The sequence below is a fragment of the Equus caballus genome, chromosome 6 (assembly GCF_041296265.1).
Source record: "Equus caballus isolate H_3958 breed thoroughbred chromosome 6, TB-T2T, whole genome shotgun sequence".
Taxonomy (NCBI): domain Eukaryota; kingdom Metazoa; phylum Chordata; class Mammalia; order Perissodactyla; family Equidae; genus Equus; species Equus caballus.
Window position 1 is genome coordinate 52,929,043 of NC_091689.1, and position 63,547 is coordinate 52,992,589.

Consider the following 63,547-nt stretch of genomic DNA (forward strand, 5'->3'; position numbering starts at 1 on the left):
TCCCAAGTAAAAGCAATACACAGAGAGACCGGGCTGAAGAAACTGGAATAGAAATGGTGAAATTTAAAGTATCACAGAAAGGTTTCTAGAGGAGTTTGTACAGAGAAGGAAATGAGGAAAAGAGAAAGATAGAGCCTACAAAATTCTAGAACGTGCTACAAATGTAAGGAAAAAAGAGTAACGGTAAAATGAAGTCTATAGATTTTAGTGGCATGATTGAAATGGATAATAAAAGGATCTTCATGAAATCGTTTCTAGGAGAAGAAAGGAATGAAAAGAAGAGAAAAGACAGTGGGCTAATTCCAGTATGCCAAGGATAATAAAGAAATGCATGAATCACCAGCCAACAGCCCCGATCCAAAGAGAAGCCCGTTCAAGCTGCGCGTAGAGCTGCAGCCAGGCTCCCTCTGATGCCCGTGGACTTCGGCTCCACACCTGGGCCTCCTTGTGCACCTGTTTTCAGTGGCACATGAGGAAACGGGTGGTGAGATGAATGAAATGTAACTCATTTCTTCTTTGGTTCCGTCAACATTTACACACAAAAGAAGTCTATGTGCCAAACACAGGGCTTGATACTGAGAAAATATGAGAATAAATAAGAAACATGGTTAGATATTCTGACATAAATAGAAGCAGAAAGGGGAGGGTGAATATTCAGAATACGGAAATTGCCAGATAAAGGGGAGCAAAGTTCAAGGCCATCAAAATGAGAGACCATGTGAAATATGACAGAACTGAACATACGAAGGTAGATGGGAGATTACTGTACAGTCTCTTTGAAGAGGAACAAGATGGAAAAGGAAAGTGGGAAGCAAAAAGAAGAAGTAATGTCAAGGGCCCTGCTCTAGACCCAGATGAAGATGGGCTCTAATCTGAGTCCCACCCCTCACCCCGCTGGTCCTGATGTGATCTTGAGCACATGGACTCTGAGCCTCAGGTCCCTCAACTGTAAAACAGACTGACAACATCTTTCTAACTACAGAGTAACTTCTGGTTGTAGCCATGCCAGATTAAGGGATATCAGGCTTACCCTCCCACCACAAACAATAATAAAAGGGGACAACATGTATGAAACAATGGTGTTCAGGTCTAGAAACAGATGGTGCACGGATGGGAACCTTGAGAGAAGAAAAACAGAAGAGGTGAAATCCACATTTACTCTGGCCTTCTGCCAGGGTGCTTTCCAAACCACAGCACAGGGAAGTAGAACCCAAACCAAGGCGGAAGGAATAGGAGACCAAAGGTCAGGGCCGTTGAAGGGGTGGAAGTTAGTGGGGTGGGGTGCTGGAGAGGAAGGAGCTGCACAGAGAAGAAATCCAGAAATCCACATGGGGACAACCTGAGCCTGTGGCTGCAGACAAAGCTGGACCTGTGCAGGGTGAAATGCCAAGGCCTAGGAGAGAACAGGTGCCAGGGAGCTGTGTCCTCAACAGAGATTCCAAAGGTTACACAGCGGGGAGACACGGATATTCCCAGTGGCTATAGTGGACAGAGCTTGATGAACACTCTGGAAATTCAGCTGAGACCCAGGAAAGGCCACACCTTAGGAGCTGGACCAGCTGGCCCTAGACAAGAACTGCATGGGACGCGCCATAACAAAGCCAATGTCTGACACTCAGCAGGATTAAGCTCACCTACCAATAAACCAACTACCTGCCAAAACAAAGTCAACACTCCTGAAAGAAAGACAATAAAATCCAATCAAACATGATGACCTGTAACAAAGACAAAACAAATCAGTTAAAAGTAAGAGTCCCAGAGGTGACACAGATGGAAGTAGCGGACAAGGACTTTAAAATGACTAAGATAAATATTTTCAAAACATGGACATAAGGAATGAGTAGATGGGTAGTCTTATCAGAGAACAGAAGCTATGAAAAAGTACCAAATGAGAGTTACAGAACTCAAAAAAATATAATAACTGAAATAATTAACAGGATGGGCTTAACAGCAGATTGGACACTACAAAAGAAAAGATCAGTAAACTTGAAGACAGGATAATAGAAAATGTTCAAATGGAAGCACTTAGAGAAAAAAGGAGGAAAAAAAGAACAGAGCTTCAGGTACATGTGGGAGAATATTAACCAGTCCAGCATACATATACCTGAAGTCTCAGAAGGAAAGCAAAGAGGAATTGGGGCAGAAGAAATATTTCAAAAAAACAAATACTTCCAAATGTAATGAAAAATACCAATCCACAGATCTAAGAATCTCAATGTATCTTAAGCAAAATAAACACAAAGAAAACCACATCAAGTATAAAGTCAAAACGGTGAAAAACAAAGACAGAGAGAAAAGCATCCTGGGCACAAAAAAAAAAAAATCCACTTTCCTGCAGGAGAACAATGATAAAAATTGTCACTGACTTCTCATCAGAATCGGTGCAATCCAGAATGTGGTGGAAGAACATCTTTGAAGTTCCAGGAGAGAAAAAACTCTTAACCTAGAATTTTATATCCTGTGGAAATATCCTCTAAAAATGAAGGCAAAATAAAGACATGTTTAGATAAACAAAAGCTGAAAGTATTGATCCCCAGCAGAACTGCACAATAAGAAACGTTAAAGGAAGTTTTTCAGGTCAAAGGGAAATGATGCCAGATAAAAACATAGATTGACAATACACAGAGAAATGTGCCCAAAATGGTAAATATATGAAGTAGATAGAAAACACTTTTTTTATTTTTTTAAAATACATTTACTATTTAAGGCAAAAATAATGACAATGTGTTTCTGGGTTTATAATATATGTGGGAGTAAAGCATCTGATAACATCACAGAAGACAGGAGAGGGACAAATGGAAGCATATTGTTGCATGATTCTTATATTTCACAGGAAGTCTTATCAGACTTCAATTCAGACTGTGATAAGCTAAAGGTGCATATTTTCAGCAACCACTTCAATAAACAAAACAAATAGTTGTAACTGAAAAGTCAGCAGAGGAGATAAAATGGGATACTAACAAATACTCCATTAATCCAGAAGGAGACAGGGGGGAGGAGAAAGGGAACGAAGAATAGATAGATTAAATCAAGAACAAATGGCAAGATGGCAGAATTAGACTCAACCTAACTTACAAATCTGTTGCGGAAATAAAATGAAATAATGAAAGTTGAACTCTGTTATAAAGCTGTCCTCATACTAGATACAAAGTTTCGGCTGTGGGTTTCAGGATGGAGGGGAGAAGGCGGGTGCTAAAGGAATGGAAAAGGAACCAGGGGGATATGAAAACTCTCACAGAATAGCTCCTAAGTGGCCCTGCTACTCCCCGCTGATTTTTCTGGGCACAGACAGCTGCGCACCACTCTCACCGATGGGGCATGGAGCCGGCTAATGGGTGCCATTTTCATGGCTTTATGGAACAACCTCACGCACTTGGCTTGGGCTCAACGCCCCCAGGAGTGGAAGCTGAGCTGGTCTGCAGTGCTGTTGTTCGAGATATATGGAAGGCAGGAGACAAGCTTCCAAATCTATCTGCTGAATGTGAACTCTTGGTGGGAACAGCATGCCCTCCTGAACTGAAAAAGGAGAGGGCTCTGTCCACCAAAAGGACAGCATAAAAAGATGGCAGAAGAGAACTAAGACAACAGGTCCGGAAGGAAAATCACAATCAAACACAGGACACAGGGAGCAGATAACTGTAAAATCAGCATTTGACAAGGTTTTTAATGGGCAAAAGGATCAACTAAAACAGGGCTCTCAAGTGTGGTGTGTAGACAAACTGTTGGTTATTTAACTCAGCGAAGGCTCTGGGACTGGAGACACAGCAACGTCTTGTCTGAATGTGTCATCTAAACACTATTTGTAGCTCATGGCAGAGACATAATTCCGTTCAGTTTAGCATTCATTTACTGAGCACCTTCTGACACCAGGCTCTATGTCAGGTGCTGGGGGTACAAAAATTACTGAGACCAGGTCCCTGCCTTCAAGAAATACCCAGTTCTAGGGGGAGAAAGAAGTGAAGAAACAAACCAAAAGTAGTGTGGCTTTGGTCCTTGTATCACTCTGCCATTTACCAGCTCTGTGGCTGTGGGCAAATCACTTAACCTGGTTTTCTCATCCACAAAATAGGATAATAACAACTGCCAGGCGAGATTGTAGTGTCTGTGATTTTAAAAGCACCTAGCACGCTGCCTGGAATATAGTAATTCAGCGACTCTCAACCTGACGGCAGGACACGTATTAGAATCTGGGTGGCAAGTGAAGGGTATTTCTGACCATGCCCTGCCTCCCTCCCCTGCAGAATCCTGATCCCCCAGGAGAATGTGTCCACCTATTCCAAACCCACACGAATGGTGCATATGCAGAATAAAGTTTGAGAGTCACAGATTCAATTCAACACGTAGGGAGAACCTACCATGTGGCAGGTTCATAAACAACTAGTTAGTATTATTTCAACGTAGTGACAGAGGTATGTATAAAATGCTAAGAGAGCGCAAAGAGGAGTCACTCAACCTGGAGGTCAGGGAAGCCCCACAGGCCGTGGCTGGCAGCCAGGCAAACACTGTGAGAAGGGCATCTCGGGGGAATAGAGAGGTCCCAGCTGGCAACAGCATGAGGTATGCAGGGAGCTACAGTCCAAGCATGAAACTGTCAGGGAACTGTATGTCTGGAGAGGGAGGCAAGTGCATGAAGGACAGGTCCAGAAACTCACTTAATCCCATGGGAGGTGAGAGGCACCAGGGTGTGGAAGGGAGGCCTGGGGTTCACTCCTTGCTCCAGGTGGCGTCTCTGAAAGTGGTCCTCAAGCTAAATTTAATGAGAGCACCACCAGCCTGAGACAGCCCAACTTCAAGAGGAATTCCTCCAGGGCAGGGTCCACGGCTCACTCGGCTTTGCTTCCCAAGCATCACCGCCACCCCCACCCCAGAGTATGACCCACAAAAGACACCCAGTTTGCTGAACAGAATTGAAACTTAAAAACTTCCTTACCCAGAATGTTTTGCGTTTTAAACCTTTTCTCCAACAATGGGATTGACTCCATCACAGTTTCATTAAGTCCCCTGATGGGCACACCACCAAGTGTGGAGAGAAGATATGAATGCAAATATTCTCAATACAGTGAAATAAAGGTTATAATTCAAGCATGTGCAAAGTGCTTTAGGAGATAGAGAAAGAAGAAATTAACTGTCAAGGGAAGCCAGGAAATTCTCCACCATGGAAGAAATATTTGAAATGGGTTTTTAAGGATACATAGGAGTTCGGTAGTCAGAGAAAGATGCAAGAGTGTTCCAGCCTGAGGAGAGGCAGAGGTAGGAAGCGTGAGAGGGCTGGAGGTATCCCCAGGATGGACGATTAGCACTTCCAGTCACTGGGGGTTGATATAAGAATGCAAGGAGAGGAGAGCCTAGAACAGTGGTTTTTCAACCTGAGCTGCACATCAGAAACATCTGGGGAGATTTTAAACCATCCAATACCCAAACCCCCTTCCAAACCAATTAAATCAAGATCTCTGGGGCTGGAAGCCAGTCACCAGAATTTTTCTTAAAGCTCTCAAAGTGATTTCAATGTACTGCCAAGTTTCAGAATCACTAGTCCCGAAAGAGGAGATAAGGATTTGCTGCATCCCCAGAGGCCAGGCCCTCTTGGTGGCCTGCAGTCCTGGCACTCACCCCCCACCCCGGGAAAAGACCAGCCACACCACAGCCATGGGTATCTTCCTGCTGCTCATTTTCCCCCATCAGCTTTTTCCTGTGAAACAGCGATTCTCAAAGTGTGGTCCCCAGACCCATAGCATCAGCCTCCTGGGGTACTTGGGAAAAATGCAAATTTTCCAACTGCCCACCAGACCTACTAAACCAGAAATTGGGACCCAACAGTCTGTCTGAACAAGCCCCCCAGGCGATTCTGCTGCATGCTAAGGTGTGGGAACCACTTTCCGGAACATTGATTTCTCCCAAGCTGCAGCCAAGCAGCGTCTAGGTGTGGTTCTGCCTCTGTGGAGGCTGCACGCAGAGCCCTGTGGAGTCACTGCTCAATCAGCAGACACACGTGAGCTGGCCTGGGCGCCATCACATTGGCAGGGAATCAGAGATGCCGGAGGGTGGACAGCCCGGCTGTTTTTGTGGTACCAGGAAAAGGCTTAGGGTAGGGAGGAATGGAGTTTTGTTTATCTTCTCCCTTTTAATACAAAGTGGCCCCTTGAAAGCAAATTCTCAACATATTTTACATCACAATTGGCAGGAAAATCCATGATGTCGATGGGCGTGGATGTACCATCTGCATTTTTCTTTGGAGGAAAGAGGTAGGTTAAGGTGCTGGGGGGTCTTTGGGGCGCTTCATCCATCTCCTCCTCGCAGGCCCCAACCCGGTTGGGAATTCACAATTCCTGGGAGGAAAATAAAATAAAGGAAGCAGCAAAGGAAATGAGTTCCCGGTATAGAAATGGAAATTGCGTTTCCCCTCAAGGTCAGGCGGTCAGACAGAAAGGAGGAGTTCACCCAGTGACAGCCACTGCTGGAGCCCTAACCCGGAGTTCATTTGCCCTCGAAGAAGAACTCCCAGCTTTCTTGCTGCTGGAGCCGGTCGCTTCCTGAGTCCCCACTCACCTGAGGGGTCAGCCAGCTCCTCAATTACTCAATGAATCGGAAGAACACTAGTGGATTCCCCGCCACACAATTAAAGAGGACAAGTTCCTTGGGATTTTTACCACTTCCTTTCAGCTCCACTGTTCTAAGATAAGTACTGGGCCTACTTGGGTTTTTTGGTTTGGTTTTTTTTTTTGGTCCCGCTTCCGTAAACCCGGGAAAATTCCCCAGGTTTGGAAAAACTGCTGGATTTGACAGCGTGTGTGTAGCGCCACCTGGTGACCACAGCTCATCAAAACAGCTCTCTTCCTGCTTCTCTCGTTTCTCAGACTTCAGCTCCCAGACAGGTACGCATTCAGTTCTCACGCCTCGTCGACTTTCTCGTAGGAATTTCCGCCGTGGCTGAAAATCTCCTGTCTTTTCACAGGCACAAAACACAGTACAAACAAGCAACAGAGTTTTCTCTTTCTCTTAAGTAACCAAGCATTTAAAATCTTCTCAGGGACAAATTTCTCTAATTGGCAAAAGGAAGCAAGAGAGAAATTTCTGGCTGCACCCATAAATCAGGGACACTTTCTCCCTTACCGTGACTCCTGGGGTCCTAAGAATACAGGAGAGTTGAGGCACCCTTGACACTATAGTATGCTGGGCTCCAAGTTTCTGAAGCAATATTTGATAGACGTGAAGGACACAGGTGGTGGGAAGAAAAGACGGTCTGGAGAGGTATTGAGGGTAGTGGAATATATGGACAACTAGGTATCAGGAGAAACCAGTTCCAGTCTTGGCACTGCTGCTAACCCACTGTGTGACCTTGGGCAAGTTACTTAATCTCTGTGGACCCTAGTCCCCCAGGCCTATTACCCTCTTCACTATTTTCCCCATAGATTCCATAGTTTTAAAAGATGTTGCCTTCCAAAATGCATCTCTGAAAAAGTAACAAAGGACTTCTCTCTCTCTCTCTTTTTTTTTTTTCTGGTGAGGAAGATTGACCCTGAGCTAACATCTGTGCCAATCTTCCACTATTTTGTATGCAGGACGCTGCCACGGCATGGCTTGATGAGCCGTGTGTAGGTCCACACCTGGGATCCAAACCCCCAAACCCTGGGCTGCTGAAGCGAAGCACGTGAACTTAACCACTATGCCACTGGGCTGGCGACTTTCCTATCTTTAGCAATCAGATTATAAATGTCAACCAGGGCTTCTGATCACCATGAAGCAATCAGAGTTACCACAATGGGTTTACCTCCCAGGCGAAAGCAAAGACACTGATCCGTCTTTATCCTGATTCCCAGTAAATGGATGATTTCTGTTTGGCTTTTAGAAGATTGACCCTAACTCACAGACCCTAGGTACAACTTTCCCAGGACTCAAGGGCTGGGGAGTCCCAGCTTGGGAACCAACAGACTGGATCATCTTGAGAGTAACTCAAGCTGCTATGAACTAAACCAAGGGAAGAATGGAAGGCTGTGATGTGTATGTGGAGGTAGAATCCCAATTTTAGAAACATCATTACAGGAAATTAACATTTAACAATGCCAGCTCTGTGCCGGGAGCTCTAGATACAGATCCCCATTAATCCCCACGCTGGCCTCTGAAGTAGCCAGACGGATGAGGAACTGGGCACAGAGAAGTTAAGGAAATTGCCTGCACTGTACAACGGGGATCAGAACTAGGGCTGTATGATTTCAGAGTGCACAATCTTTCAAAATCACCAACTTTTAAAATAAAGCATGGCAATTTCCAGGTATGAACCAACAGCCCAAATTTAAACCACTTTGTTGAATGGATACCTAGGTGCTACTATGTTTCCACAAGTTCCCATCTTCTTAAAATGTAACACTTTTGGTTCCAGTGTTTATAGACAAACTGTCTGACAATCTGTGCAATGTTTGTTCTTTTTGCTATATGTTCGTTTATTGTTGTAAAGCCAATTTCCTGAACTTCTGGCCCATTTATCTGAAAGTAGACTGTGAAGTACTTCCACTCTACAGCCTGATAATTTTTAGTGACTTGGGCTAATGTGTTGTTTCAAGATATGCAAGCTCAGTTCTGGGATATTTTCTTCTATTGTTCCTTTGATAATTTTCTTCCACCCATTATCTGTGTTTCCTCTTCCTGAAATTCCTAATAGTTGAGTATTTGACCACTTGAATAGATATTCAAGTTTTTTAACTTTTCTGTCTGTATTAGGGAATATGATTCAGCTAGGAGTAAAAGAATATCCAGGTAAACAGTAACCTAAACAAATTAAAGGTTTATGTTTTTCCTCACACAAGAAGTCAAGAGGTAGTTGCACTGGTATTATTTTAGGCTCAAGAGTATCAGGGCAAAGATCTCTGGGACTCTCTTGGCCTCTAACCCATGGTCACAAGATAACTGCTGCAGCTCCTGCCATCTCATCCACATTCAAGGAAGGAATAAGGAGGAAGGGGAAGGAAACAGACCGGGTTACATCTGTATCGGGAAAGTAAAGCCTTTCCAGAAATTCCCTGCAAACTTCAATTTATGACTTATTGACCAGAAATGTGTTGAAAAGCAATTCTAATAACAGGACAGTCTAGGAAAGGAAGTTTAGATATTCCACCCCCATGGGGGAGGGAGGCAAGAGAAAAGGGGGTTGTAAAGGAGGAATGAACCAACCCAGTGTCCTAGTTTCCATTCTTTTTCTGCTTTGTTTTGTTTTACTATTTTATGCAAGAATTCCTCAATTTCATCTTCCCAATTTTCTATTGAATTTTTTGTTTCTGCTCTAATCATTTTAATCTCTGAGTTCTTTCTTGTTTTCTGATCTTTTTTTTTTTGTTTTAATGGCATCCCCGATTCTTATTTCACAGCTACAATATTTTCTCATCTCCTTAAGATACTTAGAATTTTTCTTTAAGTTTTTTGCCTCTTCTCTACAATATTTTCTTTGTCATCAATTGATAGCTTCCACACCCACACACTTTGATCTCTGCTTTTTATTTTTATTTTATTTATTTATTAGGAAGATTAGCCCTGACCTAATATCCGCCACCAATCCTCCTCTTTTTGCTGAGGAAGGCTGGCCCTGAGCTAACATCCATGCCCATCTTCCTCTACTTTATATGTGCGACGCCTGCCACAGCATGGCTTGACAAGCAGCACCATGTCCGCACCCAGGATCCCAACTGGCAAACCCCAGGCGGCCAAAGCGGAATGTGCACACTTAACCACTGCTCTGGCCCCTCTGCTTTTTATTTTGATGGTGTCTCTCAAAAGTCTGGTGATCTTTGGTTGTTGATTTATGCTTAAAAATGACACCAAGAAGTAGTTTGGAAAGATTGTGTGATTAGACCAGAAGTGCCACCTGGTGGCCTGAAAAGCAATCAGGTGTCAAGCCACTCTGTCACTGGGAGACACCCTACCCCAGCCCCAGGGGTTATTATGTGTCAGTGTTTCCTCTGGGGTCACTGAGTTTTTCCATTGACCTTTCACTGTGGTCTTCTCCAACATCATGGAGTTGGAGAACTGGGTCTGAGCAATAAGCCTGGTGCCATAGTGGGAGCAGGGAAGATGATGGGGACCCCCCAGCTAGCATGCCCCAGAGCCAAAGACTGGTCAGTTTCTCCAGAGAAAGAACACCATGTTCTATAGGAATTAGGGAGAGGTTGTCCCTTAATGGTGTGACTCAGAGGCATAACAGATCCTTAGAGAAGCTTTCAAACCATCTCCCTATCCTCAGCCCCGGGACTCACCCTTGCCCCTTCCACTGCCCTAGTGTCCCCAACTCCAGAAGCCTTCAAGGAGCTCAGTGAAAAAATCTCTTGCTGCTCATCAGTCTTCCTCGCTACAGGCGCTTGAGTTGCAGCCACCTCTGCTCTGCTAAATCAGTTACCACCTTTCAAATCACCCTTCATCTCCCACATGTGACCACATCTCTTCTCCACTCTTGTCTTCCCTCCAATCTCTTTGTACGTATGGCTTTATGCCTTTTATTCTTCCACTGTAATTTTGGATAAAGAGGGGAAGGTGAGGATGGAGCTCGGATTTATGCATGTGTTTAATCTGCCATGCTTAACTGGAAGTCTAAATATGTATTTTTTAATTTCTCCAATTTCATAACTATTTCCAAAAAAACCTTATAACCGTTTTATTATGAATGTGGCACCTGCCTCCAGTCATAATATGTCTTAGGAAGTCTATAGGCATATACCAGATTGAACAAGTTTGACAAATATTATTCTGGAAACCCACATTTGGTCAGTAATCTCCAAAGTAAATAACTGGTTAAAGAGGAAGAAGATGAAGCAAATCCAAATTGTGTTTGTGTTCTGTAAGTCAAAGATAGAGCATATTTTGAGAATAAATTCAGATCTTCCAATATTAAAAAATCTGGAGAGTCAGGATAAAAGCGAGCTAGGCTTGTACATTAAAGAAGTAGCTGAACACCTACAGAAAGTGCGAATCCTGGGGGAATCAAGCTGTGAAACTGTACAAATGACTTCAAGAGAATTATACAAAATAAAGTACATTTTCAGAAGGTAAGAGTCACCGGGAAAAAAGAGCTAGCCTAACCATATGGAGAAAATCGATGAACTAGGGCTTACCTCATAAGAATGGCTTGTAAATATACCTCTTGTTTAACAAATCTAATTCTACAGATTTGTTTTACAGATACAGTTGCCCAAGTGTTCAATTATATATGTTCAAAGATGTTTATTTTGGAGCATGTTTAATAATAACACAAAATGGAAACATCCTATAGATCCTTCAATAAGGCCCACCAGATCCAGGGATCTAGTGGCCACAGGAATGATAGCTGAGCTGTGAGTGCAAGCTAAAAACTGTAATATAACCCTGGACATCCAAGAGAAAACCAGAGTTCAGCACCAGAAGGGTCTTTGGTGCAGAAGTGAGTGAGGGGTCTTTGGACTGTGAAGGACCCATTAAACAGTGAGGGTTTGGGGCTGCTGGTGCTCTCAGTCCCTCCAGTTCTGTGCCTGACATCTGGAAACCAGACTGACCTCTTTAGACTGAATAAATCCTTGGTGCATTCCACACGAGGAGCCTGGACTTCCTCTTCCACCCGGCAGTTAAGAGGAGCCTCTCCCTTCCCTTTTGGGGTGGTATCAAAGGAGGCCTAGTGGAGAGTCAAAATTTTCACCATCATCCGAAAGTTACAAGGCCACTCCCACTGTGGTGTCAGTGCAGACTACATAGGACCTCAAAGACCCACAGATGAAAACAAAGGATCTTATATTCATGTCATCAGAGCCCCAGGAGAGAAGAAAGAAGGCAGATCTAAAAAAAAAAAAAAGTATTATCACAGAAATAATGGTTGAAAACTACCCAAATTTGCCAAGAGACCTAAACCTACAGTTGCAAAGAGTTGAGTGAATCTCAAATAGGATAAATCCAAAGAAATCCATACCAACACATATCATAGTCAAATTTCCAAATATATAGGAAATTTCCAAATTTCCAAAACTGAAGACAAAGAAAAAGTCTTGAAATCAGCCAGAGAAAAACAGGGACAAAACAATTAGAACGGCAGTAGATTTCTCATCAGAAACCATGGATGCCTAAAGGAAGTGGCAAAATATTTTTCAAATGCTAAAAGAAAAGACCTGTCAACCCAGAACCTTATACCCAGAAAAAATATCCTTCCATAATGAAGGGGAAATAAGATATTTTCAGATGAAGGAAAACTAAGAGAATTGTTACCAGTAGAACTACCCTAAAAGAATGGCTAAAGCAAGTTTTCTAAACAGAAAGGAAATGAAAAGAGAAGGAAACTTAGAACATCATGAAGCAAGGAAGAAAATACACAGTAACCAAAAATATGTGTAAATCTAATAGGCTTTCTTCTCTTTTTGAGTTTTCAAAATTATGTTTTATGGTTGAAGCAAAATTTATAACATTGTCTGATGTAGTTCTCAACGTGCATAGAGAAAATATTTAAGATGGTTGTACTGTAAACAGGGATGGTAAAGGTGTATAAAGGGAACAATGATTTCTATACTTCACTCAAACTGGTAAAATAACGGCACCAGTTGACTCAATAAGTTATGTATATATAACGTAATATCTAGAGCAACCACTAAAAAAGCTACACAAAGAGGTATATTTAAAAACACTGTAGATAAATCAAAATGGAAAAACGTTCAACTAACCCAAAGGAAGAAAGGAAGAAGTAAACAGAAAAACAAAAAAAAAACCAGAACAAACAGAAAATGAAAAAACAAAATGTCAGACTTAAGCTGTAACATATCAGTAATTACCTTACATGTAAATGATCTAAATAAATCAATTAAAAGACAGAGATTGACAGATTGGATTTAAAAATATGGCCCAACTATATGCTATCTACAACAAATTCACTCCAAATATAATGATATAGGCAGATTAAAAGCAAAAGGATAGGAAAAGATATATCATGCAAACATTAATAAAAGGAAAGCAAGAGTGGGTATATTAATACCAGATAAAGTAGACTTAAGAGCAAAGAAAATTACCAGAGACAGAGAGGGACATTATATAATGATGAAAGGGTCAATCCACTAAGAAGTCATAGCAATCTTAACTGTGTACACATCAAACAACAGAGCTGCAAAATATGTAAAGAAAAAACTGATAGGAGAAATAAACAAATCCACAATTATAGCTGGAGACTCCAACATCTCTAAACAATTGATATAATAACTAAACCAAAAATCAGCAAGAATAGAGAACTCTGCAACACCATCAACCAACAGAACCTAACTGACATTTACAGAATACTTGACCCAACAAGGGCAGCATATACATTCTAATACACATTCTCTCTAAGTGCCCATTTAACATATCCCAAGACAGGCTATGTATTGGAACATAAAGCAAACTTCAACAAATTTAAAAGAACTGACACGAAATGGAATGAAACTAGAAATCAATACTGGAAAGATATCAGGAAAATATCCAAATATTTGGAAACTAAATAACACACTCTTGAATAACTCATGGATCAAAGAAGTCAAGAGAAATCAAAAGTCACATTTAACTGATTCAAAATATAAATGTAACATATTAAAATTTGTGAGACACAGCTAAAACAGTGCCAAGAGAAAAATTTATAGCACTAAAGGCATACATTAGTAAAGAGGAAAAGTCTCAAATCAATAATCTAAGCTCACCCCTCAAGAACTTAGAAAAAGAAAAGCTTAATAAATCCAAAGCAAGCAGAAGGAAGGAAAGAACAAAGAGCAAAAATAAATGAGAAATAGAGAAAATTAAAAGAGCTGGTTCTTTGAAAAGATCAATAAAATTGACAAACTTCTAGCAAGACTAACAAAGAAAAAGAGGGAGAAGACACAAATCACCAGTATCAGGAATGAAATGGCGAATGTCACTACAGACCCTGCAGATATCAAAAGGATAATAAGAGAATTTTACAAACAACTTTACACACATAAATTTGACAACTTTCCTAAAAAAAAACAAAACACACACAAACTACCACAACTCACCCAATGTGAAATAGATCATATAACTACAAGGAGACTGAATTCATAATTTTAAAACTCCCAAAAAAGAAATCTCCAGGACCAAATGGTTTTACTACACAATCTAGCATATGTTTAAATAATTACACAATCTCTTCCAGAATATAGAAGAGAAGGGAACATATCCCAGCTCATGTGACTTATACCAAAACCAGACAAAGCCAGAAAACTAGAAACCAATATCCCTCTTGAGTATAAATACAAAAATCCTTAACAAAATATCAGCAAATAGAATTGAGCAATACTTAAAAATAATTATACACTATGACCAAGTAGGGTTTATTCCAGGGATGCAAGGCTGTTTCAATATTCAAAACTCAATCAGTGTAATCAAACCATATTAACAGGCTACAAAAAATCACATGATCATAGCAATTGATACCGAAAAGGTATTGGACAAAATTCAACATTTATTCATGATAAAAATCCTCAGAAAAATATGAATAAATGGGAAATTCCTCAATTTGGTAAAGAGCATCTTCAAAAAACCTATAGCAACATTATACTTAACGGTGAAGGACTGAAAGCTTTCCCCCTAAGATCAGGAATAAGGCAAGGATATTTACTCTCACCACTCTTATTCACCATAGTTCCAGAAGAGTTAGCTAGTGCAATAAGGCAAAAAAATAAATAAATAAATGAAAAGGAAGATATAATTTGTCTATACAAAGAAAATCCCCAGGAGTCTACAAAAAAAAACTACTAGTGCTAATAAGTAAGTTCAGCAAAGTTGCAGAATATAAGATAATGATACAAAAACCAACTGTATTTCTGTATAGCAATAAACATGTGGACATCAATATTAAAAATATAATATCATTTACAATCACTCAAGAAAGAATGGAACACTTACATGTCAATCTAACAAAACATGCATAGAACTTTTGTGCTGAACACTGCACAATGCTGATGAAAGGAATTTTAAAAGATCTAAATAAATGGGGAGACATTGTGTGTTCATGGACTAGAAGATTCAACATAAATATAATAGATGAAATATAGATATATAAACATAGGTGAAGTATAGAAATATAGAACATAGATAAAGATTCAACATAGATGTCAATCTTCCCAAAAGATACAGATTTAACAAAATTCCTATCAAAATCCCAGGAAGATTTTTTATAGATATGGACAAAGTTATTCTAAAATGTAGATGAAAAGGCAGAGGAACTAGAATAGCTAAAAACAATTTTAAAAAAAAGAGAAGGAGGGGCCAGCTCCGTGGCCGAGTGGTTAAGTTCGCGTGCTCTGCTGCAGCTGCCCAGGGTTCAGATCCTGGGCGCGGACATGGCACCGCTCGTCAGGCCACGTTGAGGCAGCGTCCCACATCCCACAACTGGAAGGACCTGCAACTAAGATAGACAACTATGTAGGGGGGCGGGGGTTTGGGAAATAAAGCAGAAAAAAAAGATTGGCAACAGTTGTTAGCCTGGGTGCCAATCTTTAAAAAAAAAAAAAAAGAAGGAAAAAAGTGTAAGGAATTAGTCTATGTTAATCAAGACTATATGGTATTGGTGGAGGGAAAGATATATAGATCAATGGAACAGAATAGAGAACCCAAAATTAGATACACACAACTATGCCCATCTAATTTTGTGTGTGTGTGTGAGATAGAGAAAGATTGTCTCAGAGCTAACATCTGTGCCAATCTTCTTCTATTTTATATGAGATGCCACCCCCATGTGGCTTGACCAGGGGTGCTAGGTCCTTGCCCAGGATCCGAACCTGTGAACCCCAGGGCATGGAAGCAGAGCGCATGAACTTAACCACTATGCCACCAGGCCGGCCCACGCATCTAATTTTTGACAAAGTGCAAAAGCAATTCAATAGAGGAAAGATAGCATTTTTCACAAATGTTGCTGGAGCAATTGCCCGTCTATGACCAGAAAATAAACCTCGACCTCAGTCTCACACGTTATACAAAAATTAATTCAAAATGGATCACGGACTCCAGTGTAAAATGTAAACCATAAAACATTTAGGAAAAAACATAAGAGAAAAAATTCAGGCTCTAGAGCCTGGCAAAGACACCAAAAGCACAATCTATAAAAAGAAAAATTTGTAAATTGGACTTCCTCAAAATTTAAAACTTTTGCTCTGTGGAAGACTGTGTTAAGAGAATGAAAAGACAAGCTACAGAATGAGAGAAAAATATTTGCCAACCACATATCTGACAAAGGACTAGTGTCTAGAACATATAAAAGACTCTCAACATTCAAAAGTAAAAAAGCGAACAATCCTGTTAGAACATAGACAAAGCACCTGAAGAGACATTTCACCAAAGAAGATATACAGATGACAAATAAGCATATGCAAAGCTGTTCAACATCATTAGCCATTAGTGGAATGCAAATTAAAACCACTGTGAGAAATCACTACACACCTACCAGATTGGCTAAAATAAACAGTAACGACACCAAATTCTGACAAGGATTCAGAGAAACAGGATCACTCATATATTGCGGGTGGGAATGTAAAATGGTAGTATTTGGTCGTTTCTTAAAAAACTAAATATGTAACTGCCATACAACCCAGCAAGTGAGCTCATGGGCATTTATCTTAGAGACATGACAACTTAAACATTTGCACAAAAATCTATATACAAATGTTTGTAGCAGCTTTGTTCATAATAGCCCAAAACTGGAAATAATCCAGATGTCCTTCAATAGGTGAATGGTAAAACAAGCTGTAACTACAGCCATACCTTGGAATACTAGTCAGCAATAAAAAGGAACCATCTGTATTGATAGGCACAATTACCTAGATGAATCTCCAGAGAATTATGCTGAGTGAAAAAAACCAACCCTGAAAGCTTACATACTGTATGATTTCATTTATATAACACTCTTGAAATGACAAAATGATAGAAATAGAAGACAGATTAGTCGTTATAAGCCAGGGGTTATAGAGGGAGTGGGAACAAGAGGGAAGGAGTTCTAGCTCTAAAGGTTAACATGAAAGATCCTTATGGTGATGAAAATATTCTGTATCCTGACTGTATCGATGTGAATATCCTGGTTGTAATACTGTATTATACTTCTGCATGATGTTACCATTGAGAAAAACTGGATAAATGGTACATGGGATCTTTATTATTTCTTTCAAGTGCATGTGAATCTATAATTATCTCCAAATTAAAAAGTTAATTTTTTTAAAAACTCAGGGCACACAAAAATAAACTTTTTTCCATAAATCTACAAAGTTCAGCTGATAGAGACCAGGTGGCTCTTGTGATCTTGGCTGGCTTCACTCATGTGCAGGGGGCGGGTGGGGGGGGGTTCAGCTGACCTAGGCTGGGTTCCTCTAGATCAACTGGGCAACTTGACTCCGCTCCATGTATCACTCATCCTCAGCAGGCAGGCCTGGATGTGTTCTCATGGCTACAGAAGAGGCGCACAAGAAAGCAAGCTCTAATGGACAAACCTCTCTCAATCCGGAGCTTCATCATGATGACTGATGCAAGTCACATGACTGAGCCTGGAATCAAGGGACAAGGCAGATCACACTACTCATGATGGAAGGGCACTGCAAAGTTACAGGCGCGTACACAGGGAGCAATGAAGAGCTGGGGCTGTGATGGACTCAACCACACCATCCTTGATCACCTCCAGGATTAAAAACACCTGCTACCACTCTTCTTCCTCCTCATAAGCAGACTGTGGCTACTCTCCATTGTTTCATGGATCATTCCACAGGATCTGAGAGCCCTTTTGCCAAAGACGGGTCACAAGGGAAGAGAAGATATGATGTCTAAAAACTTCCCATACCGAGTCAAGCGACCCCTAAACCATCCCACTGCCACTTGTCTCCACCTTCCCCAGCCCTGACCCAATCTTTATTCCATCTGCTGCCCCATCTCTGATTCTCTTCTCACCCCTTCAATCTTCTAGAATTCCTGTTTCTTTCCTAGCACTCACCAGACTTTATTTTATCTGAATCCCTGTCCAAGGTCACTGAGATCAGTTATTTTGGCCTCTATTTCCTCGTCTGTAAAAGGTGAATAATAGCAGTACCTACATTGCTCCATCCCAGTGTTGATGTGAGGATGAAACAATAACACTCACGTAATGAGTTTATACTGCCTGGTTCATAGTAATCCCTCAATAAATTGAAGCAGTTTTTTTTTCTTTAATGTGGAGGTGGGAGACATGCTCAGTCTAACTGCAGAGAGTTAAAGGAAACACAGGATTCCAAGATGGAATTCTGAAAATATTTTCCCGTGGCAACATTGTTCCACACCGTGATTGTACTCTCTATGACTATTATTCTCCTAAAGATTTTACAGTTCTAGTGCTTCAGCTCAATCCTACAAGTTAAATGGGCCCTCCTGGACTGAACTGGAAAACTAACCACCATGAAAAATCTTATTTCAAGGGAAAAATGTGAGTTCTATACACGTCCCTTATAAATGAACTTAGAAATAGAATCCACTCTTACTCTTGGTGTTGCCTAGAATTTAATGTTGTAAAGGAAGGTGCTTTGGAGGCTGTAAATTTGTCAGGCTGGTGAATGGTAGACATTCCACTGACCTGAGCTCTCTGAGCAAGAACCTTAGGAGTAAGCCAGATGACAGAGGTGCTCAGGGACAAGAGGGGAAAGCAAAACTGTGTTGTAAAGAAAACTAGGTAGGCCTGGGGGCACGAGTGTCAATAGGAGGTCACAGTCAATGCCTTGGCATGCAGAGGCTGAGGAGGAGTCTTGGAAAGAAACCTCAAAAAAAGGGAAAACAGGGTCCTGAGAGCAACACTAGAGGAGTGGGTACCTACCTGTTGGTGAGGAGGCTGTGAAAACAGAAAGGTTTCAACCAGGAGCTTATAAAAGTATATCTGGGATCCAAACAGAAAAGGAATAGCTAAACTCAGAATTTAAAAATGAAATAGAGTGGCCAGAAAAAGTACAAAAACTGCAGCTCCAGGGCTGAGTGAATAGAAGAGGTGGATTTGGGGCCATTACATGGAAGTGCGAGATAAGGTTTGAATGATGCTATATCCTGAAGCTAAGCTGAGAGGTTTCAGGATACAGCTGGGAGACACTCAGGACTTCTCGCTGTTGTCAAGTTCAGCATGAAGCTGGTCTTGTGGGTGCACAGGACAGCAACGAGCAGGGTGGGAAATGGGGAGGGAAGCGATACTGCAAGAAAGACAGGAAGTGGGGAAAGGAGCTGGCTTTTGGTGGAGGCACAGTCTCTTCTCCACACTGAACTAGTGAGAGCCAAGAATGAGCCTGACAGAGAGCCAGGTCTACCTGGGCACTGCTGGGCCCCGTCTCAACCTGTTAGCACACCAGGCATCCCGTGCATCTGCTGTGTCTGCAACTACATGTGGACCCCAAAGTGACACCAAGATCTTGGTGATATGAAACGCAGCTAGCAAACAGGAAATCTCAAGGATGTATCCTACAGTGGTCATCAAGCCTCTGCTTGAATACGTTTACAGATGGAACCTCACTCATGAGGCACCCGTGTCCTTATTAAAGGACTGTCATTGTGAAGAATTCCCTCCCCACAGCCAGAGCAGAGCTGCCCCCTGGTGACTTCTAGCCCCTGGTTCTCATCCTGCTCTCTAGAGCTAAGTAGTCAAATCTGATCCTTCCTCTCCCTGAGAGCAGGTTGCATTCCCCTAAGTCTTCTCTCTTCTAGGATAAATAATCTACATTACACAGCTTTAATAACCAAGCAAACGATCATTTCATGGTGGCCAAATGTATGCAAAGCACTGTGCACGTGCTAAGTGGGATCCTAAAGTGAATAAATTATCTCCTTGCTCTTCAGGCACAAAAGGTGAAGACGGAGGCATGGACAATGGACTCCAACACAAAGAAGACTGATAAGTACTATAATAAATGTTCAAAACTTGCTATCATGTAGCTATGGGGCAAGAGTAGCCCAAGTCAACTTGGTAGATGTGGAAAGGCTTCTAAGAAGAGGTGGGATTTGAGTCAGTTTGAAAGATGTGGGGAAGGAGGCAGGTGGTAAGTAGAAAGAGTATAGGACATGGGCTTATGGACCTTGGTTTTTAGCTTCCTGTTTGACCTTGAGCATATTTAAAGTGAGGGCCTTGAACTAGATGATCTCTAAAATCTAGTGATAGAGACCACAAAGGGTATAAGTTTGAGTATTCCAAATTAGGAAAGAGTCCAAAAGGGTGAAGCCCTGCCCATATCAAGGAAATGGTGTCTGTGTGTTTGGAGCAGGGATGGGGCAGGTGCTATGAGGAGGATAATTCATTCAGTATTCTGCCTGTTGTACTGATACAGCACGCATCACCATTCTGATCACGTCCTGTTGGGACACTGACAATGTCCTCCTTAGAATGGTGATGATGGTACCACCAGCACCATCAGCAGCAACGACATTTCTTTAGCAATTTACTATGAGCCAGACGTCTTTGGACGCACTCTATGTATTTACATTTACATCCCATGGAATTCTTATAACAGCCCTATGAGACAGGTGCAAGTTCTATTATTCCCATTCTACAGATGAGAAAGCAGAGGCATTAAAAACACAGAGAGTAAATAACATGCCCAAGTTCACAGAGCTAGTCCAACGGCAGAGCTGGAATTTGAACTCAGGCAGTCTCGCTTGCTGCTTCACTTCTTCAGTAAGAAAACCCAAGGGCAGAACTGAATATAGCTCTGTAGGCATGTCCCGCCTCAGCAGGACAAGGGCACAGTGGCACTATGGCTTCTTTTGCATTCCCATTAACTCAGCCCAAGACAATATCGGCTTTCTTGGAAGCCACACCACACTGAGGATTCAAATTGAGTTGGCGGTCACCTGAAACACTTTTGACATGAGCCACTCTTAAGCCAGGTCAGTCCCATTCTGTTCACATGCAGTTGATTAGATAATCCTAAATGGTGGGCTTTTCGTTGAGCCCTACTACATTCTAGGTTTCAGCTCAGAGTTTCACCCTACAATAATTTTGAAACATAATGCGATCTGATGTTATATCTCCCAGCTTAGCAATAATAGAACAATAACCGCTAACAGTTATTGGAGCCTTAACTTTGTGCAAGGCACCCTGATAACGTTTTTCATGTAGCATCTTATATAGTTAAGTCTTTACACAAAGTCAATTATTACTATTATTATTATTTGCACTTAAGAGAATAGGAAATCAAAGCTAGTCAAGTTACGAAACTTGCTTAGATCCCATCAGGGAGGGACAGACCCAAGCTTCATATCCAGGGTTGTCTGACTCTGGATCCTGAACTCTTATCCATACATTCTCCTACCTCTTTGCATCAGCTATAAACTTGCCATTATTTAAGTCAATCACAAAAAATATCAAACAGAATCAAGGACAGAACTCAAAAGTAAATTATATCCTTCCAGGCATATTTGAATCAATTACTCATGTTGTCATAGACAGCTAGAGATTGAGGGATTTTTTACCTAAGATTGAGGGCCAGAGAAGTTGAGCAATTTGTCCAAGCTCACACACCTGGGGAAGAAAGGAGACGGAAGACTAAACAATCCAGAGAGGTCAAGCCCTTCATTCATCCCATCAGCACACACTTCAAGGATAAATGAGAAACCATCCAAAACGTTTTGCAACGACAGTATCATCTACGTTGCAATTCTCCAACTCATTCACATGCCTCTCATGAGATCTTTACCAACAACCCTATTGGAGTGAAGGTGCACTTCATCAAAGAAAGACAGCCCTGATCTGTGGGAGATGGATTAGCTTGACCTGGCCGACTCTCAGGGAACACGTGGAGTTCTTCATTCTAACAGTACGTAAATCATCCACTTAATAATCTGCTGTAGGATTTTGCAGGGAATGAGCACCAGTGTGAGGTCTTTTGAGACCTGCCAACTCCCTGAAAACTGTGCAAGTCATCTCCAGTCATCAGGCACCACTCCACGGCGGCCTGGCTCTCCCTGAACTGGACCTGAGGTTTGCTTAAAGCTGCTAAACGCACGCCTGCCATCTACTCTTTATCTGAGGCTTCAGCTTCTCTAAGTCGTTTCCACCTGAGACTGTTTTCCTTGGTAGAGAAGTCAAACTGAGTCAGAGTGGCTCTCTTTTCTTTCTGCCTTCTGTTGTTGTAAGTGCATCTGAAAAATTCCTTCTTTTGTTATTAACATTTTCAAGAACCTCGGCTCAGTCAGACACTTACTCCAGGCCTATTCCACCCTTTCGTATCTGCTTTTTGTCACAGCCACTGACGAAGACTCTCTCCTTGACCAAACTTTAATCAGGCTCCTCTGATCCCAACTAGGCCCTGTCCTTGGGCGTGTTCTCCAAGAGCCCGGTTTGAGCAAAAATCCTGCTAAGTCAGTTTAGGCAGAATCTCCCACCCTTAATATCTGATCATCCTTGAGAGCTGACCAAATTCTTCATCCCCAACCATCCCCTAAGTAACGTGCAGTCCCCCTGGCCTGCCTTCAGCAAGAATCCTATGAAGTTGGTTTAGCCAGAATCCCCCTTACCGCTAGTGCTTCCTCCATCCACTGACTCCCACCCTGATCCTTGGCTATGAATTCCCACTTTTCCTTGTTGAATTCAGAGCTAAGCCAGGTCTCTCTGGCCTACTGCAGAACCCCACTGCTCTAGTCCCTATACCTATTGCAATAGCCCTGAAAATGGCCTGACTTAGTGTTTTAACAAGTGACAGAACAATTTTGTCTTTAGAACCTCCCTTGGACGTCTTTTGTATATGTGCTTTTAAAGTGAGAGCTCATCCAAGAACTTCCTCAAAATCAGCATCTTCCCTTTCCTTCCTTCTCCAGATCCCTCTCTCCTACCCCTCATCCCGTAAGAGGCAGAATCAGGATTCAACTCCAAACCGCCTGTGGAGCCTGAGCCTTTAACTACTACGCTGTATTATCCTTGTATGCTCTGCAAATGTGTCAATGACTGAGCCATTAATTAAAACGCAATCAATAACAGAACCTGAGTTCTCTCTCCACCTGCCTCTCAACAATTAAGCAGACATCAAAGAAGAGCCTGAAGGGGACATGAGGGGCAGAGAATTTAAGTAATTTAACCAATGTTAGGAGAGAATTTTTTTTAAAGGTAAAATCATGACTGTGAAAGATAAACAGAGCCAGACCCTAGTTAAAGTGGTAAGGACATATTTTAATCAGTCATATAGTGTTGAAATAGAGAAAAGAGTCTATCACTAACTGAACTGAACTTGGATTTGTACAAGAGTGACCTGGCCTTTTAAAGGGAGAATGAGGGCGATTGAAACAAAAAAACAGCCCACTAATTGGGAAAAATATTTACAAGCTACTTATCCGACAAAGGGTTAATCTCCATAATATACAAAGAACTCACACAGCTTAACAACAAAAAAACAAACAACCCAATCAAAAAATGGGCAGAGGACATGAACAGACATTTCTCCAAAGAAGATATAAGTATGGCCAATAGACACATGAAAAGATGTTCATCATCACTAATCATCAGGGAAATGTAAATCAAAACTACACTAAGATATCACCTTACACCCGTTAGATTGGCAAAAATATCCAAAACCATGAGTGACAAATGTTGGAGAGGTTGTAGAGAAAAAGGAGCCCTCATACACTGTTGGTGGGAATGCAAACTAGTGCAGCCACTATGGAAAACAGTATGGAGATTCCTCAAAAAATTAAAAATAGAAATACCCTATGACCCAGCCATCCCACTACTGGGTACCTATCCTAACAACCTGAAATCAGCAATCCCAAGAGTCCCATGCACCCCTATGTTCATCACAGTATTATTTACAATAGCCAAGACGTGGAACCAACCTAAATGCCCAGAAACTGATGATTGGATAAAGAAGATATGGTATATATACACAATGGAATACTACTCAGCCATAAAAAAGGACAAAATTGTTCCATTCGTATCAACATAGATGGACCTTGAGGGTATGATGTTAAACAAAATAAGCCAGACAGAGAAAGACGAACTCTATATGACTCCACTCATAGGTGGAAGTTAACATATAGACAAGGAGAACTGATCAGTGGTTACCAGGGAAAAGGGGGGGTGGGGGGAGGGCACAAAGGGTGAAGCGGTGTACCCACAATATGACTAACAATAATGTACAACTGAAATCTCACAAGACTGTAATCTATCATAATCTTAATAAAAAAGAATTAATTAAATAAAATAAATAAAAAGGGAGAATGAGGGATTAGGGAGGGGGTGAGCAGGAGTTCAGTAGAGTCAGTGGAGTAATATATTACCAAAAGCTGTAAGGGGAGATTGGTCCATGTGAAACCATATGGGTTTGTCAGGCTCCTACCCTCCCACAGAGACCAGGAGACAGGGACTCTACATTCAGGCATTGGCTCGAACAAATAGTAAATTGTTTTGGCAGCCTTGCGTTTTCTCAAGCAGACACTTTAAGAGGGACTAGGGTCATCCTAGAGATGTGGCCATATGTAATTAGAAATTATGTTAGTGTTTTGTGCAAGTCTTTTTTTTTTAACATTGGCCCTGAGCTAATATTCATCATCAATCCCCCTCCTTTTTTTTTTCTCCCCAAAGCCCCAGTACATAATTGTATATCCTAGTTGTAAGTCCCTCTAGTCTTTCCATGTGAGACGCTGCCACAGTGTGGCTTGATAAGTGATGCATAGCTCCACACCCAAGATCCGAACCACTGAACCCTGGGCCGCCCAAGAGGAGTGCACAAACTTAACCACTCTGCCACTGGGCCAGCGCCTGTTCAAGTCTTTATAGGACAAGGTGAAGCCTAGTCAAGAAAGGGCTCAGGAGAGCCTGGCTAGAGTTTGGTCAAGGAGAAATCTTTGCCAACTCTCACATAATATAAAAGAATATGTGTCAAACATTTTATTTAACTCATTAATTAATGGTGGAACCAGTAAAATGTTACAACCAGTTCGAAGGAGAACTCAAACTACTGTACATTTATAGTTAAATAAGAAATGCTGAAATGAATTTATAAATAGAGGCAAAACTGGAAAAACCGGTCAATATCCGAAGCTATTGCATTCCACGAGAGAAAATTTGCATTTAAATGGAGGGAATTATTTGCATTACTATCACTTTCCTATAAGCCAACTTCTGTCTCTACAGATTTGTAAAATAGCCCAATCAAAAGTCAACAAAGGTGCGCCTGTCTATAAAATCAAATAATCCCCAAAGTTTCCAGTATCCCATTGAAAGCATATCCAGCAATCTCTCTTGCCCGTTTCATAAGCTTCCAGTTTTTCCCTACAGCAAGGTCAAACTGCAGTAAAAGTTAGTCAAGAAAATCAAAACGATGAAGAGTATCAATAATCAGGGATCGATCTGTACAGTATTAGGACGATGGTCAGGTTTACTGGTTAGGTTCCTGAACTCTGAAGATTGATTGCTTGGGCTTCCTCAAATCCCAGTTTTGCCACCTGTGGTTGTGTTACCTTAGGCAATTTTACTCAACTCCCCTGTGCCTCAATGTCCTCATCTGTAAGATGGGCATAACAATAAGTATCTACTACATAACTGAGTTGACAATTGGTAAAATCTCAGTAAAATGTTAGCTATTATTATTATGCCTCTTTGGAGCCTCTGGCCATGTCATGTCTCTGGCCGTGAAAGCATGCCTATCTTTACTCTAAAAGATAATGCCCATTGAGCCCCAGAATTCTATCTTAATGATTATAAATTCTACATTAAGGTGAACATTAATTCTTTCTCCCAAAGTTTCCATTGCTTCTAGTAAACTAACCAGTTCCTCTTTGCCTAGTGTCAGATTCAAGTGTAGAAAACATTTATCACCATTGCTTCCTTTTACTTAAGACATGCCATTAGCATCAAGTTAGAGATTCTGTTTGTTTATCAGGAGTGTTTAAAGGAAGTCAAGGTAATTTAAACCCTCTATCACAATTATATTCTGCCTCTGTGCCAGTGTGATCTCTGTACCAAAAGCAACATCTGTCTTCTCTCTAGCTGGGCCAATTGTAGCAACCTCCAACACCATCACTTCAGTTCCTTCTATTATTTTGTGTTCACCAAAACACCCTAACCACAAGTTACAGCATTACCTTACAGGTGTAGGGGAAGAAAAAAACTTTTTCCTTGACCCTCCTAGATTCTCTGGCTGGCAAATTAGACAGCTTAACAAGAGAAAAACAAGCAGAAGTTTATTAAAACATACAGCTCACATAAATGTAGGAGAAACTTGGTGATGAGTAATGCAAACTGGTGGTTAGAACTGGGGCTTATGTAGCATCTTAACAAAAGAATAATACATTTACACAACTATAGGAAACAAAGAAGCAGTTATTAATGAGCACATGAGCACTACCCATGACTATCACCCCAGGGTTCAGAGCAGAAAGAGCAGGCAAAAATGCCCATCTCCCAATCTTTCTCAGGAAGCGATCAGACTACTTACTTTACAAGCTGCTGCCTGAGGGTTGGGCTTCTAATTAGCATACATCTAGATGCTAACTGTGATCCTTACCAGAATCTGAAAGAGCCAGTGGGCACTTGCCCTGTCTTCTCCCTCCTGCTCACTCCAACAGTAAAACCAAGTTGCCAGTATCTCCCTGGAAGGAACCTGTCCTCATATATAGCACCCCAAATTTTAGGCTTGCACCTGAAAGACAGATGGCTCGCTATGATAGCCAACAGAGCTTGTGTTAATGAGTCCCACAGGACTACTGCAAGCAAAGAAGCAGCGTTAAATGAGCACAGGAGCATCCGTTATGAGCTATACACATGAACTTAGCCAGGGGGAGCAGACAAAAACATCCACCTCCCAGTTTCTCCCTATAAGCGGTTTGACTGCATACTTTCCAAGCTGCCTGAAGGCCCAGCTAATCAGTCTGCCTCTAGGTGTTGACTGCAATCCTCCCCTTTGGGACGCTGACAGGTCTTGGCACAACTAACAACTACTGGGAACGACTAAGAACAAAGACAAAAGCTTGGAAAGTCACAAAGCTTTAAGAGGCAACCAGGAGCTCAGTTCAGGCTGATTGATAAGGTCCATCTCCTACATAAAACCAGTCTGTCAAGACTACAAGAGGTGGTGGCTTTTTCTAGTTCACAGAAACCAACACACGGAGTCAAGGAAAATGAAGAAACAAAGGAATATGTTCCAAACAAAAGAAGATAAATCTCCAGAAATTGATCTTAATGAAATGGGGATCAGTAATTTACCTCATGAAGAGTTCAAAATAATGGTCATAAAAGTGCTCACAGAGGTCAGGAGAGCAATGCATGAACAAAGTGAGAATTTCAAGAAAGAGATCAAAAGTATTAAAAAGTACCAAACGCAAATCATAGAGCTGAAGAAAACAGTAACTGAACTGAAATGCAAGAGAGGTTCAACATCAAACTATATCAAGTAGAAGAGAAGATGATGAACTCAAAGACAGGGCAGTGGAATTCATCCAATCACAGAAACAAAAGAAAAACAAATGAAAAAGAGTGAAAATAGCTTAAGGGAATCATGGAATATAAGTCCCATGGAGTTTCTAGAACTGGCCCAGCCAGAGAACATATGATGCTTTTGTGTAAATGGTCACATCAAGCAGACCAATATATGCATTATAGGGGTCCTAGAAGGAAAGAGAGAGAGAAAGGGGTAAAAAGCTTATTCAAAGAAATAATGACTAAAAACTTCCCTAACCTGGGTTAAGAAATAGGCATCCAGAACCAGGAAGTCCATATAGTTCCAAATAAGTTGAATCCAAAGAGATCCACACCAAGATACATTGTAATTAAATTTTCAAAAGTTGGGCCAGCCCCAAGGCGAAGTGGTTAAGCTTGTGTGCTCTGCTTCAGCAGCCCAGGGTTTTACCAGTTTGGATCCTGGGTGTGGACTTAGCACTGCTCATCAAGGCATGCTGAGGTGTTGTCCCACATAGCACAACCAGAAGGACCTACAACTAGAATATACAACTATGTACTGGGGAGCTTTGGGGAGAAGAAGAAGAAAAAAATTTTTTTAATTAAACAAAAAAGAATAGCAGTCAATTTTCAAAAGTTAAAGACTTTTAACTTTTAACTTTAAAGCAGAAGCTTAAAAGAAGAAATCAAAAGGGAAATCAAAAAATATCATGAGATAAATGAAAATGGAAAGACAACATACCAAAACTTATGGGATGCAGCAAAAGCAATTCTTAGAGGGAAATTTGTAGTGATAAATACCTACATTAAGAAATAAGAAAGGATCCTAACACATTCTACAAGGGCAACATCATGCTGATACCAAAGCCTGACAAAGACAGGATGAAAAAGGAGAACTACAGGCCAATATCGCTGATGAACATAGATGCAAAAGGTCTCAACAAAACTTTGGTAACCATAATTCAGCAATTCATCAAAAGGATCATACATCATGATCAAGAGGGATTCATCCCAGGGACACAGGGATGGTTCAACATCCACAAATCAATCAACGTGATACACCACATCAACAAACTGAGGAATAAAAACCACATGATGATCTCAATAGATGCAGAGAAAGCATTTGACAAGATCCAACAGCCATTTATGATAAAAACTCTGAACAAAATGGGGATAGAAGGGAACTATCTCAACATAATAAAGGCCATATATGACAAACCCACAGTCAACATCATACTCAATGGGCAAAAACTGAGCACCATACCCCTGAAAACAGGAACGAGACAAGGATGCCCTCTATCACCACTCTTATTTAACATAGTACTGGAAGTTTTTGCCAGAGCAATTAGGCAAGAGAAAGGAATAAAAAGAATCCAAATAGGGAGGGCAGAAGTGAAACTCTCGCCATTTGCAGACAACATGATCTTATATATAGAAAACCCCAAAGAATCCATTGGAAAACTTTTAGAAGTAATCAACAACTACAGCAAAGTTGCAGGGTATACAGCAAAGTTTGCATAAATCAGTAGCATTTCTATACTCTAATAATGAACTAACAGAAAAAGAACTCAAGAACACAATACCATTCACAATCACAACAAAAAGAATAAAATATCTTGGGGTGAATTTAACTAAGGAAGTGAAAGACCTATACAATGAAAATTATAAGGCTTTTCTGAAAGAAATGAATGATGACATAAAGAGATGGAAGGACATTCCATGTACATGGATTGGAAGAATAAACAAGTTAAAATGTCCATTCTACCTAAAGCAATCTACAGATTCAGTGCCATCCCAATTAGAATCCCAATGACATTCTTTACAGAAATAGAACAAAGAATCCTAAAATTCATATGGGGCAACAAAAGACCCCGAATTGCTAAAGCAATCCTGAGAAAAAAGAACAAAGCTGGAGGCATCACAATCCCTGACTTCAAAACATACTACAAAGCTACAGTAATCAAAACAGCATGGTACTGGTACAAAAACAGGTGCACAGATCAATGGAACAGAATTGAAAGCCCAGAAATAAAACCACACATCTGTGGACAGCTAATCTTCGACAAAGGAGCTGAGGGCATACAATGGAGAAAAGAAAGTCTTTTCCATAAATGGTGCTGGGAAAACTGGAAAGCCACATGCAAAAGAATGAAAATTGACCATTCTTTTTCACCATTCACCAAAATAAACTCAAAATGGATCAAAGACCTAAAGGTGAGACCTGAAACCATAAGGCTTCTAGAAGAAAATGTAGGCAGTACACTCTTTGACATCAGTATTAAAAGGATCTTTTCAGACACCATGCCTTCTCAGAGAAGGGAAACAATAGAAAGAATAAACAAATGGGACTTCATCAGACTAAAGAGCTTCTTCAAGGCAAATGAAAACAGGATTGAAACAAAAAATAACCCACTAACTGGGAAAAAATATTTGCAAGTCATACATCCAACAAAGGTTTAATATCCATAATATATAAAGAACTCACACAACTCAACAACAAAAAATCAAAAAACCCTATCAAAAAATGGGCAGGAGACACGAACAGACATTTCTCCAAAGAAGATATATGGATGGCCAATAGTCACATGAAAAGATGTTCATGATCACTGATCATCAGGGAAATGCAAATCAAAACTACACTAAGATATCGCCTTACACCCATTAGAACAACAAAAATAACTGAACCAAATAGTAACAAATGTTGGAGAGGTTGTGGAGAAAAAGGAACCCTCATACACTGCTGGTGGGAATGCAAACTGGTGCAGCCACTACAGAAAACAGTATGGAGATTCCTCAAAAAATTAAAAATAGAACTACCATACGATCTAGCTATCCCACTATTGGGTATCTATCCAAAGAGCTTGAAGTCAGCAATTCCAAAAGTCCCATGCACCCCAATGTTCACTGAAGCATGATTTACAATAGCCAAGATGTGGAAGCAACCTAAGTGCCCATCAACAGATGACTGGATAAAGAAGATGTGGTACATATACACAACGGAATACTACTCAGCAGTAAAAAAGAACAAAATCGTCCCATTTGCAACAACATGGATGAAACTTGAGCGAATTATGTTAAGTGAAATAAGCCAGATAGAGAAGGACAATCTCTGTATGACTTCACTCATACGAAAAATTTAAAAATGCAGACAGAGAACAGATTAGTGACTACCAAGGAAAAGGTGGGGTGGAGGGTGGGCACAAAGGGTGCACTTACAACACGACTGACAAACAATAATGTACAACTGAAATTTCACAAGATTGTAACCTATCATTAATGCAACAAAAATTAAATTAAAAAACTAAAAGAAAGAAGAAAGGAGGCCAGCCCAGTGGCACAGCAGTTAAGTTCACATGTTCTGCTTTGGCAGCCTGGGGTTCACTGGTTTGGAGCCCGGGTGCAGACATACACACCACTTGTCAAGCCATGCTGTGGCAGGCATCCCACATATAAGGTAGAGGAAGATGGGCATGGACGTTAGCTCAGGGCCAGTCTTCCTCAGCAAAAAGAGGAGGATTGGCAGCAGATGTCAGCTCAGGGCTAATCTTCCTCAAATAAATAAATAAATAAATAAAAAGAAAAAACTTGGAAAAAAAAAGAAATAAGAAAGACCTAAAATTAACAACCTAACTTTACACCTCAAGGAACTAGAAGAAGAAGAATAAAATAAGCCCAAATTTAGTAGAAGGAAGGAAATAACAAAGATCAGAGCAGAAATAAATGAAATAGAGACTAGAAAGATGATTTTTAAAAGATCATAGGGACTAAGAGCTGGTTTTTTTAAAAGATAAACAAAAGTGACAAACTTTTAGTTAGACTAACTAAGAAAAAAGAAGACTCAAATAAATAAAATCATAAATGAAAAAGACGACAATACAACTGAAGATATAGAAATACTAAGAATCATAAGAAACTACTATGAATAATTATATGCCAACAAATTAGATAACCTAGAAGAAATGGATAAATTCCTAGAAACATACAACTTACCAACACCAAATCATGAAGAAATAGAAAATCTGAGTAGACTAATTGCCAGTAAAGAGACTTAATCAGTACTCAGAAACCTCCCAACAAATAAAAGTCCAGGATTAGATGGCTTTAATGATTAATTCTACCAAACATTTAAATAAGAATTAATACCAATCCTTCTCAAACTCTGCCAAAATAATTCAAGAAGAGGGAACACTTTCAAATACATTTTACAAGGCCAGCATTACCCAGACACCAAAGCCAGACAAGTAACCTACAAGTAAATAAAATCATAGGTCAATATCCCTGATGAACATAGATGTAAAAATCCTCAACAAAACATTAGCAAACTGAATTAAGCAGTACATTAAAAAGATCATAGACCATGATCAGGTGAAATTTAACCCTGGAATGCAAGGATGTTTCAATATATACAAATCAATCAATGTGATATGCCACAGTAACAAAATAAAGGATGAAAATCATATGATCATCTCAATAAACGCATCTGAAGAATTTAGCAAAATTTAGCACCCTTTTATGATAAAAACTCTCAACAAATTGGGTACAGAAGGAATGTATCTCAATATGATAAAAGCCATATATATGACAAGCCCACAGCTAACATCATACTGAATAGCAAAAAGCTGAAAGATCAGGAACAAAGATACTCACTCTTGCCACTTTTATCTAACATAACACTGGAAGTCCTAGCCAGAGCAATTAGGCAAGAAAAAGAAATAAAAGGTATACAAATAAGAAAGGAAGAAGTAAAATTGTTTGTTTGCAGATGACATGTGTAGAAAACCTTAAAGATGCCACCAAAAAACTGTTAGACCTAATAAACAAATTCAGCAAAGTTGCAGGATACAAAATCAATATATAAAAGTCAGTTGTATTTCTGTGCATTAACAAAAATGTATTGGAAGGAGAAATCAAGGAAACAATCCCTTTCACAATAACATCAAAAAGAATAAAATACCTAGGAATAAATTTAAACAAGGAGATCTCTGTACTGAAAACTATAAAACACCGATGAAAGAAATTGAAGAAGACAAAAATAAATGGAAAGATATTCCATGTTCATGGATTAGAAGAATTAATATTGTTGAAATGTCCATACTACCCAAAGCCATGAGATGCAATGCAATCTCTATCAAAATTCCAATGGCATTTTTCACAGAAGTAGGAAAAACAATCCTAAAGTTTGTATGGATCCAAAAAAGACCCCAAATGGCCAAAACGATCTTGAGCAAGAACAAAGCTGGAGGTATCACACTTTCTGAATTCAAACTATACTACGAAGCTATAATAAAATATTGTAATCATAACAATATGGTATTGGCATAAAAACAAACACATAGATCAACAGAACAGAATAGAGGTGCCGGCCCGGTGGCACAGCAGTTAAGTGTGCACGTTCCACTTTGGCGGCCCGGGATTGGCTGGTTTGGAGCCCGGGTGTGGACATGGCACTGCTTGGCACACCATGCTGTGGTAGGCATCCCACATATAAAGTAGAGGAAGATGGGCATGGATGTTAGCTCAGGGCCAGTCTTCCTCAGCAAAAAGAGGAGGATTGGCAGTAGTTAGCTCAGGGCTAATCTTCCTCAAAAAAAAAAAAAAAAAGAACAGAATAGAGAGCCCAAAATTAAACTCATGCATATATGGTCAATTAACTTTCAGAAAGAAGCCAAGAATATAGAATGCAGAAAGGATAGTCTCTTCAATAAATGGTGCTAGGAAACAGGACATCCACGTGCAAAAGAATGAAACTTGATCCCTACCTTATACCACACACAAAACTCAACTCAAAGTAGATTAAAGACTTAAATGTAAAACCTGAAACCACAAAACTCTTAGAAGAAAACACAGGGCGTAAGATCCTTGACATTGGTCTTGGCAATGATTTTTTGGATTTAAGACCAAAAGCAAATGCAACAAAAACAAAAATAAACAAGTGGGACTGTAGCAAACTAAAAAGCTTCTGCATAGCAAAGGAAATCATCAACAAAATGAAAAGGCTATCTATGGAATGGGAGAAAATATTTGCAAACCACATATCCAATAATGGTTTAATGTTCGAAATATGCAAGGAACTCATACAACTCAATAGTGAAAAAACAAATAACCCAATTAAAAAATGGGCAAAGGACCTGAATAGACATTCTTCCAAAGAAGACATACAAATGGCCAACAGGTACATGAAAAGGTGCTCATCATCACTAATCATCAGGGAAATGCAAATCAAAACCACAATGAGATATCACCTCACCTGTCTATTAGGATGTTTATATCAAAATGACAAGAGATAACAAATGATGATGAGGATGTGGAGCAAAGGGAACATTGGCACACTGTTGCTGGCAATGTAAACTGGTACAGCCACTACGGAAACCAGTATGAAGGTTCCTCAAGAAACTAAAAATCCAACTAACATGAGATCCAGTAATCCCACTTCTGTGTATATATATCCAAAGGAAACAAAATCACTATCTCAAAGAGATATCTGTACTCCCATGTTCATTGCAGCATTATTCACAATAGCCAAGATGTAGAAACCACTTGTGTCTATCAACAGATGAATGCATAAAGAAAATGTGACATACAGTTATATGCCCCATAACAACATTTTGATCAACCACAGACCACATATATGATGGTGGTCCCATAAGACTAGTACCATATAGCCTAGGTGTGTAGTAGCGTATACCATGTAGGTTTGTGTAAGTACACTCTATGATGTTCATATAACAATGAAATCACCTAACTATGCATTCCTCAAAATGTATTCCCGTCATTCTGTACCACATAACTGTATATATACATATGCATATATGTATACATACGCATATATATGTGTGTGTGTGTGCGTATATATATATATATACAGGGTATAGAAGGAATGTACCTCAGCATACATGACAAGCCCACAGCTAACATCGTACTCAACAGTAAAAAGCTGAAAGATCAAGAACAAGACAAGGATGCCCACTCTCACCACTTTTATCCAACATAACACTGGACGTCCTAGGCAGTGCAATTAGGCAAGTAGAAGAAATGAAAGGCATCCAAATAAGAAAGCCTTTATCACATCCATACATAAAATAGAATATTTTCAGCCTGAAAAAAAAGGAAATCTTGCCATTTGCGACAACATGGATGAACTTGGAGGGCATTTTGCTAACTGAAATAAGCCAAACAGAGAAAGACAATGCATGGTATCACTTACATGTGGAATCTAAAAAATAATTTAAAAATTTAAAAAGTCAAACTCATAGAAACAGAGATTATAATGGTGGTTGCCAAGGGCTGGGGGGTGGGGGAAGCAAGAAGAGGCTGGTAAAAGGGTATGAGCTTTTAGTTATAAGATGAATAAAGTCTAAAGATCTAACGCATAGCATGGTGACTATAGTTCATAATACTGTATTGTTTAATCAAAATTTGCCAAGAGAGTAGAACCTAAGTGTTCTAACCAAAAAAGGGGGGGTCAGGGGGAGGAAATACGTGAAATGATGGTGGAACTCAATGGTGGAAATCCTCTCATAATGTATGTGTATATCAAAATCAGCATGCTGTACACTTTAAATATATTACAATTTTATTTGTGAATTATACTGCAATAAAGCTGGGGGGGAGGGGTGGGTAGCAAACTGTGGGAAGGTAAACATATGAGGGGAAAGTAACGGAAGGTTCCGGTTGTTTTAGTGAGGTTTGTTGTGTAGATTCCTCTGGTAGCAGCTCCAGGCTGATAAGAGTCTAGAGTTGTCTCCAGTGATGAAGAATCCTCCTTCCCTTCCTGGTAAGAGGCAGAATGCAGAGCGTTTTTCCCGCGGATGCCTTTTCTTAATTGCCTTCAGCTCAAAATATGCCCTATGCCAAAGCGGCATGTTTTGGGGTAGCACACTCTGAACCCCTTCACAGGCACACTTCGTGACAAATGGTGCTTCTCCTCTGCTTCTTTTTTCAAATGTTTCATTTGAACCAGATTCTTTCGTTGCTTCATTTCATCTCTGATCCCATTTCAAGTTTCATCATTGAGATGAAATAAGGATGTCACAGCCCCAAAGTAACGTGTTGACCATTCTAAAATCTGCTCATCTGGCCTTTCAAGTCTTATTTGGTTATGCACTTATAAAGATGGGCAAAATCCCCCAAATTTTTCTGAAGATGAGCTTTTTTTTTTTCTTTTTAGACATTGGCACCTGAGCTAACAACAGTTGCCAATCTTCTTTTTTTTTTCTTCTTTTTCTCCCCAAAGCCCCCCAGTACACAGTTGTGTATTCTAGTTGTCAGTGCTTCCAGCTATGCTATGTGGGACGCTGCCCCAGCATGGCCCGATGAGTGGCGCCATGTCCAAGCCGAGGATGGGAACCAGTGAAACCCCGGGCTGCTGAAGCAGAGCGCGTGAACGCAACCACTCAGCCATGGGGCCGGCCCCTGAAGATGAGCTTTTTATCCATACATTCTAACACTTAGAGATTTTTCCCTGAGACATAATCCCAGTAATCATTTAAATAAATTCCAGAATCCAAGATTAAGGCAAATGGAAAATAAATACAACAATTTCAAAAATATCCATACCCAATAATTCGACTCCCTGGGAATCACTCCTCAGGAGACAATGCAAAATAAAGGCAAAGATGACAAAACTATACTCTGCAACATTATTCATAACAGTGAGCACTTGAAAACAAACAAAATATTTAAAAATATTTGCCTGATTAATAACTTTAGTGCTTTCATTTACTGGACTCATACCGCCATTAAAAATTCTATTTATGAAATATATTTGTTGGTACGGAGATATATTTATGATAGATGTTAAAAGAAAAGTCACAAAACTACAATAACATCTTAACTATGTAAAATCAAGTACATTATATTTTTTGAGGGATCCATCTGGCTGACATAAACACTCAAATCGGCTTAAGCAAAAAAAGCAGGGGCACAAGGAGTCTCCAGACACCAGGTGGCAAGTGGAGAGCTCCCAGGAACCAGGGCAGTACTCTCTCCTGCCCCCTGGGGTCCCAAGCTCTCCAATTCTCTCTTGATTAGTTCCTTCATCACTTTCTCCACCCATCAGCTTTTTCTCCTCTGCTGCATGGGACCCAAACAGGACCTCCCAGTTAAAACAGTTGAGGCTGGCTAGAATCTCTGTAACGCTATTCCAAATTTCTTGGACATAGAACTGAATTGGCCCAGCTTGGGTGGGCAAGACCACTTGTTGTCCAGTTGGATATAGTTAGAGGGGCAGGGCTCATTCCGTCCTGCTTGCTACAGGGGTGTAGCCCAGTAGGTGCATTATTGGGGGCAGCGTGAAAGGAAAGGGCAGTGGGCCAGGCAGACACCTGAAAGGTAGCCGACTGTTATTGTCATAGAAGGAAGGAAAGACACCACATCTTTAACAATATTTATCACTGAATGACCGGATCGCGGTGGTCTTTATCTTATGTAAGTCATTTTACGTTTTACAAACTTTCTCTAACACTGTGTATTTTTAGAATCAGGAGAAAAGCAGGTTTAGTTTTGTTTTTTAATATATAACATGTTTTGAGTCCTGTCCCTATTATGCGTCAGCTTGTTGGGTGTGGGCGGTGCCAAGTTGAATGATTAATGAAGATTCTCTGTCCTCAACCAGCCTGCCTCCTTGTACCAATTGTCCCTTCCTTGTGCCCATACTTACCTTGCCAAGACCTTGTGGGATTCTGAATGTTTCCACACCACTGTCATGGCATTATATAACCCTGAGCTCCAATAACAACCATAGTCCATACTAGGTGATTTAGTTATTGATTATATGCATTTGTCAATTCTTAAATTGCTTCAAATGAATATATCTCATCTTCCCAAAAAAGACTGTAAGTTTTTTTAAAAAAAGAATAACCGTTCTTAGTATTTCTTTAATGCCCCTTCAGTTGACTAGACTGGTGAATGTTATGCGCAACAAATATTAGTTTGCTAGTTAAAATTCACTTTGAGTCACAAAGGAACTACTTTCCCATAACCACACTTCATTTGGCTCTCAAGGATCTGTTTGCCCAATATTTAAATGGCCAGTTCTTCCCTTACTTTTTTTTGAAATTAACTTCAATTCCTCTTTCGCCATTCACACTTCCTTCATCTTCACATTTCAACCAGCCAGCACTCACGGTTTCAAGATCACAAGTATGGTCATAAATGTCTGTTTCAGTTAAGAATCTGGATAGAGTGGAAAATCATTTTTAACCGTTTCTTCTTTCATATACATAGGAAATTATATCCCTAAAATTGTGACATTCGGTCTTTAAATGAGTTTTTGTGGCTTCTTCTATGGCTGGGGTTGGATTCTGTTTTTAAAGTTTTTTCAGTGGTTCTATTTGAATACCATCTTTGAATCTCATAGGAGAGGTAACATGGTATAGCCTGAAGGCAGAAAGACCAGAGTTTGGATCTCAGGTCAACTGATAGGGACCGTTAGCAAGATACTTTACCTCTCTGAGCCTCAGTTTCCTCATCTGTAAAATGGGGATCATAACACTTGCCTCTCACTGTTGTTAAGATTAAACATGTGAGCAATATCTGTCACATATGAAGCAGTCAGTAAACGTTCGTTAAACTGATGAAATGGAAAGAAAGTAAAGAACTATCAGGAAAACACCCACATAATTGTCCCTAAGGGCAGTGAGACTCCTTGATAAATGATACAGAACTCCTTTTAGAGTTAAATTACATGGGCAAAGGTCAGTCCTTCCCCCAGTAAAAAGCCAGGGGCGGGGCTTAACAAGGAAGTGGTAATCCTTTCCTCAGCCTCAGTCCCAAACCTGAAGAGGCTACATCTGGATGTAGTCTTACATTGAACGAGCCTTCCTCAATGAGAAGCCAAGAAGACGTGGTGAAAGTTACCTCTTAAGTTTTCGTGGAGAGAGACTCAAATACAGAAATATCCCTCCTGACCTGATCCTTACCCGAGCTGCAGCCGGAGAAGCCACTGACAGCTTCGAGACCAGGTAACACCAGGAGGCACTGGTCTTCATTCTCAGCTGCCCAGGAGGACACAGTGTGTCTTGAGTCCTGGCTTTACTAATGAGGTGACCTAACTGGGGGAGACCTTTACTGAGTTTATTAAGTTCCTATTATGTAAGTCTCAGGAAGTAAAACAGGTTTCAAGGAAAGAGAAAGAAAGCTATTTAAGTTTCTCTTTTGCTACAGAAGGTTTGGGATGGTTAAGAATATATAAGTGGATGAAACATTTGTAACATTAAGCAGTCCCCTTCAGTGAGTATGTGACAAGGCATGTGATGACATGACAGCTGGTCAGTGGCAGGAGCCCATGGAGATGCTGACTCCCTCCCCTAGAGTAGGGATGGGGCTGAGGGTGGGAATCCCTGGGTTTGAGCCCAGAGTCTTGAGCTGTAGGAACTGTAGGAACTCAGGCACAAGGTCCAGTCCTGGCAGACCCCCGAGAGACTTCCTTGAGTACAAGCCCCGGATAAAAAGGGAAATTCCTCTCCCTCCTTTCTACAAAACTCCCTCCACTCTTGAGTTCCCTGCCCCCTTGTTCTTCACTCAGAGTCTTAGTCCTTTGTTACTTAATATGACCTAAGGCTCTGTCTCTCAGTTTAGATTCTACTGTAGGAAGTTAAGACGTTTTACCTCATACCTCACTTCACCCTTAGGATTAAAGAACCTGTCATGCTCAGAGATGACACACAGGGGAGAAAGAAGGAGACGCTCAAAGTTCTGAAGTTCGGGGGAGGAAAGAATAGGGCAGCCTCTGATGGGCATAAGGGGACACAGGGTGCTGAGGGGCAGGCTCAAGGCAACCAGACAAAATTTAGCTCAAAAGGTGTCCTGGGAACCTCCCTGGGGATGAGCATCTACACCCCTGAATTACACTCGGGCCTCGTCTATGCATCCAGGGCAATGGAAGTCAGCTCTTTGGCTGAGCCTGTTGCCAAGGGCTCCTCCACGCCCCTCACACCCGGGACAGGCCCTGCAAGGGGAACCTAGTGTGAGTTCTGTCCAGCTTACCCCGGCAACCTGTGGCAGCCTCTGTGAGTGGAACCACAGAGCACATGCTCGTGTTGTGTCCTCTGTGTGCTTATCCATTATCTGCCATGGGAAGGGAAGTGCAATCTAACCTCCACAAATGAAGCCAGGGCTAGAAAAATCCCCAAAGGGGTCTGGCCACAGCAGGAGTTTAGGCGCCGGTGGCCTTCTCAGGACAGCTGCTCCTCAGGACAGCTGCGGAGGCTGGGAGGACCTTGGCCATCCAGGGGGCTGGAGGGAAAGCACTCGGGGAAGGAAAAGAGGCCAATGAAAGAAGGCCTGTGACCTTGCGTTGGAGTGTAGGTTTGCCCTGGTTTGTTCTAGATAAGGAGAGGGTATGTAAATACACAGGAGAAGGGAGGGCTGTGTCCACTGAGTCACTGAATTAGAACGAGCTCGCAGGTCTCATTCCGGAGCCCATTCGCCCTCCAGGCCCTGAACCAACACCCAGGGCCCCCACCCAGGGCTTCCTGTCCAGAAACATAAACATAAAATTGACATGGAAGTGCCCATAAACCCCAAAGTTGGGCTTTTACTTTCGACAGGTGTGCCACACGAGCTCACACAGCTCTGAGACAAGGCTTGTCTCCACAGGGACCACAGCACGCCCCTGACCCACGACGAGCATGCGCAGGGGGACGACGCTGCACCTGTTCACTATGTTTCAGCATCTGAGCTAACACTGTCGCTTGAGCACTGCTGTGCTTGTGTGGCCCTCTCCTCCTTGGCTGGCCTGTCAGCTGGGCCAAGTACCCAGTGCCTGTAACCCAACAGAAATCTCTTCTCTCACCAAATGGAAGGCCTGTGTGCTCCATCTTGACCTCAATGGTTTCCCCCCTTTTCTGATGTTGCTCCTGAATCGGCATTTAGCAAACTTGTTTCTTAAAGAAGTCAGACCCTCCCTCCCTCCAACACCACTACACATACAAGCAGGCACGCATGCGCGTGCACACACACACACACACACACACACACACACAATTTTACAGTCCGCATACTACATTAGAAAGGTTTTGTTTATTTGTTCTTTAACTTACATGGAGGTTTCTTCAGAAGCATAGTATTATGGCTTGAGGAGAGGGCCCACCCTCCTACCCCAAGGACATACTTCCTGTCGGCCGTGCACTTCCTGCCTACAGCGTCCTGAGCTGCCCAATTTGAAAGGAAGCTTTGACTATACAACCTCGTAAATCCTCTCCTGACACAGTCCAGCTCTGGCGTCCTCCTGGCTCAGCCCCTTCAACGCCAAGTCCACTGCCTAGAGTTTGGACCACATAAGCTGCCCTCTCCTCACTCTTTCTGGCTCATTCTCTTGCTTGTCTCAGGTTGCTCAGTCTTGATTCTTGGTCCATTTTACTCGCTTACATGTACCTCAGCTCTCAATATTTCTCAGCAACATCTTTCCTTCACAGGGTAACCAGATTTGCATAAAAACACAAGACACCCAGTTAAATGTGAATTTCAGATAAACTACAAATACTTTTTTGGTATAAGTATGTCCCATACAATGTTGGGAGATACTTATACTAAAAAATTACCTGTTGTTGACCTGAAACTCGAATTTGACTGGACACGCTGCTTTTTACCTGGAAGCTCTATCATCACTTTTCATTCATTCATCAGATATTTGTGGAGAACTTACCACATGTCAGGCATTATGCTAGGTGCTGGGAAAGCTGGTCCCAGCTTCTGGGAGAAGACTGGGAGAGAAGTTCCAGTCTTCATGTCTTACAGGATATAAACTTTCTATACACACAATATATATATATATAGGACTATAGGAAAGTAGAGGAAAAGAGTATGGATTTTGTGCTAAACCTAATATTTGCATGTCACTAGTTTCCTTAATTGCTGCATTTGAGCTTGCTTCTATAAACATATTAAAATTTATAGAAAAGGCACCCTATAAAAATAATATAATTTTAGCGAATAATGACACCAATATTTCTTGAGCATTTGTCATCGACTACGCCCTATTTTAAGTGCTTTACATATACTAATTCTTTATACTAATTCTTTTTATCCGCATACCATCTTGATGACGCAGGGGAGTTTTTCATCCCCATTTTACAGATGGGAAAGTGGAGGCACTAATAAATTAAGAAATATGCTCGGGTGCACAGCTAGTAAGCAGATGACCCAGGATTTGAACTAGGTCATCTGAATCAAGAGACCAGCGCGTTAACCACTACTCTGTACAGACTGATGCTTGTATTATTATTTATGGTTTATGAAGGATTTTCACAGTTTGTTATTTAATCCTCCTATATAGTCAGCAAGTTGGATAATATGAATCACATTTTATAAATGGAAAAACTACACCTCACAGAGGTTAAGTGATTTGCCTGAGTTCCTTTACCACTAAGTATGAAAAGCAATTCTTCAACCTATCTTTTCATTCCAAATGTTGCGCTCACCCCAATAGACCATCCGAAAACTCCTTGGAGCTCTTCTAGAACAGTGTTGCCCTAAGTGGGTCTCATAAATATTATTTTAAATCAAATACTTGTTCAAACGCTTCAATCAAGCTCTAGTCTAAATGCTTTACAAATATTAACTCATTTCATCTTCCTAACTCGTTTCATCTTCATAAGAGTGTGAAATAGGTACCGTTTTAAACATGAGGGAAGTGAAGCATAGAGAGAGACGTCACATCACTGCTAGTGGTAGAGTCAGGATTTGAACCCAGACAATCTCAGAATAGGAAAAAATTCCACAAGTCATTGTCCAGTGCGTTTTTGTATCAGGCATAATTGTTGTCACTGGGCATACAGCACAGAAAAAACAGCACACAAACATGCCTGTCTTTGTGGTACTTATATCTAGATAAACCGGAAGACCTGGCAGAAGATCCCCATGGCGTGTGACTTAACCCAGCACCGAGAGAGGGGTGAACTGCTCACCTGAGAGGATGCGTGTGGGGGAGGGTGGGAAGGGGGAGGCAGAAGGGTGGAAAAGATGGGAGGAGCACATGCTTTGCACAGATGTTGAAGTAACTCCTGACAGCGAAAGGTTGGCCATGGTGCATAGTGAGTGTGAAACTGGGAGAAGATGAGGGAAGGACTGTCGAAACCAAAGCCCTGGAACAGGACAAGAATGTGAACAGACAGAAGGGAGGAGGAAGCCTGGTGGTCATGCCCCGACTTTGCACCACAGCCCTCAAGCATTTGCTTATATTCAGTTACCTGAGCCGGGTTTGTGGGGCTTAGGAATCGTGTGAATGTGTCTGTGTGTGTAGTAGCCGTCTCAGGTTTTGCAACTCTGCCCTTGGCCACCCTGGGAAATCCATTTCTGTCCCCTCCATCTGCACCTGACGTCCTGGCATAGCCCGCTGCAGTCCCCTCCCGAACTCACCCAGCCAGGGCCCATGGCTTTCTCAGGGCCTCGCCAAGGAGCAGTTCTGCAGAGGAACAGCTTCTGTATCAGCCAGTGTGAACATCTTCCAAATAAAGGAGAGGAAACAAGGATGGAAACGGGAAGCATCCGGCAGGCTGGCAGGGGAGCTACTTCAGCCCCCACGCCTCCTTCAAATCGAATCGGAGGGCGAAGTTAGAGACAATCCAATGTGGAAACCGAGGACCAAGGGGGTTAAGTGACTGCCCAAGGACATTGCAAGTTAGAAGCTGAGCCAGCCCTGACCATCGGCCTCCAGACACCCAATCCAATTTAGCTGTACCTGTCACACTGCCTCCAGCCCTGTCTGCAGTCAGTGTCCCATCTTTGGGATGAGAGGGTACAGTGGAGAGAAAAGAAGGGATATGCCAGTCAATCCCATTAGTATCACTATACCTCACTTTATCACACCAGCTCACATGCCAAAAGACAGTCTTAAAGTAGGACAGTTAAGAGAAGGGAACACGATTAAGAGCCACATCCAGGACAGAGTCAGAGGGCCTGGGATGACAGTTGTACTAGAAAAAACATAATAGCTACCACTTTTGAGCTAGGTTCTGGATTGGGACTTCTAATGCATTATCTTGTACCTTCACAGTATTCCTGTAATACAACTATTATTATTTTCAATTTACCTATAGGAAGCTTAAGTTCAGAGAGGTGAAGTAACCTACCCCAGGTCACACAGCTCTAGTCAGTGGTATGGCCAGAATTTGAACTCAGGACTGTTAGACTGAGATGCCCAGCCTGTTTTCCAGTCCACCCACTGCCTATGAAATTTTAATCCAACAAGAGTTGGTCGATCTGGGCTTTCTGGCATCTGGGACGAAAAGGAAAATGTAGTCCTTAACACACAACAGAAGAAAGCAAAGTAAAACATTAACCAAAAAGAAATGATTTCCTAGCTGGAAACCAGAAAAACAGTTACATCATGAAAGCTTAAACCGAGCAAAATCGGTTTATTACGTCTATCTGGTTATTCATATGAAAATAAAGATGAAACCCCTCCATCCCTGTCATCTTAGTGCTGGTATCAATCTTTCTAAAACACGTCTGTGATCACATCACTCTCCACCCAAAACTTCGAAAAGCTCTCCGTTGCCTCCACCAGTGCCCTTCAAACTTGTAAAAAATAGCAGGATTTTTTTCATATGAAATCTCACATGGAATGCCAAATACGGCAAGAAACAGAAGCAAACCTCTACAAGCTAAAGCAGAGGGTAAAGAAAGGAGAGAGGATAGAAGGACCAGGGACCCCAGACACTGCCCTCTCCCTAAGTGGCCTCCCCCTTTGCCCACTTACTTCTCCCAAGAAGACTTTTAACCGCCCTCCACGGTCTAGGCTCCTTTTGAAATGTACTGATCAATCAACATGAGAAATTGCAAAGCTTTCAGCCCAACATTCAAAGGCCCCCCTAATGGGGCCCCGAATGCCATTTCACTCATTGTCCCTCCGCATCCTTGAGCCCCAGCTATCCACAGCCACATGCTTATTCTATACAGTTCTCTCACCACTCTTCAAACACATCCTCAGTTCACCCATGGTCTACCCTCTGCCCATCCTGTTCTTAGCCCAATATCCATCCACCGGTCTAAACCCTTTGTATCTTTCAAGGAGCCTTCATTCACCCTATCGGTAGCTCTCCATTCCTCCTCCAGCTCCCACATGGGCTGCCTGCAACTCTGTTCCAGCTCCTAGCTCACTCTCTGTTTGGAGTTATCTATGTGCATGCCTCTCTTCCTCATCTCTTTAAGATGGGACTTTCAGAAAGAACCCTGGCTTTTCCATCTCTGATTACCCCCTGCCTCTGAGCACAAACAGAATAGGTGCTCAATAAATGCTTATTGAGTTTTACCTCTGTCTCTCCCAACCTACAAAGAGCAGATTGCCCACAGGTAGAAGGATGCATGTGGACTTTGTTGTTGCAGGCCCGCCATGTGCACCACCAGTGCATGTGACCTGGAGGAGATCCCCCTGGATGATGATGACCCAAACAGCATAGAATTCAAAATCTTGGCGTTCTATGTCAAACAACATGTCTTCAAGAACACCTCTACTGTCATCTCACCAAAGCCGCTGAGAACAAGAAGTTTGTCCCAGAAAGTAGTGGCGAGTTGTTCAGAAAACGATTCATGGACACAGGTGCCGTGGCCTTGCAGAAATTCCAAATCCAGTGAGAAGACTATAAACCTTGCCAAGAAAAAGTCTTCTTGGAGAACACTCTTTGGAGTCATAGAGAAGGGGGAAGATGCACAGAGCTCACCTACAGAGGTCTACGCTCAGGGTAGAGGAGTAGCGGAATATCAGGGTCCTCGCAGTCGGCAGTCATCGAGGTCCCTTTCTAATGTGGAACAGTCCTCAGAGAACGAAGGTAAGCTTTTGAGAATTCCTTCCGTCCCACAACCGAATCTTTCTCTCCTCTGTGTGCATGTTCATCTCCTCCCAGCTAGTAATGTGGCCTTAGGCAGGCACTCATTGTGCCTCAGTCTCCCAACTTATAAAAATTCAATAATAATTGCCCTACATTTCTCAAGACTGAGTAGAAAAGAAGAGGATGGCAGTGAAGTGTGACTGGACTGGTTTTCTCGCTCCATGGTCTATAAATAATCTTGCTGCCCAAATTCCCAATCCTCTGTGCCAGAGACCAATCTAAAGGAGAGTCCCAGACAGGGGCTCAGGCTGCCACTCTTCCTAAGGTAAGTCAACTCACGTCTCTGGGCCTCTGTGTTTCCATCTGTATACTGGAACATCCCTCCCGCCTCTTACGGTGGATGGAAATATCAGGTAGCTGTATACAAAAATACTTTTCAAAGTATAAACCACTCTAAAAAAAAGAACTGAGAAGCATTTTGACAAAAATCTTCCCTCAGTGAGACAACATACTTATGTTGAATAAAAGATTTTCACAAAAGGCTTTATCATGGAGCATGGCCCTTCATCCACAGACCTTGGCATAAGCATCTTCTTCCCCTACAACAATGCCCCGTGCCCAAAGCCCAGTGCCCGATGCCCAGATTTTAAAAGAAACCCCCCCCTCCTGCTGGGCTGATTGGACTGTGTAACTTGTCAGTAATTAGTCAACAGGTGGCAGTAATGTCTCAATTTTAAATGCTGTGACTGACGTGGACAACTTTAGATCATTCACTATGATCAAGGAAACTTCCATGTCCCATTCGACAGAGAATTTGGGACAGGAGAAGTTAGGGTCGGATTATCTGGGGCGCTCCTCCTCCCCGCAGTGGTACAGCAGACTCCTTCTGCTGGGGGTGGTGGCTGAGCTCTGGAGCAAACAACAGTTTGGAGGCACCTAAATAGGCTTTTCTGCTTGGCCTGGTCTCTGGACTTTGCCAGGAGACAGAGGACGATTTTACAGACTCTCGTCTTCTAGCTTTCCTGAAATAAATGATATTCTGTATTTCAATATTATGGAAGTATCATTTGACCTTTTTTATTTTCTAAAACTTCACAAGCTCTATATAGATATACAGATATCCCTAAAAAAGTAGAAATTATTACTTCCTAAGGAGGCTTAGCTTTAAACATTTATGTACAGAGCATCCTCTCTTCCCACGTTTCTCTTTCCTCTCTTTCTTGTTAACTATCTGGGTGGTTAGCAGGTTTCATGTCAGATGTGACTCATGAGAGCCTTGCATTCTATTTCTATTTTGCCACATAGAAATCAGAGCTCAGCAGGTGGCTTCACCTGGGTTCTTTTAACTAAAGGTCACAATTTAGCCTGAGCTGCCATTTCCAGGACTCAGACACCAGGCTAAGTGAGAACTATGAGGTTATGTCCCAGGATGAAAATTTAGTAGCGAGAGGCCTTAAAAGTAGAAAAATGAACATCGACGCCAAATTTAGAAACTATCAACCCAAGTTCTTTTACTCTTGAATCTTGGTTTCCCCACAGTTATGATTCGCTACATGTGGAATGTTGCAGTTAAGATTAGGTTCAGCAACATATAGTGGAAAACTCAAATAACTGTGGCTTAAATAATAAAGAGAGACCATAAAAGAAGACCAAAGTTGGGTAGCCCAGGCCTGATATGGCAGCTTCCCAGTCATTAGAGATTCTTATTCTGTCCTTCCTTAGCTAGTGGCTTCCAACCTTATATTCCTTATATTCCAAAGTAACTGCTGGGACTCCAGCCATCATGTCTACATTTCAAAGAAGAAGAAAGAGGAAGCAAAGGAAGAACAAAAGGGTGTCTCCTTTCTAGATAATTCAGCTCTCTTTTAGAGAGCATTCTTAAAACTGCACCCAACTTTTCACATCTCATTGGTCACGCCCTACTGCAAGGGAGGCTGGGAAATGTAGTTTTTTCAGCTGGATCCATTGTTACTTCTGACACTTCAGGGGTCTGTTACTAAGAAAGGAGGAAATGGAAATTGTATGGGAAATAGTCTCAACTATATGGAAATCTCTCCCAAACTCCCTGCCCCATCCCTTTAAAACAAATGCCTCAGGCCAAAGGCTGACTGGCACCTTCCCAACCCTGCTCTGCTTTTCTTCTTGGCCCCACAGTGACCCCCTAAAATAGACTTGAAAGGATGGGCAGTCTTTCTGTTCTCTCCCCAACCCCATCCAATCTTCCTTTGCCTATCAGATGGGACCAACTCTGACGAGAAGGGAAAATTAAGGTATTCAAGATGGGAATCTTGACTAGAACTAGCTCATCTGAGTCAAAACGTGTTTGCTTTTAGTTTTTCCTGCACGTATTTCATCTGCATCCGTCCTTCCATGCCCACCAATTCATAGAAAATGAACCACCGTACACAGGTTAGTCAGATTGGGTACTTCTGAGCCTGCTAGTGGTCTTGTGATTGCCCTGCCACATGGTGGGGGCTGGAGGGTGAGGATGAGGGAGCTTGGGGGCCATCGTCTGCCTCCTTTAAGTGCAAGATGGGCACACTGTGACTTCCAGTGGAAGAGCCATGCGCTGGTCACCCTAGACAGGCTGCACAAGGCCTGAGAGGTAGAAAATGTAAGCGTTCCTTTCCCATCTCCTGCGGACACAAGGGAAGGCTCCCACTGGCTTTGGGCTCCAGCCTCTTGCCCTTTCCTTGCCAGGGGCCATGGATGGCCAGCATTCAAGAGGAGGCTGGTTGGGCTGCAATAAGGTGATTTAAGAGTGGAAAGCATATTTGGTTTGGTTGTTAAAATGGGAAGGAACAGCATTGATCCCTGTCTCCTTGACCTGTCCAATTTTTCTCTCTGTAATTCACTTGTGTTTTTGAACCCTATGGACGGAGCATGAGAAATATGGCTTTTTAAGGAAGCCATAGTGTCTTTTTTTAAAGGAAGGCGTATGGACACAGCATTAGTTCCCATGGCCTTTCAGTGAATGCCCCGAGGGATGAAGGGCGAGCACCAAAGCTTTCGTGCTATGGAAGAATCCAGGGAAAGAGGACCAGAAATCACCTTGGCAGCTCCACAGATGTCAAAACCTGCTTTTCACGTGACACAATCCCTCCCGGGACCCAGGCCTTGCCCCTCTCATCTATCCTGTTTTACAAAGCCCAGGACTTCCCCCTGGCACCCCCACCCTTCCAGCCAAAACCCCGCTCTGTCACTTTCTTCAAGTCTTGTGAATTAAATAGTGTTGTTTTTCAAACATTACATGATATGACTGCCCCATAGGGTATCAAAGCCAGTGTTTGTACCAGCTTCTGAAAGTTAACAACTTAATGACAAAATGACAATGCAAATTTTACTCCTGAACAACTCAGCGACACTGCCTGCCCTCTCCACTCATCCCTGACCAGGGGCAAAGCTGACATCTTTCACAGGCTATGACAGTCATTGGGCCAATACCATTTAAACCTTTATGTCCCAAAATACCTTATTCTATAGTTAGTTGTGCAAATAAGTGACTATAAATTCTGAACTATAAATTCTTGAAGGCCATGGGTTGCACTCTATGCATCCTTGTGGACCTATCAGCTTTAATTGGATGTTTCCCAGTAGACATTGAGGAGAGAGAAGACATGTGACCATACGAGCTAGGGGAGTTCCGAGTTTACTTGACAATGGGCTTGAGTAATGAACATGGCCTGAGAGCAGACATATTTCTCTTTCCTCAGTGACCAACCCCCAAAGGCTTGTCAACTACTGAATGCCTTCCTATGCACATAAGGGCCAGCTCTCCAAGATATAAAGGATGTCTAAGAAAAAAAAGAATAAAAATAAAAGCATAATGAGCATTCCCTCAAGCAAAGAACTAAGCACTCCCTTTTGTGTTTCCTCCTTTGCAAAGGGGAAAGGGGACCCTAATTTTGCAAGACTTCAAAAAGAGGGTGCAGAAGGGCAATTGTTTCAAGGTGGCAATCATTCCTCTGTGTATCCCCCACCCTTCCCAGCCTCTGCCAGGCAACTGCCAGTGCTTTGTGAAGAATGGGCCTCCCGCCTCCACACACTCCCAGGCAGTTTCCTCTCACTCTGGGCTGGTCTTTTCATTTCCGGCAACTGTGCATACCAATGAGCTAGACAAGGTTCTTCTGAGAGGGGCCTCTCAGCATCATTTTGTCTTGTTTCAGCTGTGGATCCCAAAGTTGTCTCCATTGCCAACCGAGTTGCTGAAATTGTTTATTCCTGGCCGCCTCCAGAAGAACCCCGGAAGAATGGAAGACGCGCCAAGCTTGACGGGTCTATTAAACTGGGTTACCCCCCTCAGCCCGAGTGCTCCCAGTCTACAGCTGCAAGCGCCAAGAAAGGTAAACTTCCCTTCTGAGTGTTCGTGTGGGGTTGGATGTTTGCCAGGCAGAGGTATATGAGCATTTATGGATTTATTTAGCTCAGGGCTCTGCAACTGGAGAATCTCTGCTGACCCGGACCAAGGGCATGACAGCAACGTGCTGGAGGCAGTGGCCTCTAGTTTAAGAGACCAGCCCAAGCTCAGGTGTGTGTGCCAGGAGATTGAAGCAACATACCCAGCTCACCACTAAGTCCAAAGAAAAGTCTCCCGCTGAGGGAGAGGGGCAAGTACAGAGCATGCACTCAACCTTGTCCACAGGGGGAAATGCAGTATTAGATGTGACCATGGTAGCAATGGCCAAGGACCAGTTTGCTCATGGGAGTACTTGGGGTGTAGATGGAATGTCCACCCAGAGATTTGTAATTTAATATTGCCTTGTGTTCCTGTGAAAAAGAAGCGGGTTGTCAGACACCAGGTCTGGTGCAGAATATGAAGCAGAACTGAGAAGTAGTGACCCAACTGGGTCAGTTGTCACCAAAACAGTAGCAATAGCTAGGACTGTAGATCCCATCAGACTGGCAGGACTTCCGGAGCTGAGGGGAACAGGACCAAGTGCCACAGGAAGAGAATTTCAGTCCCAAATCTCTCACTAACCATGGCCCTCGCTCATGGCTCTTTCCTCAAATTCCAGTGGAGGATGAGGAGCAAAGGTGACATATCACATGACATGTCACAAAGGTGGCATGCTGGTTGGCAGCATGCCAAAGCACAAGGCAAAAGTCCTCCCTCCAAAGGTATTGCTGTCTCCCAAACCCGGAAGCAGAGTGGTGGGTCTGTCCACCCGGTGCTGTACTATTGGAACCACAAACTATGCCAGGGCCTAGAGAGAGGAGCCAGAGGAGAGGAGAGCCCTCTGAGTCTGAGAAAAACAAAGCATCTCCACTTATCGCCATCTCATGTGTGCTGGGCAAGGTGAAGCAACACCCCAAACCAAGCTAAAGCTAAGACTCTCATCCTCTGTGCATGTGAGAAATTCGGGCCACTCTTACAGCAACGTTCCCAGACAGGGGCAGCAGCAGGTAAAATCTACACATGGGCGATGGAAACACACATTCTTTCTTCTCCCAGGTGACTTCAGTCTCAGACTTCCCACCTACCTCTTACCTTGCCCTTCAAGAGACCTTCTTGGGACGTGATGTGCTGGATTAATTTCCTGGCACCTCTTTCCCTCTTACCTGGGACAAACATGAGGACTCAGTGACTTCAGAGATTGTGCCAACAGCAAAAAAGTGCTGTTCTCTCTGTAACTGGCTTTTCTGTTTGGATTCTGTTCTATAGCAATGACCATTTTCATCAAATTTAGTTGTTAGCATGTTTTCAGACAAGAACAATCATACGCCACCTCCCCCATTCCACTGCACACACAACACACCAACTGTGGCCATCTTTCTATCTGCCGTGTTAGGCTTTCAAGTGGAAGAACTTCCAAATTTTATTTACTTATACCCCACCTTGTTGTAAAGACACGGCATACAAAGTATAAATTTTAAGATAAGGTTTCGATAAAATAAATCAAGTTTGAAAGATAATGTAAAAAGAAAATAGCAGGAAAATGGAATGAGTTTAGTTTCAAAACTGCAGGCCAGGAAGACAGTACTGCCTCCTAGATAGGACCACAAATTTGTCTCTACACCTTCTAGCAGCTAGCACAAGGGGGAACATGATCAAATAGGAGATTTACGGTGTCCATATGGAAAAGCACCCTCTGTTCAGGAGAAGCCTAAAGACCAGAGAGATACTTCTCCTAAATATCTTTAAAGATAGGATCATATGTAGTGCAACTCACATCAACAAAATTCTTACAGCAAATGTAATGATGAATTTCATGGTGAGAATTGGGGGGCTGAGAGAAAAAAGGAGAAAAAAAGGAAAGAGGGCACTGTAGGAGAGGGTGTGTGGAAGGGTTTGTGCCTGAACAAAGAGGTGAGGCAAAATTTAATTTGCTAAGAATTACAAAGCAAGCACACTTCTTCCTAATATCTAACCAGACAAGCATTGTTACTGGAAAAATTTAAGATTTTTTTTTCCTTAAAAGAAATAACTGGAATTTTCCCCTGACAGATGAAGAAGACCAAAACATAGCCAAAATCGTTGAGCTGCTGAAATATTCAGGGGATCAGTTGCAAAGAGAGGTAGGGAGCTTCTTGAACAAATGTGATTTCTTTCTGCGCCCGCACACTGGGACATGAGAACAGAATTGTACCCCAGGTTGTATGCCTTTTCAAAGTTCTGGTTTCCACTTAGTCCTAAATTTTATTTCCCTTGGAGTGAAAATTCTTCATGCTGGCAGCATCTCAAAAATGAATCACTTTGGAAAACATAAGTAAACCTTCTGGAGCCTCCTTGGAATTTTTGGAAATGAAAAAAGTAACTTTGTTATTGCAAGAAAAGACACCAATATAAATTAAAACTTGCTGAATAGAATTATTAATCTAGTTCCCCGTGTAACTGATCCTCAGGGAAGTTTAGACTCTCGCATTTGCCCTGCAGCCTGGATATCTGTGTCCCGCAGCTGCTCAAGGCTGGCGTCCTTACTGAAACCTCTCCCTAGAATGTCTGGACTGTTCTTAGCAATTCAGCCAGGGAGGAGGGTTAGCGTCACTTGGAGAACTTTGGATTTCCTGCCATTTAGAAGTGGAGACCCACCATTCCGATAGGGAACACGTGAGAGTTGCCTTCAGATAGAGTTGGTGAGCGGGCCCCCACTAGAGTCGGAAGAGCTTCTGAACACAATCTCTTCCGCGTCCACCACCCGCAGACTGCTGAGTAGTCTCCTGGGCTGGCCTGTGGACCCATTCCCTTGTTTTGCCAGGGTCCATGGGGAAGAAGTCAGGCCCTCTGGGGCTTCTGCAGGAGGGGGAAACAGCACTAACTGACCAGCATCCCTACCCTAATAACAGCATGCTCAGCGGCTCCTCTCTCAATGCCTTTGTCAGAGGTGCGCCCTGAGGATGGTGCAGGAGGGTGAAGGTCATGGGAGATGGTGCCGAATGAGAAATAGTGAGAAAACTGGGGATATCAGACTAAAGAAAAGAGAAGGGGGTGTGTGAGCTTTGGGGCCATAAGTAAAGGATGGATAGGGGCGCAGAGGAAGCAGAAAATAGAACATGGTGCATGATTTAAGGACACCCTGTGTTTCCCCAGAACTAACATCAATGGGTAAGAGTTATGGGGCAATTGATTTCTCCCCATTTTAAGAATGAACTTTCTAGCACTTAGGGCTGCCTATCAAAGCCAAGGGCTGCCTTGTGAAGGAATGATCTTCCTGTCACTAGAAGAATTTCAAGTAGAGGCCAATAACCAGCCAGCAGTTCAGTACATGAACTGCAAGGGATCCCTTAGATATCCTCGAGGATTTTTTACATCTCGAAGGTTCTATGGCTCTTGGGACAACCTCCTTCCTGGCCTTCCTAAGCAGTGACTTGCAGTAGGTCAGGGAGCCCAGGGATGGGAGGAGGTATGAAGGTGACTCCTCCAGTGATGAAGAGAGATGCTTTCATTTTCACCCCACAAATTACCATTTTAAAAAACCTCACTATGCCTGAGGCACTCTCTTGATGATTTGGGGCAATACTTTCCATTATTTATGTGGAAAGCGTGGTTTTTGTTCCCTTTATGTGGTTCCCCAGTAAAGGACTGTGGTAGGAACACCGAAGGTCTGACTTGTGCTGTGTGGGTGTGAGTTCCCACTAGAGTGGGACAGTGACATGGGGAGGGGCCCCACCATGGCCACAGAGGTGAACAAAGCTGCCCATCCCTGAGAGCACATGTGGGCTCACCCTGCACCTCCGTGAGAGGTCAAAGAGCAGGTGCAACCAAAGCGGGCAGGGGTACTCTGTGGAAGGCGTTTCTTCCTGGCGTTTGATTCTTTCACTGTTCTGGCAGAGTGCAGGCTTCCAGCCACCCACTGAGGTTTTGAGTCTAACTTCTTCAACTGGTCACTGATTAGGAGCAGCCCATTCTTGGTGTGGAGGACGCTGGTCATTCCTGCTTCAGATTGATAATTCCCATAGGCCCCTGCACCTCCCAGAAGTTGGGGGGTGAGCTGGGCTCATAAAATAACACCACTCCACCAAAATCTTTACATAGCATCTGACTCATCCGCAGAATATCCCTTTTAGAAAGAATATTTGTTGCAAATCTGCTCAGCACATCATTCCTCAAGGACAGAACTAGAGGATTTTCAAACATTTAGTCCCTGTTCACTACAGAATTTCTGTTTTCACATGACAACCATCATATTAACAGATATTGCAAGGATGGCTTTATAAGGAGGATTTATGACACAAGCTCTGATTTTTCAAAAGAAGTAGAGGCAGTACTGATTTTTTTAAAGGTACGGTAGTCCAAAGGAGGTAAAGCAGAGAGACATAAGGTTCAAGAGAGGGATATAAGGGGCCAACCCCACGGCCAAGTGGTTAAGTTCGCGCGCTCCACTTCAGCGGCCCAGGGTTTCCCCAGTTTGGATCCTGGGCGCAGGCCATGCTGAGGCGGCATCCCACATGCCACAACTAGAGGGACCCACAACTAAAAATACACAACTATGTACCGGGGGGCTTTGGGAAGAAAAGAAAAAATAAAATCTTAAAAAAAAAAAAGAGAGAGGGATATGAGGTAAAATATAATAATGGAAAGAAATCGGTGGATTTGTTTGTTTGGGTTTTTTTTAAGTGAATATATGCACCTCAGGGTGTCTTCCCTGACGCCTCTGTGCTCTGGTAGCATCCTGAAAAATGACTAACATTTCGAGAGCACTTCTCCATGTCGGGCACTATGCAAAGTGTTTCACTCAGTTACTCTCTAGTATAAGTACTGTCATCATCCCAGTCTAGAGAAGACAGAACTGACGCTGAGAGGTGAAGTGATTTCCCTGAGATTCTACAGCTAGTAAGAGGTGGAGCAGGGGTTTGAGCCAAGACAGTGATTTCCAGGCTTTGAATTCTGTCCTTTACACGACCTCTAGCAAAGCACTTGGCACGATATTGCAATTGTCACTAGACTGTGAGCCCGTTGAGTGAGGCCTGGGTCTTAATCACCCGCAGTACCTGCCCACTGTAAGTGCTCAGAAAACGTTTGCTGAATGTCGAATGAATGGGCTGGTCAGTTTTATCACTTGTTTGTCCCAATGAAAGAAATTCCCAGAGCAGGAACATGCTCCATCCAGTTCTGCAGGGTGCTGTGCTAGAGTCCAGGGTTTTTCCCTTGGGTATTTCAGTGGCCCACTGTTGACCTGGGGAGACTGCCTCACTGGGCCAAGCAGCTCTACTGAAGGCTTATTCTCTTGTACGCAGCTGGAGAGAGAGAAGGGTTTGATGAACAGCTTCCAGGATGGGCTGGCCTACTCTGATTTCAAGACCATTACCGACCAGTTCCTAAGGGGTGTGGACACCAGGGGAGAATCCGAGGTCAAAGCTCAGAGCTTTAAGGCCGCTCTCGCGATAGACGTCATGGCCAAACTCACTGCCATCGACAACCACCCCATGAATAGGGTGCTGGGCTTTGGAACCAAGTACCTGAAAGAGAACTTCTCACCCTGGGTCCAGCAGCATGGTGGATGGGTAAGTGCATCCTATTGAAATATGAGTCTTCCCAGAACTCAGAAGAATGGGGTGGAAAGTTTTTTTTTTTTTTTTTTTAAGTGAAGGGAACACATCTGTGAAGCAGTTCTCATGGGTTTAGGACACTTAAGTGACAAGAGATTTATCCCATTGATGGGAACATATTTTTAGTGATTATCTTCATCATCAATAAATATTTACTGAGCTTCCAAAGGGCATGTAGGGTATGTGTGTGGGGAGAGAGGGACTGGTCAGCTGTAACAGGAAATGAAGAGATGTTGAGATATAAAATGTTTAGATAGATATAATTTCTGTTTTCACAAATTTTGCAGGCACTGGAAGTCTGGCAGTGAGACAAGGAGAGGCAGATACTTCCCCATCCTCTCAGATGCTGACAGGGTGTGGGGCTAACACTCATGCAGAGATTCAGTGTTCATGACACTTTGTCATTGCTGCTTGAACCCAGACATTTTGACAGGGACATTTCGATACAAACTAAAAAGCAAACAGTTAAATTTTCATCTGTTTTTAATTATCTGATATTAGGCAAAACAGACATCTTCACCCCTGTGCCTCAGCCTCAACCTCTCGCCCATCCTTTATCCCCATCCTTTGAGATTTCCTTAAAAGTGCTGTGTTCAAATGGCCTCATAAGGTCAACCTTGTCAAAACGCCTTACCCCAGGGCTTTAAATCTCAGCAAGGCTAGGGCATTTTTGTCTGTTCAAGTTGCTCCTCAGAAGACACACCTTTGCCCCTCATTATCCTTGGTCCTCTTTCCATTAGAGTGGTCCAGGGGCCAGCAACAAGTATGAGTCTGCTCTAGGCATGGCCAACATGACTCTGGGGCCTCCAAACAGGTTTAATCTCTTGGCTCCCAGAGGGAAAGTGCAGCTGATCTTCTGAAGTGCCCACCATGGTCTTCAGTGGCTGCCCATTGGGCTTACCCAGTCTTCTGTTCTTTCCTATTTTTCACTTTTGCACCAGATATGATGGCCCTTAAGTAGCTGATCTGAACAACTAGGGCTCTTAAGTATTCTAAATTTGAGCAGCCTTAACTTATGCTGAGGATGGATTCCACATCATTTCAGCGTCAATTGTTCTTCCGTCCACGACTCCCTCCGGTCCCTCCTCTGCCCCAGAGCCTTTCCTGACCACTCCAGCTCAAGGTCCTCGCCAGCCTCTGCCCTCTTACTAAACTTCACGGTTGCACCACAATCATATACAGGAAAACACCATCACTGTTGGGCCTCTTGATATTTTTTTCCAGAGAGATTATAAGCGCCAATTGGGTTCACAATGAGATATCATTTCATACCCATGGTATGACTAAAATAAAAAAGACAAGTGTCAGTGAAGATGTAGATAAATTTGAACCCTCATACACTTCTGGTTGGATTCTTTTTTTTTAATAATTTTTTTTAGTTTTAATTTTTGTTTTTATAGCAGTAACACTGGATTATAACATTATATAACTTTCAGATGTACATCATAATATATTTCAAATTCTGTGTAGATTACATCATGTTCACCACCCAAAGACTAATTACAATCCATCCCCGCACACATGTCCCTAATCACCCCCATTCCGCCCCCCCTCCCTCCCCCCTCCCCTCTGGTATGCTGGTTGGATTCTAAAAGGGTCCAGTCCCTTTGGAAAACAACTTGGAAGTTCCCCAAAATGTCAAACATAGAGTTACCAATTCCACTCTTAGGTATAAACCCCAGAAAATTGAAAACAAATGTCCACATAAAAACGTGTACATGAATGTTCATAGCAGCATTCATTATTCATAATAGCCAGAGTGGAAACAACCCAAATGTTCATCAATGATGACTGGAAAAACCAAATGTGGTATATCCACACAATGGAATATTATTCAGTCATAAAAGAGAATGACGTCCTGACAGATGGATGAACCTTGAAAACGTTATGCTAAATGAAAGAAGTCAGACAAAAGGACCATATATTGTATGATTTCATTTATATGAAATGTCCAGAATAGGCACATTCATAGAGACAGATTAGTGGTTTCCTGGGCTTTGGGGAAAGGGAATGGGTGAATGACTGCTAATGGATGAGGAGGTTTGTTTGTAGTGATGGAAATGTTCTAAAATCAGATAAAGGTGATGGTTGCATAATTCTATGAGTATGCTAAAAGCCATTGAATTATATACTTTAAAAGGATGAATTTTATGGTATATTTCAATAAATGTGTTATGACAAATAGCAGTTCTAATTCTAGTAAGCAAATAAAAAGAGGAAAGAAAAAAGACGATGAAAGTTTTTATTTACTTATTTTTTAATTTTGCTGCCGGTACCAGAGAGAAAATCTGTTCCAATCAGAGAAAATAGATTGTTTGGTAGAAATAATAAAGGGAATTTTCAAAGGCTTTAAAAGTTGATGGCACCAGTTCTTTATCATTTGTAGTTTCAATTCAGAATTTATTAGGTTACTTTTCCAGGTCATGATAAATCCTAATCTTAAGTCTTGGCCATAGTTAGGTTTAATTTGGAGCATGTAGCTGGAAATTGGGAGGAGGAAAAAGGAGAGAGAAAGGACTATTTTTTCCAAAGTGACAAAGAAAGAGTTGCAAAAAATAAAGAAGGATGTTGATAAAAGAATATTTAGGAGTTGATATGAGCTATGAAAGTGTGAAGGAGATGGGGATTGAGACCTGAGCTCAGTCTCCCTAAACAGGAAAGATGACATGAATGGCAAGCCTCCATGGCCTTCCATTGGCCCCAGGTATTTTGGTGGCTCTCTGGGGTGTCCTTGTAGCAGTGTGGAAGGAAGAAAACTATTCCCAGGCACAAGCTTTCCAGGAGTTCAGGGTTACTAACTATCTCAGTATTTAATCTTCCCAAGTGAACTGCAAATCTGGGAGGGCAGGATTACATATTTTATGCTCTTTTTACCTCTCATAATTCCCATTACACAGATGTTCAGCCAATACTTGTAGAATGAGTCAATCAATCAAATGAATGAATAGCAACTTTATCTACCAAGCATGCTGAATAAGCTACTATGAGATTTTAATTGATTCCTTGGCCCTTTTTCCTCACTGTAGAGCATGGTTCACATAGTTAGCCTGCAATCCTGCAACCTCACCCACTCTACAGCACTGTGAAAGGAGAGGTTTGCAACCTCCGTAGTCATTAACCTTGCAGTATCTACTCTTTTGAATTTTCAGTACAGAATCAAAGCCTTTTCCCATGGAGCCTGTTAGCCCTGGAAGTGCAACCTAAGTCCTTAGCTGACGTTTTCCTTTCAGGCATACCACAGATGCCAGTCACCTTTCCAAACCCTCCCCCAACCCAAACACAGTCTCCAAGCCTCAGGCCATGCCTGGGATAAGACAGCAGAGTTAACAGGCATATGTTTTCACTTCAACAGTGAATCAAACTTGGAATTTTAAGAATCTATTTCTCTTTTTCCTTTCTAGGAAAAAGTATTTGGGATATCACATGAAGAATTAGACTGAAACATCAGAAGATTTGTAATCTGGAATACTCATCGTCCAATTGTGGTCCTGTGTACATCAGTCTCAGCATAGACCAAGGGAGAAAATTAAAATGCACAAGGCAGATGGAGCATTGAAGTGTTCAAACACATTATTCCTGTGAGTCAGGAGGCATCAGGAGATGCCTTGTTCGTCTCCAGCTCATAGAATGTAGTAGCATGGTCCTTGACATCCATGTTTTTCAGGCCCTCCATTGAGTGTGTGAGGAAGTCTAGAAGGACAAGTGGCAATTTTCCTTTCAAATGTTCAGGACAGAAACCATCCTACTGCCCCTGCTAGCTGCTTTACAGAAAGTGTGTTACAGGTATTGGCTGATCTCATAAGGGCGAAATGACAAATCGTGCATGTGATTACTCTTTGGTTTCTGGTACTATTTATTTTTTAAACTACACTTGGGATGGCCTAATAATGACATTGTTTCAAGCTTGCCTCTAGGAAGATGTTGCTGTTCATGTTAGTAGACATAGCTCAAAGAGACTCTTGAATTTACTACTGTAGACACTAGTTTAGGGAGATACTGCCATATCTGCCTTTTTGACTCACTTCTCTGGGAAAATTCTTTGGCAGTTTGAAAAACATCCACTTGGGAAAAACAATTACTCCTACCACCCACAACTCTCTCAGTGACCCCACCTCTACTTCTCAAGGTCTCTGGGATTTTCTTTGTTATTTCTTGAGGTAGTGTAATAATTAGTACCTGGTAAAATAAATATGTGGAAAGACAACTTATGATGTGGAAAGAGAGAATGTTTACAAGAGAATGGTTAAAATAAGTAATAAGTAATAGTACTAAGATTTCTGTAAGGATCAGATGAGTTAATTCATCGAAAGTGCTTACAACAGTGGTTGGCATTTGGCGCTCAGGGTTCACTTACATTCACTATTAGGCACTGCCCTCAGCTCAGCTGAAAATTTCCTCTCCTCTCAAAGCAGTCACTGATTGTTTTTCTGAAATTGATACTGTTCAGAATGAGGTTTTCTAGTAAGTGAAATACGTTACATAGAAAATGTTTAAGACACACAACAATTTTAAAAAATACTGTCAAATTATAGAGTCTTACAAATTTCTGGATCCCTAGCATCCAGCATGAAACCTGATGAAAAATGGATGTTTAATAACCTCTGATGAAGGTTGATAAACCTTTGAATAAATGGATGAATTAATGAGACACACTTTCAGCTCTGAGGGAAAATTGGACTTATCTATGATCGCATGTTTCACTACCCTACCCATCTCAATTAAAATGAGTTATTCTCTTTTACTTTCTTCCCCCACACTGAAAGGCATAAATGTTGGGGATAAAGGAGTCTCTTTTTACGGATGGAGACCAGACCACCTCTTCTTCCACTTTGACCCAACCATTCCAAACTATTTGCATCCCCCAAATGTATTATGCAAACTTGCACCTCTGAGCCTTCATAACAGTATTTTCTCCCCTTGGATTGTTCTTGTCTTCTGCTCTTCTTCCCCTATTTCCACTAATGCAACTAACTCCAGCCCATTTTTTACAAATTTCCTCCTTCATTTTCTCCGGAAGCATTTGCTAACCCTCCCTTGGCCACCATGGGGCTACATTTGGATGCCTTTCCTCATAATGACGCTCCGTAACACTCTGTATATAGATATTATACTTAATACATAAGAATACCATAAGAACTAGTCTTTCACACTGGATTGTGAACTCTTTTGTAAACAAGCATTATGTCTAATTTAACTTGAACTTTGTAAACCTGATACCTGGCGTATTTTTAGTGTACAACTGTAGAGTCATACCCTCGCCTCACTGCTATACTCTGTAAATCAGTAAGACTGGAGTATGGCTCAAGTTGCATACTGTTTTAACAAGCTCTCCAAGTGTTCCAATATCATCTGTAGTTTCCAGCCAAGATGAAGTAATAGTGACTGAATTTAATCTTCTACTTAAAACAACTGAAAAAATGGATAAAATGTATGAAGAACAGTTTTCAAGATGTTGTGCATCAGGTAATAAAGGACTGGTCCCTGAGAGATGAGAAACAAAGTGAGCCCTGACTGCCCTGGAGTAGTGCAGGTAGTTTCCAGGCTGTGTTGGAAGGAGGAGAACTCATGCAGGTCTCAGCAGTCTCCCTGAAGAGAGAAGATAGAGCCCAGAAGTCCAGGAAGGCTAAGGCAGCTAAAGTTTGCAAGTCAAATAATGGAGAGAAGAGAATGGCACACAAAGCTCCAGAGGTCAGAAGACAGGTCCCCTCAAGTTTTCAGATGAATACTGATCAATACATGCATGTGAAGACATTACCGAAGGCTTGTGAAAGAACCACCTGAAAATATTAAGGGGAACATTTTCCAAAACTCACAATGGGCTGAGAGTAGTGCCTATTTCCACTAGTAAGAATGGAAAAATTTCAAAATTTGCATGGCAATAGGTAGAATACTCCAAAGAATTTTGCCTCAGTAGTGGGAAAAAAATTAGCTCTAGACTAAACATTCTTCTGATTCTGCCCAACAAAGATAAAGAGCAAGAACCAAAAGGATTAAACTGTTATCAAGTAACATAGGTATGTTCCAAAACAAAGCTCAAGAATCTTTATAGGATCACAAAAATATCCAACATCCAACAAGGTAACAGTCACAATGTCTGGCATCCAATCAAAAATTACAAGGCATGTAAAGAAGCAGGAAAATGAGACCCATAATGTGGAGAAAAATCAAGAAAAACCACCTCAGAAATGATACAGCCAATAGAATTACTAGACAAGCACATTAAAACTATTATAATTGTATTCCGTCTGCTCAATAAGCCAAAGGAAAGACTGAACAGGTCAAGTACACATAGAAATTATAAATATGACTCAAATCAAACTTCTAGAGAAGAAATCTATAATTCTGAGATGAAAAATACACTGAGATGTTGTAGAAGAATAGATAGGTAAACTTGAAGACAGAGAAATAGATCCAAAATATAACACAGAGAAATGAGACTGGGGAGAAAACAACAGAGCAACAGTGAATTGTGGGATGACTTTTACTGGCTTATTATGTGTAATTGGAGTGAAGATTTTCCAAATTTGATGACAATTATAAATTCACAGAACCAAGAAATTTAATGAACCCAAGCACAGAAAACATGTAGAAAATTACACTAAGCCACATCATAAATTGCTCAAAGCCAGTGATAAAGAAAAAAAATCTTAAAAGTAGCCAGAGAAAAAGGCATATTACATAGAGAGAAACAAAAAAATGAAAGAAAACCTTTCTTGGGAAACAACACAAGAAAGAAGAAAGTGGAGTAACACCTTTAAAGTATCAAAAGAAAAAAACCTTTCAACAAAGAATTCTATAACCAACAAAAAGATATTCAAAAAAGGAAGGGGAAATAAAGACTTTTTGAGATGTGCAAAAGCTAAAAGAATTCCTCACCAGCAGAATTGAGCTAGAAAAAATGTTAAAGGAAGTCCTTTAAGCAGAGAGAAAATCATAACAAATAGACCTACAGAAAAGAAAAAGCACTGGAAATGATAAATATGTGAGTAAATATAAAAGGCTCTTTTTTGTATTTAAATCTCTTTAAAAGATAATGGGCCATTTAAAGGAGAAATAATAACGTGTTGTGGTATTGTGGGGATTATAACAGGTAGAATAGAATGTATCAGAATAATAGTACAAAGGCTGAGAAGAGAGAGATGGAAGCATAATTAGAAGGTTCACTATATGTGAAGTGCATAATTTCAATTGAAAGTAGACTGTGGTAAAATGTATACTATAAATCTAAAAAACCACTAAAACATATACACACACACACATTCACACAAGATTACAACTAATTAGTCAACAAAGGTGATAAAATGGAATCATAAAAAATAGCCCCCCCCCAAAAAAAAAATGGAAAAGGAGAACAAAAGACAGACAAGATGGAAAGAAAGCAAATAGTAGGTTTGTATATTAAACCAGACCATACCAATAATCACAACAAATGAAAATGGTCCAAACATCCCAATTAAAAGGCAGAGATTACTGGATTAGATTAAAAAAAAAAAAAAAACCACACGGAGGCATATGCAGTCTACAAAAAACCACTTTAAATATAAAGACATGATTATGTTAAAAGTCAAAGGATAGAAAAAGAAAAACCATGATAACACTAATCAAAAGAAAGATGGAGTGACTATATTAATATCAGTCAAAGTAGGTTTCAGAGCAAAGATATTAATGCTAATTAACATTGTCACTTAATAATAATAAAAGAGTCAATTCATCAAGAGGACATAACAATTTTATTGTTTACGCATCTTCTGGTGTGTGTTTTTTTCCACCACCAAGAATTCTCCAACACTAGCTGGGTATCCTACAATTCAACTCAATTCTGACACTATCTGCCTGGGGATAGTGTCTGATGTCACAGGTTAAGGGTTCAGTCCCATGAGACTGGCTCCCCCTACACACTTCAGACACCAATTACAAGTCCAGATTGTCATCTGGGCTTCTGGCCGACAGGCTATAAATCAGAAGTTCCCAAGAGCCCTTCCTTGGGTGCAATTAATTTGCTAGAACAGCTCACAGAACTCAGAGAAATATTTTACTTACTAGATAAAAGGATATATCTCAGGAACAGCCAGATGGAAGAGCTGTATACGGCAAGGTATGGAGAAAAGGTCATGGAGCTTCCATGTCTTCTCTGAGCACGTCACTCTCGTAGCACCTCCATGTGTTCACCAACCCGAAGATCTTTGAACCCCACTCTTTTGGGGTTTTACAGAGGTTTCATTACAAGGCATGATTGATTAAATCATTGGCCAATGGCAATTGATTCATCCCCTGCCTGGAAGTTGGAGGAGGGGGTGTGGATTGAAAGTTCCATCCCTCTAATCACATGGTTGGTTCCCCTGGCAACAAGCCCCCATCCATAGGTTACCTAGGGGCTTTCCATAAGTAACCTCTTTAACATAACAAAAGACACTTTTACCATTCTCACCACTTAAGAAATTCCAAGGGT

The 63,547-nt window shown here is 41.7% G+C and overlaps 1 protein-coding gene and 1 non-coding gene across 4 annotated transcripts; one reads left to right on the forward strand and one right to left on the reverse strand.

The window, feature by feature from the left end:
* Window positions 1–18,303: 18,303 nt before the first annotated feature.
* Window positions 18,304–59,302, forward strand: BCL2L14 (BCL2 like 14). 3 transcript variants are annotated; one of them, XM_005610947.4, is made up of 8 exons: window positions 18,312–18,412; window positions 19,801–19,859; window positions 38,105–38,304; window positions 44,669–45,111; window positions 49,278–49,454; window positions 51,557–51,627; window positions 54,787–55,053; window positions 58,500–59,302. In XM_005610947.4, exons 4-8 carry the CDS (start codon window positions 44,676–44,678, stop codon window positions 58,536–58,538), a joined length of 990 nt encoding a protein of 329 aa, XP_005611004.1. In that variant the 5' UTR covers window positions 18,312–18,412; window positions 19,801–19,859; window positions 38,105–38,304; window positions 44,669–44,675; the 3' UTR covers window positions 58,539–59,302. The 3 variants fall into 3 exon arrangements, with proteins under 3 accessions (XP_001501335.2, XP_070126014.1, XP_005611004.1); XM_001501285.5 differs by lacking the exon at window positions 38,105–38,304 and having other exon boundaries at window positions 18,304–18,412; XM_070269913.1 differs by lacking the exon at window positions 38,105–38,304 and having other exon boundaries at window positions 18,307–18,412; window positions 19,801–19,854; window positions 44,668–45,111.
* Window positions 59,303–60,299: 997 nt separating this feature from the next.
* Window positions 60,300–60,442, reverse strand: MIR8977 (microRNA mir-8977). Its single transcript, NR_127983.1, has one exon. It is a non-coding gene; the product is annotated as a microRNA mir-8977 (primary transcript).
* Window positions 60,443–63,547: the final 3,105 nt, after the last annotated feature.

What these genes read in the sequence shown, in the direction of transcription:
- BCL2L14 (XM_070269913.1), top strand. Translation starts at nt 18,385, where the DNA reads ATGAAAAATCTTATTTCAAGGGAAAAAT. An exon ending in TCTTATTTCAAGGGAAAAAT is followed by an intron (nt 18,413 to 19,800) that starts GTGAGTTCTATA and finishes CTTGCTCTTCAG; the next exon opens with GCACAAAAGGTGAAGACGGA. An exon ending in ACTCCAACACAAAGAAGACT is followed by an intron (nt 19,855 to 44,667) that starts GATAAGTACTAT and finishes TTTGTTGTTGCA; the next exon opens with GGCCCGCCATGTGCACCACC.